At 35.6% G+C, this 72,089-nt stretch overlaps 3 protein-coding genes across 3 annotated transcripts; 1 reads left to right on the forward strand and 2 right to left on the reverse strand.

Annotated features, from left to right (window-relative positions):
- The first annotated feature begins 7,393 nt into the window (after positions 1–7,393).
- SPL2 (E3 Ubiquitin ligase family protein) lies at positions 7,394–14,182 on the forward strand. Its single transcript, XM_028230948.2, has 6 exons — positions 7,394–8,038; positions 10,024–10,125; positions 11,660–11,830; positions 11,974–12,095; positions 12,926–13,045; positions 13,592–14,182. Exons 1-6 carry the CDS (start codon positions 7,667–7,669, stop codon positions 13,878–13,880), a joined length of 1,176 nt encoding a protein of 391 aa, XP_028086749.2. The 5' UTR covers positions 7,394–7,666; the 3' UTR covers positions 13,881–14,182.
- A 645-nt stretch (positions 14,183–14,827) lies between these two features.
- LOC114287563 (GRAS family transcription factor) lies at positions 14,828–16,970 on the reverse strand. Its single transcript, XM_028230946.2, has one exon. It carries the CDS (start codon positions 16,603–16,605, stop codon positions 14,956–14,958), a length of 1,650 nt encoding a protein of 549 aa, XP_028086747.2. The 5' UTR covers positions 16,606–16,970; the 3' UTR covers positions 14,828–14,955.
- Positions 16,971–34,277: 17,307 nt separating this feature from the next.
- Positions 34,278–35,173, reverse strand: LOC114287562 (auxin-binding protein ABP19a). The gene has a single exon (XM_028230945.2). The coding sequence runs from the start codon at positions 35,106–35,108 to the stop codon at positions 34,464–34,466; it is 645 nt and encodes a 214-aa protein (XP_028086746.1). The 5' UTR covers positions 35,109–35,173; the 3' UTR covers positions 34,278–34,463.
- Between the last annotated feature and the right edge of the window lie 36,916 nt (positions 35,174–72,089).

The raw sequence follows: 72,089 nt of genomic DNA on the forward strand, positions 1-72,089 counted from the left end.
ATAGAAACCTCAGGTTCTGTTGGGAAAAATTGAGCATGAAAAACCTCCTCCATTTGCTGCAAAGTTTGGATAGAGCCAGGTGTAAGGTTTATATACCATACAAAGGCTGCTCCAGTTAAAAAATTTGGAAAAAGTCTCAATTTCATGTAATCATTATTGGCGAACTCACTACACTGGCCTGTAAACCTAGCAATGTGTTCCACCGTTGACTAATTCTCATTCCCATAAAAGAGGGCAAAGTCTAGCATTCTAAACCCCCTAGGATACTCATGTACCCTATCCACCCACTCTGGGTAAGGTTTTCTGTACACTAGTGTCTGGAACCCTCGAGCCATAGGTCCACATATTTCTCTAACTATGTCAGCAATTTGGTCCCTTGGAACCATATTTTGTGCTGGTTGAATCACAACTGGAGGAACAAACATAGGGTTTGAAGGAACTCCATGTGCTTAAGAGCCTCTTGGTCCATATATGGGTACATTCAAGGTTGGTTGTCCTTGTTGTACTGGTTACTGTTGGAGGTATAGCTGACCTCTTGGAATCTGTCCTGGGAAAGGCCCTATGAAAGGTGCTACAATAGGAAGAATAGGCGTTGTTTCTCTTCTAACCGCAAGAAATCCCTCCAACCCCCCGGGTGTAAACTCAAACACAGGATTAGTGAAGCCCAGTGTGTCAGGTATGGCCTCGAACATAGGATTTGGAAACATCCTCATACCATTCCCTTGTACTGGCCCAGATCCACCAATTTGTATGGTTTCGCTGGTGGGCAATGGTACATTTTAGTTTGCTAATGGTCTCAAAGGAGCTTCATACCATGATTGAGGCACATGTGACATTCTCTCATGATTTTGATTACCGGATTGACCATTAGTTTGCCTATTATTTTGCATAGACTGTTTGTCTCGAGTTAATCTATGCGGAAAGGAATTCTTGTTCGCTTCAGCCTGTCTTGCAATAGTTGGTTGATGAGAGTTCATTCGATCCAAAAAGAATGTTGCCCATCTTTCCATTGTATACATTAGTTGTTGTTCCATAGCATCTATTGAACCTCCCCATGGATTTATTGGTTGGGTAGAAGGGACATTTGAAGGTCTAGTTTCATGGCCCTGTCTAGTATGTTGGACATGTGTTGTATATTCCTAAGTGCTGGTCTGTTCGACCATTTGAGGAGGATCTGATGGGATAGGTACGTCCATTGCATTATCCTATGGGTTGGGTATTTCTACCTCTCCTTCCACACCCTCTTCCAGGCGTTTATTTTCTCTTCTTGCTCTACGTCTAACCATTTTTAATGGTCCTACCAGGCGTGCCAAAAATGTATGTTGACTTTTTTGGCTTTCGAAGGTTAATAGGGTAAATTTAAGCGTGCTAGCAAAGGTCAATCAATCCTTACAGAATTTTAATTGCCAACCAATTATCAGACAATTGTGTTGAAATTCTTTCAGCCTCAATGAAGAGGACTTTTACTGGTGGCTTATTTTAGGAGAAATTTATAAGAAATAACAAGTACAGAACAATTCAGAAACAGAATTTCATTAAGTAAATAGGAACTTACAATAAAATGACTCAGTCTTGAAAAAGGTTTACAACAATGACTACTTGAGAACTACTCTTAGGAAATAAAGTGCAGTACATGAATTGAAGTGCTGAAAATTAAAGAACTAGAAATATAAAACTAGAAAGAAAATATGAAGTAAATGACTGGTTTCTGGATCTCAGTATGGGTCCTCGATTCTGGGGTCTTCTTCTCTATTTATACTTCCCAAAGGTAACCGTCGAAATGGGCTTCCAACCGTTGAAATGCACTTCCACGATCTCTGGTCATGGCTTCGCACAATCAGTTTCCATTACGTCTGACTCCTTCAGTTAGGCTTCCCTCTTGTATTTGAATTCGAACTTTTGAGTAACCATTGGGCCATATTACCCTACGCCTTCTCACTGTTTCCATGTAACAAAGACCCACGATTACCAATATGAACAGCCACGTGTCCGTTGCTGATTGGAGACTTGCATTAATTCCCCAAAACATCCTTTACGAGCCACATGTTAAGTTGCGACTAGCCTGTACAAAATATATAGCCAACAACTGTATTCCAAATATTCCAAATGTCCATAAATCAAGTATTCCAAATAAAACTAACCAAAAACAGAGCCATCAACAAAAACAAAGAGAAAGGAGGAGAGACAAAAGCAAAAACAAAAAAATTACAGTAATGAATAGCTGAGCAGTCGAAGTGATGTCGCAGCTAGAGTGAACAATGGTGAGAGAGGTCAAAGTGGTGGACAGTTGAATTGAGCTCTGATGAAGGCAAAAGCTAAGAGAGGAAAAAATATGTTTAAAATTCAAGAAGAAGAACAGAGAGGAAGAGAGAGATAGAGAAGGTAGACAAAGAAATGAGAGGCAAAAGCTGAGATAGGGAGAGAGAGATAGAGAGGGAAGGTGGGGAGACAAAGGGTAGATGAGAAGGCAAATCATTTGTGATAAGGAGACAGAGGGTAGATACTGAGGCAAATCATTTGTATCTTAGGAAAATGAGTGTTAGGCGGGAACTTCCATTAACCTCAACCATTAATATACATTTCAACCATTGAAAGAAAATGTGTCTCTGATATATTTTTATACATTTTCAAAAACCCTTCTTCCTTATTATATAGATTACTAAATTTGTTTATTAAATGAGGTGATATCCATGTATTTCATTACGAAATTAGATAAAAAAAAAGTTTTGAATAATGAATTGATTTAATTTTTTTTATGAATAATGTATACGGAGAATTTTACAAAATAAACAGTTCAAATTATTAATTTATCTCAAGTTCTCTTAAAAAATTTGACTCAATGAACTTCTATTAATTGCATTATAAACAATCAAATTTCTAAAGTTCAACTTATTATCATCATGATTAAAATTCGTTTAAGATTAACTCATTAACAATTATACTTGTGAAATTCATTAAGTATACTAACCAAACTTAAATAATTTATTACCTAACTCAACTCTTTTACAAACTTACACGTGGTGTCACATGCACACAAGCGAAGTTCATTCGTTGACAATTCATGTAAGATTTGGCAAATAAATAAATTAAAAATTAAATTGTATGTAGAGCATTAAAATTTAAAGAAAAAGTTTAAAAAATAATCCCGAATTGTAAAATAAAAATATATAAATTAAATATAAATCTAATCCACCACACAATATTTTCTAACCATCCCTTTGTTTTAATACGAAAATATTTTTTAAGAAAATATTTTTTATGTTTAGCTGTGTTTTTTGAAATTAATATACTAATGAATTATATTATTGGTGGCGGCAAATGGCACTGGGATGGTGGCAGCGATAGAGTGGTGGGGGAGGTGATGGTAGCGGTGCTCAGTGGTGGAGTCAAAATTTCGGCTCAGAAGGGGTACCATTGAGTTGAAATTGTAATAAAAATCACAATCAAGCTTAATTTAATTTTTATTTGATAGTAAGATTAAAAAGCACTATAATACAAATGTTATATTTAAATATAAACTCGAGTTAACCGATCTTAATCATTTTTTATTTTTATTTGATTTTATGTATGATGATCACATAATTTGAAAAATAATCACATGCCTTATAAAATGAAAACGAAATTATATTAAGTTGTACACACAAAAGAGATACATATAGGAATTAAAATTAAAAAAGAAAAAAAAGAAATGAGAGAGAATGTGAATAAATAATACAATGACACTGCTATATATCACTTTTTAAAAAAAAATTTATACAATTTTGAATCATTGAATTACATAATAATATATTATTAGTTGTGTAATAAGTATATATTTATAAAAAATTGGTGACACATAATAATATATTAATAAAGTTTTTTTTTTAAGAGAAAATGTAAAGAAAATAGTAATTTAAAAATTAATTATCATATTTAAATGGACTAAATTGAAACTTTTTTTAAAAAAAAAACTAAAAGCAAAAGTGTAATTTTTTAAAATTTAAGGGGACATGTGCACTGATGATCCTTACTTGCCTCCGTCACTGGCGGTGCTAGTATACCAGCATTAGCAAAATTTTAGTTTAAAAAATAATTTTTAATTTTTTAAAGTGAACTCTACATTCAAATTGACTTATTTTCCAAGGAAATTAAAAAAAAAAGAACTTTGATTTTACTTCAACTCTTATAAATCTTGAGCATTTAATTTTATTAATTTAAATCATAACATTTTAATTTATTTTCGTTAAGTAAAATCAGTGGAGAAAATAGTTTTTAGTTATTAAACTCAATACAAAAAAATATTTTAGAAATTATATATATATATATATATAGTTATATGGCTAAAATATTATTTTTCGTCAATTTTACTTAACTGAAAAGAGCGATAGTTTAGATAAAAAATAAATAAAAAAATATTAGAATTTAAATTAATAAAATTAAAAATTAATTTTCTTGCAAGGGTAAAATTATAAAAATTTCCCCTAATTTTTTTGAATTAATTTTGGTAAATAATTTTGTTGGAAATTAAAAGATATGCATGTCAAGTTGGACTTTACTAACCTTTGATAGAAGAGATAAGCTAAGGCTGCCTCGTTTGGGAACATGTTAGTAATTTTTTGATTTTTTTATAAAAAAAATAGAGAGTAATAGGATAATTTATAATAATTTTTAATTTTTTGATTAAAACTAAAAATCGCCAAATGAGGCCTAAGGGAATTGTTTAGAAAGTGTTAGATTAATTAATTTTTCAATTTTACATAAAAAAAATTAAAATATGATTTAAGTTTGAAATAATATAATAAAAAAGTAATATGACATAAACAAGACATAATATGATTTAAACTAGATGATTTTTAAAAAAAAAAATTAAAACTCAAATAAAATGATCATGCTAATAAAACCTCATTCTTCTGGCTATTCTATTTCCGCACATTAATTTTTCTCAGTTCACACACTTAATGAAAAATTTTATTAATACGATTTTGTCCTAGAATAAAATACCATAATACTCTTATCTTCTTCTACTCAAACCCTATTTCTAAAGCGCCATAACCATCCTCTATCGTCAGCGTCACCTCTCTTATCTGTCATCTCCTTGCATTGCCTCTTTTCTTATCCGCCTGTGATCGCTTTCCGCCATGAATCATACACTCTTACAAGTCTTTCATTACAAATCATTCAATGTTGAATATGGAGGTTTAGGGCAGAGTAGGATGAACTAAAAGTGGTGATGGTGGTGGTGGTGAGAGTTGAAAGTAGCGGTAACGACAATAAAAGATGAGTGGATGAATGAAAAAAAAAAAAAAAAGATTCTGTTTAGTATAGTGTTAGAATATGTTTTCAAAAATAAATAAAAAATGTTTTCTTATTTCAATATGGTTTCATTTTTTTAGGGACAAAAAAATTTAAGATATTTATTTTTGTCAAATTAATTTATATTTTTCTCATAAAAATTTTAAAAATTAATTCAAAAATTAAAACCAAACATAATCTTAGTGTTTTAAAATTAAAAATGAAGGCAATATTAAAATATAAAAATGTGTACTGAAAATTTATATTTTTATAAGGTGTATTTTAAAAAATTATTCATTAAATGTGTGTATTGAAAGAAATTAATGCGTGGTAATAGAATGAGTGCTGCTATTAGCACCTACTAAAATTCTTTGGACCCCCCATGTCTTTGGACCCCAACTCTAAATCCTAAATTTTAATAATATTTTTTTGGATACCCCACTTATTACCAAATCTACTCATATTCATAATATTTTTCACAATGAAATGCACACTCACCTAATTTTTCATCCCTCTCCTTCGTTTCGGCCGTCAATGGAGCATTCCGATGACTCTCATCTTCTCTGAACGCTCTTCGTATCGCCAAATCAGTAACCTCAAACATCCTCTCATCATCATCTTCTTCGTTGCTTTTTGTATCTTCGTCATCGCTGAGATCAATCGAAGATACTCCAATTTCTACGGGATTTGCATAACCGTTTGCAATATGAGGAATAACAGAATCATCGTCTGAATCGCTATTAGAATCATTGTCTGAATTGCCATCATAATTATAAATGTAGCCCCAAAACAATTTGTTCACCACTGTGTAGCCGAAAAAATATATTTTGTTCAGAACTGTTTTGTCGAACAATAATGATCTTGTCAGTATTGTATGTCCAAACAAAATTTGTTCATCACTATGTAACTTGAATCCATTCCAACTCACAACTTAAAATAACATGAATTAAATCCATTCAAAATACATAACTTAAATCCATTCCAATTCACTCTTTTCCATTCTAAGTTAGTTTAACAAAGAAAATTACATAACTGACTATCTGCATTAATGTTCGGAACCTATGTATTGAACGAAAGGATTATGTTCAGTACTATATTACCGAACATAATTCAAACAGTCAACAAACTAGTACCGAACAGCTCGAATGAAACAAGAACGACCGAAAACGACCGAAAATGTTAATACAAGACAGATAAACTTACCAATGGAACGCCGGTCTCACTAAAATTGTTGTCCTCGTCCTCCATTGCTCTACATAATGAAATAAGTGATGGAGTATACGTTATACTTGAAGCAAAACTTTCAAGTTCAATAGCGTTGATGATGGTGATGAAGATGACACATTTAGGATTTAAGATGATTATGAAAAATAATTACTGTGTTTGGTTTGAGTTTTTTAGATTAAGTTTTTTGAAAATTGATTTTTTTGGTTTTTGTGTTTTTTTGTTTTTAGTGAATATTTTTTAAATTTTAAACATTTTTTTTACTTTTTTAGATGCACCTTATTTAGATGTATCTAAAAAGTAAAAAATTTGTGAAAAAATATTTTAAAAAACTAATAAATTCATAAAAATACAAAAAAATGTACTGAATTCTTGTATTTTTTTTTATATTTTTTATATTTAGTGAATTTTTAAAAGATTTTTTTTACAATTTTTTTTACTTTTTAGGTGTATTTATGTTAGGTGTGTCTAAAAAATAAAAAAATTTGCTTAAAATATTAAAAAAATTCAGTAAAAACAAAAAAACACGAAAAATAAGAAAGTAGAATTTTCTGAAAAGTGTTTTGAAAAACTGAAAACCAAGCAAGGTGAATAGATTTAGAGTTTATGTTAGTTAGTTATGAAAAGTAATAGGTTTAGGGTTTACAAACATGAAATACGTATAGTTGGAGTTGGAGGTGGGAGTGGGGGTGAGTGTCCAATATTATAGAGTATTAGTTCTTATTGATGTATTCTCTTTTGTCTCTACTTTTTACATATCTTTTCGTAAAAAATTATCCCAAACATACTAATTTTTTTAACTCATATTTTAACTAAATAGTCAAAAAATTACTAAATTAGCATATTCCCAAACGAGGCTTCAATGGAATTACCTCCTCTTCTATCGCCCCCATAAGTCATTATAAGTTTACGAAAATACCCTCACGAGCTACACAAATTACTCAATCAGTCATCAGCGTAGCCACTCAGCCTTCTCTCTCCCCGCCTCTCTCTCTCTCTCTCTCTGCGATCCCCTCCGTCGTTCGCCGCCAATCGCCTCCGCCCACCGCCGCGTCAACCACCATCTCCCTTCTCTCTCCACTTTCTCTATCTAGAATCCCCACCACTCCCTCGATTAAATGTAAAGAAGAAGAAGCAGAAGAAGAGAGATTACAGTACAAACCCTAGTCCGATGTCGGTCCACGAACAAGCCGCGGCCGCGATTCTCTCTCAAATAGCCCTAGCCGCCGACGGAGCAGTGCTCGGGATAACCCTAGCTTACATCGCTGTTCGGAGTATTCTCAAATTCACCGCCGCCTCCTCCGCCCTCCGCAAAATTCGTGACGCCCCTTCGCTTTGCGTCCCCGATCTCCGTTCTGTTCTGTCTCAATCGGAAGGTTCAGATTCTTCTTCGAATGATTCGGAGGGAGGGAAGCTTGTGATCGTTCGTGGCGTTGTTGAAGCGAAATCGGTTGTTGATGGGAATTGGAAGAGTTTGAGGTCCAATGTACTCGTTTCTCATGAGTCCGGCGAGAAAGGTGTTATTTTGCATAGAATTCAAACGGTATAGTTGCTAAAATGCCCTTAATTCATTGTTGTTATAATTGTTTGCATCATTTCTCTATGATATGTTTCTTGTTTCTTGTTTCCAGTTCTTGTTCGTCAATCTCAACTATTAGGAAAAATTTTCTTTGTGACTGAATATATTCTTGTCTTTCTTTAAAAAAAAATGGAAAAAAGAAAAAGAGAGAAGATAATTGAGAAGTTAGTTTTTCCTCTGCTTTTGAAGTAAAATACCAAATTTGTGTATGGAAATTTGTGCCTGCTCAATTGCTTATAGATTTTTCTGAACCCTAGTTGATACCAAACTGAATTTGATGAAGGGAAGGGGAAAAAAAAAGTAGTGGAAAAATAGGGCCTCATTTGAATTTCAGAAAGAATGGGGAAATGACTGAAAAATGCTTGAAGTTTGTGTGACTGAATATAATCTTGTTTTTATTGGGGGGAAAAAAAAAGTTAATTCAGAAATTACCTTTTCCTCTGTTTTTGAAGTAAAATACCAAAAATGTGTCTGAAAATTGAGTGCACGCTCAATTGCTTATAGATTTTTCTGAACCCTAGTTGATACCAAGCTGAATTTGATGAAGGGAAGGGGGAAAAAATAGTGGAAAAATAGGGTGTCATTTGAACATCAGAAAGAATGGGGGTAAGGAATGAAAAATGCTTGAAGTTTGTCTTCATTGTTTCCAGATTCTCTAAACCTCGTTGATGGTGTAAGAGTGTAAGAAGTCTTATGCTTCATATTTCATGGATGGCAATCTGAATTTGATGAAGGGAAGGGGGGAAAAAAGAAGAGGAGGAAAGATAAGGCGTCATTTGAACCCCCCCCAAAATGGGGAAGGACTTAAAGAAGTTTGAAGTATGTCTTCATTATTGGATAATATAGATTTATTCTTGAAGTGAAGCATTTTTAGTTTCTTTTCATTATCCATTTTGAAGAACAATGATGCATTGTTAAATTTGGAAAATGGATGGGATACAATACAAATATGACGATACAACAAAAATCCAAAATATTAGAACACGGATACAACCAAGATACGTTTGTAAAAATATTATTTTTATAAATTTTAGTGTTACGTCCAGTAATGGTGAGAACACACTATATTTTTTTTAATGAAAAATACTATTGTTAGGAATTAAATATTAGTTTAAGAATCAATAGTTAGTTAGTTAACTTTTAAATTTGTGTTTAGAGGATTCAAGAAGTGTTTCTAAAGTGTCAGTCCGATATTAGGATTTTGATTTTTTAATTAAGCAGTGTCAGATATGGTTTTAGGAGTGTCAAACATGCTTTTAAGAGTGTTTGAAGAATGCTAGACATGACATGCTTCCTCCGCTGAAGTGTCCATGTTGCTTAGATAGCACATTAAGGATACATCAATACAACAAATTTTGGAAAAGCAGGTCACAAATTTTTTCATCTTAAGGTAAGCAAAGGAATTAAAAAATTATTCTTGTATTTGTCCTAACCTAACAATTGTTATTCTCTAACGTAGCAATTTTAAAATAGTTTAGATACATTACATAGAGTATTTAAAGAAATTAATTTCAAATTTTGAATACGTTTAGGAAGTATTAAATTTGTATTTGTGAGTATATGACGAATATTGATAACCAATCAGATATAGATACAACTACTTTTTAGAATTATTTGTGCTTCATTTGAAGAACCAAGAGGATAGTAATTGGATTAAGATCACTTGATTGTGTGCTCTAAATTGCTTTGGTGGTAGATCCATGATGACTCCATACTTAAAATCTTGAGAGGAAGAAAAAGGATAATTATATGGGTAACTTGTTCACATGGCAATCAAATTGATCACGAAATGATTCGATGAAATGCCAAACCAAGATTTTGTTTGCTTACAACATTAGCATTCAAAAGTTTCCAACCTATTTTTGTCTAATTCTGTGTAAATGTTATGTAGTTGTTTTTATATTCTTAAATAACCTTGGTTTTGATTTTATGTCTTATATGCTTTGAAGTGTATATACAATGAATGGAGGGGTTTTTTTGGATGGACTTCTGATCTACGTTCTTTATTTTCAAGATCCTGGAAAGAGCAAGAATCTGTCTCCTTAAGAATGGTATGTTCTAACATTGTAACAATTCTCTTCATATTTATGGATTGATTAACTTTTTAAATTATTTACAGTCAATAATTTATTTGCGCTTGCCTCCGGGTGTTTCGAAAAGTGAGCAAGGGGCGCCGCATCGACGCCTGGGTGTGGTGAAAAATGGACAAAGGTTTTCGCGTTTTTCTAGACGAGCGCGGGTAAAGAAACTAGTCCAAGACTACATGTTTAGGGTAGCCATTTGGAATATAGGAACCGTAACTGGTAAGACGATGGAATTGGTAGATGTTATGATTAGGAGGAGAGTTAGTATAACTTGCGTACAAGAAACTAAGTGGATGGGTGAGAAAGTTAGGGAAATTGAGGATACCGATTTTAAACTGTATTATAGTGGTAAGGACAAACTCAAGAATGGGGTAGGAATCATAATTGTCAAGGATCTGGTGGAAAATGTAGTGGCGGTCATTAGGAAAAGGGATAGGATTATATTAGTGAAACTAGTTATTGGAGGGAATATAGTGGTGCATACGTTCCTCAAGTAGGATTAGATGATCAGACTAAGAGGGATTTTTGGGAGCAAATGGATGAGATCTTACAGGAGATGCCCGTAGGAGAGAACCTGGTTATAGGTAGAGATTTTAATGGCCATGTAAGCATAGATAAACGAGGCTATGAAAGGGTGCATGGTGGACACGGTTTTGGTGACAAAAATGAGGCTGGAGAGAGTATCTTAGATTTTGCGTTGGCTTCTGACCTGGTGGTGGCCAATACTATGTATAAGAAGAGGGAGAAGCATTTGATAACTTTTAAGAGTGGGTCAGTTAAGAGCCACGACCTCATTTGATGGGACTTAAGGCTTTGTTTGGTTTGATTTGGTAATAAAATACTGCAGAATCCGATATCATTTATTCTCTGAGTTGAGATGCACAAAGTGAGGCTTCTTATAATTTTTGATGGTTTTGAAATTTTCTTTTATGTGAGGATATCAATGGTGGTTGTTTGAGTGATCATGCAATTATGCAATTATTACATAAAATAAGCTTGATTTTCATCATGATATGTCTGTTTGAACTACTGATTTTGTAAGTCTGCGCAGTGAACTGAATGCTGAACACCTTTAACTCTACCCTCACCCATTAAAATGCAGCATTTATTATATTATTTGTGTTGGCATCCACATTTCTGTAGATTTAACTGCATTATGATCTTATTGTGGTGGGGATTAAGTTTATGGCATGGCTTCTTTGAGAATGTGTCAACCATGTGTTTGATCAATGTCAACTGTCAGACAAGTGACTGAATTAAAAAGAAAAAAACTAGTTTAAATTATGGACATATCTAGTGCTTGTTTGACTCAAGTCCAGGTCTGTTATACCTGTGTTGATGTTGGTCGCATGTTGGTCTAGGAAATGGCTTTGTTGTGGAAGCACCCATGACCATGATACTTATTTGTGGATAGATAGTTCATTTGTTGGTATATTGTTGAATAGAGTCAATCACATGGTCTTTTAGAGGTTGTGACTATGGTGACAAATTTTATCTTCAGGTTCCTTTCATTCTTGTTGAAGGTGGTAGGCGACCACAATCTGATTATTTGATCGTCAACATGGATGGATCAAAACATCCGCTTCCTCTTGTGACAGTTTATCATCAGTTGCAGCCTATTAGTGCTTCACCATACACATTCCTTCAGGCACTCTTTGGCCATGAATACCCTGTGAGTAAATATAAATTAGAGTGGATTCTGATGTCCCAAAAATTTGATTCTATCTTGAAGCTGCACAATTTTCTTGGCTTTGGCTTTTGATTTGTTGATTCTCATAGAGATGATTGGTGTAGTAATGTGTGCTGCTTTTGAAGGTTGGACTGCTTGATGAAGAGAAAATTCTTCCACTGGGAAAGGATATCACAGCAGTTGGCATTTGTAGTTTGAAAGATGGAATTCCTGAGATCAAATCATGCAAGGATCTTCCATATTTCCTGTAAGCAAGCTTGTTTAAAAATTAAAAATCATTCCATTGGATTGCGTAATTCCATGCAGACCCTATTCCAGAAGACTCTTCTGGAAACAGCATTGCAACACTTTATTGCAGATATAGCCCGGCGTGGGACTAATAAAAAATATCATCATTTTTTTCCCAATATTGTAGTTTTTTTTTACCCTTCAATATGGTCAACTTAGTTGGGTGGCTGTAATTGCCCAACATGAAAATATTGTAAATATGATGATTGGTTGAACCAAGGTCAGGTAGCCTTGTAATGCGATGGTTCCATACAGACTAATCAATAGTCTTGTAGACGTATTCCTCATGGGCAAAGTTACACTCACAAGTAAACTTTTCTCCTCTTGTCATGTCTCAGCTGTTTGCGTCATTTGTCCAAAATTTGAACTTGAGTATAAATTTTTCTTATGACCAACCATCCCACTTTTGTTAAATGGGTTGGAAAGTAATCATGTAGTTGTACATCGTTGCATATTTCTTTGTGAGCATATTTAACATCGACTAAATTACTAGTATTTGTTTTACCTCATGTTTTAGATGTGGTTTCATTTACTGTTTGCATTACTCTCAAGTAGTATTTTATTTCTGTTTGTAAACGGTGGTACCATCTGTCAGTAGTGAAACATGGCTGGCTCTCTATGCTTAACTTATATGTAGCTGTGTAATTAATTTCTTACTGTTAAACCTATTTTGCTACCCTATATTGAAAAATTGATGTGTCATGAGACAAAATCTGGCATGTATGGTATTTCATTTTGCGAATTTCTCTTTCTGCTTCCAGAGTGAAGTCAGTGTTGCTGGTTTTGCAGGTCCGATTTGACTAAGGATCACATGGTGGTAGCACTTGCATTCAGGACTAAAGTGTTATTGTGGAGTGGCGTTGTGATTGGTGCATTCTCAATTGGTATCCTTGGCTATGCTGCCGTAAGGTACCAAAATTGTCATACAGCCCTATTAATGAGATATGTATTTATTCACTTCAATAAATTTGAATTTCTAATCCTTAGCCTCATGTAGTTCAGTAGTTTTCTGTTGACATTCAGTAGTTTTCTGCAGAATAAACCTGATGACCCATGGTTCTTGGAAAAGTTGAGGGTTAGGTTAATAAAGGAAAATGCCATTCTCATCTGGCCAAGTGCATGCTCTTTGTAACATGTGGCATGAACATATGAAATTTACTGCCCGAAGTGTGCTTTAAGCTTTAAAGGGTCCGCTTGATATCACTCATAAGTTAGCTTTTATGATTATTGTTTTTTAGATTATTAGATTAAAAGAATTAAAATAAATTGTAAATCTGTTTGGTGCAGCTTTTGATAATTTGTGAAAAAAGTCTTTAACTTGTTTGGTTAAATAAGTGATTTTGTACATATGTAAGCTACAAATTGTAGTTCGAGAAAATCTCACTTTTTTTTTGGTCAAATAAGCTGAAAAGATCGAATTTTAAATACTAATTTGACTTAGATTATGTGATACAGGAACTGGAGTAGATGGAAAGAGTGGCGACAACAGAGGCGGGATCAACAGCAAACCCCTCCTGATACCGACGATGCTGATCCTCAGATTGCAGCAGAGGAGACCGGAGATATTCCAGATGGAGCGTTGTGTGTTATTTGCTTGATGAGGCGAAGGCGGTCTGCATTTGTTCCGTGTGGGCATCTGGTTTGTTGCCAACGTTGTGCCCTTTCAGTTGAACGCGACGTGGCTCCTAAGTGTCCTGTGTGTAGGCAAACAATCCGGAGTTCTGTGAGGATATATGATTCTTGAGAAATGGAAAATTAACATTTTGTTTAATAGATACGTTTTCCTAGAGCAGGGGTAACGGATTTTCTTCGGAAGTTATGCTGACTCGGTAGCAATAGAATTACCGTGTACACATTGGGTTAAAGGAGCTGGGGAGTGAAGAGATACAATGAATATGCAGAGTTTTGATGAATTTTGTCATTGTGATGTGAACCGGTCACTCAAGTGTATATTGAACATTAAAATATGTGTAGTTCTGTTGAACTCTGATAATACATGAGGAAGAGATGTGAAAACATGGAGTTATATAGTAATTTGGACTGAAACACATGTTGCAAGTCATCTTCTTCTCTCTCTCTCTCTCTCCCTCCTATGTAACTCGATGATCACAGAACAGACCTGCTTAGTTACTTGCTTGTAGGGTTGAGCGCTGCAGCCTTGATCTCTGCTCGAAACTTGATAATGGAGAAATAGTTTGGCTCGATTATCAAACTCGGTTAGCTCGGTAGATATTATTTCATACTTCATCTGTCTTATTTTGTTGGGTTATTATTTTATTTTTCGTTGTTTCAAAATACATGTCCACTTTGAAAAGTCAAAATTTTAAATTTATAAGTTTCCAAATTACCCTTTGTAAAGCAGTGATAAATATATTTTAAAAATAATAATAGAAGGGTATTTTTAAAAATAATTCTCGAAAATTTGAATTCAAAGTGTAAAGATTAGGTATAAAATTTTGAGAAGAGACTATCAATATGGAAGGAAAGAGTATTAAATATGCATATAATAGATTTTACTATATTAATGTATAAAAAGCCGAACTTATTATAATACCAAGTTCGACTGTTTTATTAAATGAATTTACATAGTATATGATTTATATATATATATATATATATAAATGGAGCCGGGTTTAGCTTTACCAAATCCAGCCGAATCAAATATCAGGTATAAATGACAAAAACTGTAACTAGCCTTGAAATTTGTCTTCATAGTTGACAAAAAGTGTAACTAGCCTTGAAATTTATGTCTTCATAGTTGACACTCTAGAGGTAATATACATAGAAGAGGAAAGATGAAAAAACATACAATAACTCTGTTACATGTTACTTTGTTTCAGATCCAACTTCCATAACGAACTAAATGAAACAGGTTGTCCTTTCCACCACAAACCCACACACCCATCTTCCTCTTCCACTCTCATCTCCCAATTACTATCATACTTCCTCAGCAAAGCTCTTGCTTCATCAATGGTGTCCTCTCCAAACACTTTCCCAACAAAACCAACCCTTCTCATCCTCTCACACCACCTCTCTTTCCCTTCATTCATCTCCTCCGAGTTCGTCAACGCCTTTGCAGCCTCTCCTTCCATCATCCTCCTTTCGTCGCTCTCTCTGCCTTTAAAAGCCGCGCTTGTCGAGTCCAAGAACTTCCACAAGTACTCAACGCGTCGCGAAAACCCTGTTGCAAAGTCCCCACAAGTATTGCAGCTACAATCCATGTTGTTTTCGCTTAAAATCACGCCTTTGGGTTCCAAACTCCTTAATGCTCGCAAGAACTCGGTTCTGTTATCGGGGCAGTTGTGATTCAGATGGTGGAGTCTGAATTGAGAGCAAACGATTAACGTTTCATCGGGTGAGGAATTGATGATTTGGGTATTTAGATTCTGTAATGGGTGGTTATCGAGGCGATTGATTTGTAGATTGATGTTCATTGACTTGGCAAAACAGAGGAGTTGGGTGGAGGAGCTATGGCCCGGTGGACCGTTTGCGAATGGAATGTCTGGATTTCGATCATCGTCAGTGGTGGCTCCGATGACTGTGAGGCGGACAAGTGGAGGAGGACCACCGGGGCGGCGAGTCAAGGCTTCGAGTAGGGTTGGCCATTGAAATCCATGAGAAACTCCAATGTCAAGGATGTGAAGATTCCGAGACCTGTCCTCCTCTCCAAGGATTTGGAGGATCGAAGTGTTGGCAATTTTGTTAGGAAACATGAACCAGGGACTAACCTCGTCGAATCTCATCAGTGATTTTTGGAAAAATTGGGGTTTCGTGCAAGCAAAATTGATAGTCCCAACTGAAACAGAGGAGCCAGGGGAGGAGAGGTGATGGGTCAGGGCTCGGAGTCCGTGATCAGCGAGGCGGTGGTTGGCATCACCGCTAGCAGAAGCGAGCTCGTGGAGGACGTACAACAGGTGTTGAACACGTGTCATATTTGAGGTGGTGATCGCAGCGGCGCAAGGGTTGAGCAACTGCTCTGCCCACCTCCCTTCTCTGTTATTACCGTTATTACAGTTATTTCCAACTGACTTGGCTGATGCCTTTTTGGTCCCAACTGATTTCTTAACCGTCACCCCTTGTTCCACCACTGCATCCCCATCGTCAGTGGCCTTGTTGACCCGACGGTTCTGACTCTTCCGCTGATTTTGAGGTGCTTTGGGAACCGGGTCATCGGATACCTTCCGTTTCTTGCATGAATCAGATGGTGGTACATCGTTCGTGACGACGGGACCTGTTAGCGTGGTGCTGGTAGCGGTGGTGATGGTAGAAGCGCTATTAAAAGAAGTAGAACTAGTATTCAAAAACTCTTGTCCTAGATCTTGACACCCTTGAACCCACCATTGATCACCGTTTAAATCGCCAGAGTTATATGGATCCTCTAAAAACGATGGAAGGAACGATATTGAGCCTTCCAACCAATCTAATATGTGATCAGAGCTAGATATTGGATCAGATTCATCAAGCACCATCGTGTTGGAAATCGAGTGTGTTTGAGAGATGAAGAGGAGGAGGAGGAGGAGGAGGAGGAGGAGGGGGAGGTATGGTTGTTATGGGATGGTGTTTAAATTGGTCATTGACCAAAGAGGAAAGACAGAGAGAGAGGTGAGAGGAGTTGGTGTTTGGGTGTGAGTTAAAATAATGAAATGGAAGGGACGGTGAAGAGCATATTCATGATGTTTTGTGTGCGCTGTATTTTGGAGGATGTGATGTTGTATTAATGGTTTTTTTAAAGGTTACAAGAGTCTTGCTTCAGGGTCTCTTATTTGTTCTTGTTATTAACTTATTTGCTTGTGAACATATCATGGTTGTTGAGTTTCATGGGTGTAAAAGCAAGCAATGTTGGTTAAAAACTTGTTTTAGAAAATAAGTTAAATTTGAACAATTTATTACTCGTCCTGACTCGATAATATTAGCTATAAAAAAAATTAATATATTTGAAACTCATTTGAGATTAGCTCAAAAGAAGTAAAAAATAAAATACTCAATTATATTTGCTATAATAATAATAATAATAATAATAATAATAATAATAATTTATTCAAGCAGCTTGTGATTAATTAATTAAAACTCATTTAAGATTGGCTCAGAAGAAGCAAAAAACAAAATGCAACCAAATAGAACGATTAAGTTTTCAAGTCAAGTTTGAACAATTTATTACTACATTTTCTACAAACCAACAATTCTATTTACTAAGAAAATTTACTTAGAAAACTAAGTAGAAATTGAAATCTATGAACAAGATTCGTTCTAGTAGTTTCCCCATTATAAGAATTTTAAATCTGCACTGTTAATTTAGATTTGGGATAATTTTCGAAATAAATTTTGAGGTAACATAGCATTTTTGTTCTACAAACAATGCTCGGAGACAAGGCAAGGACATGAGATTTTCTATATTCAAAATTCTCTATTTTTTTATTATCTAATACATTTTTAACATCATGATTGTGTCACAAAATTTTTTCCACATCGTACGGCTAGAAATGCATGGATATGAGAAAACAAAAACTTTTGAGAACAAAGAATCTCCGCCAAGGACAAGTAATTTTGAAAGTTTAAGGGGATGGGGATGGTGATGGATTGAGTTTTGAATTGTCAAGAGACGGCAAACTCTCAATCAATTGATTAAAAAAAATAGAATAAATTATAAGTTTTTTTGGTTTGAAACAGCCTTTGAATGTGTATTGGTTAATAGGGTTTTTGTCTTTGTCGCTCCAACAAATTGACCTTCAAACAACCCAGTTGTCATATATATCTAAACTTGCATAGGTTTGATAAAAAATAAACAATACTAATATTATAATAAAGTTGTTGTTTTCTTGATTTAATTGAAAATTATATGCTTTTAGAGCATTATTTTAAATTGATCTGAGCTTGAACTTTGTTTGATTCATTGTTGATTTAATCATGTAACATTGTGTGGTGAGCACAGGTTTCACACATGAACACTGATTTAAAATTTTCCTTAGGAGTAGGAGCAAGAATGACAATAATCTCATGAAAATAAATACATAATTACAGTCATACTATCAATTCAGAAAATTATCTAGAAAAAAAAAAATTAATGATGTACAATCATTTCAAATATGAGCCATATCTCACTAATTTTAAATTTACACCCTCACTCACTATCATGGTAAGATTTAAAATACATTTTCATAATTTATGATATTTTTTAAATAATTATTACATTCATGGTCAATATGCCCAGCCCAACCCACCAAATTTCAAGCTTTCCTAGTTTGAGCTATAAAACGAATCAAATTAGACATATTTTGCGATTTTTTAAAGGAGAGATTTGGTGATAGGCCTCTTAGTATTTAACTTGTCATTCAAAAGGATAAGAATTATATAGATCTTTTCAAAATCTCCTACTATTTTAAAACTTATTTCTTTTATTATAATACCCTCATATATATATATATATATATGTGTGTGTGTGTGTATTAACTTGTAATCACTCTCTCTTATCTCACTATATGTTCTCTCTGTCTCACACTTATCACTATTCTCTTCATCGGTGCCATTACTGCTCTCTATCGGCACCACCGCCGCTCACCACAGAACTCTTTCTCTACCGTCTTCATTACCACCATCATTTGTTGCATCCACAACTTCATATCTGAGATCATTCACAATTGTTGTCAACAGAAAATGACGATTTGCGACGGTTCACAAACCTCAAATCTAAGATCCTTAACTCTCTCTCTCTCTCTTTCTCTTTGGTTTTGATAGTTCGTGCTCTCTCTCTCCCTCTGTGTCTCTCTTCTTCTTCTACTTCTTTTCTTGACCTTCTGTTTTCGAACTCTGTCTCTCTTTCTTCTTCTCATGATGCTCTACTATTTCAACAGTAAAATTTTACTTTGGTTCATGACACAAAACTCTTTTGTAAAGCCATCATTGCAGCTTGTTTCAAAATAAAATTTTACTTTGAATTATAATAAACTTTACTCTGATTTAGAGTAAAATTTTACTCTGTAATTAAAATAAAAAAAAAAAGAGAGTAAAATTTTACTCTAGATCAAAGTAAAATTTATTATGATTCAAAGTAAAATTTTACTGTCATTAAGCAAATCAGTATATTTTTTACTGTTACGAAAATAAAGTACATATTAAATGTGATAATGTAGTTTTGTCGGATGAGGAATGGGTCGGACAGGGTCCGGATGCTCCACAGGATGATTGAACCTCGTCTTTCTAGTTGTACCTACACTAAGTCCGTCGAGAAGGACCCCGGAGGTGGGGTTCCTTCTTGAGGACCCTCCGATGTTTAAGTTAGAGCAGTCTCTAGTAGAAAAATGGAAGCTTTTTGCTTAGAGAGAAAGTAGAAGGTCGTTAGAGAGAGAGTGATTACTTGTATATATTGATTTTTTTCATACCTTTCTGGCCTCTTCGCTTACCATGCCCTGTCAGTCAACCTGTCCTATCAGCCATAAGTCTGTGGTAGTGTTGTCATGCCGTGGACTTCACAGAAGGAGGTTGCTTGTCTCTTCTTCTTGTCTGGCCCTTGGGCCTAAGTTGGGTTAGGAATTGTTTGGACAGCCCATTGGGCCACTTATTTGGGCTATGCCAATCAGTAGTCTCTTATTCCCGAGTGCAGCTTTAGTCCAACGAAGGGAATAAGAAAGAGTAAAGTAGTCCCCCAAGTCACGGAAGGAGGCAGGGCGACGGTGGCCAAATTTATTGAGCAAATGAGTGGGTGATGCGATAGAGGTAGGACCGCTCAAAAACCAACTGGGCAAGGCGCAGTGAGAGTTAAAGGGAGTAAAGTTGGAGATTTTGGGCCGGCGCAAAACGGCGCATACTGCATGCGCCGAGAGGAGTTGGCATGTGCGAAATTGCGAGGAATGTAAAGTTCTAGCCCTTGTGTAGAGCAATGCAACCGAGGCTGAGGCCTTTGGAAGGTCGGCTAAGGACCTGGGCAGTCGGGTGATGGATTAGCTCGTACTGTAAGTTTGTACTCAGTTTGACTGAGGCTTTTTGGTGCTCGGTTTGGCCAAGATCTTAATGTGCTCAGGCTGGCTGAGGCTCTGTGGGTGCTCGGTCTGGGAGTCTTTTGTACACTCAGTCTAGCTAAGGTCTTTGGGCTCAGTTTAATTGAGGCTTCGGACGGTTAGCCGATGTAGAAGAAGTTGAACACCTTACTTGTAGAATTAGACCCAGTCTTGTTGAGTTTGTTTAGCCCGCAGGGTCTCACTCGGTTTGCAGAGTGTGTTGGACGGTCAGCTAATGATTTTGGAGGTCGACTGATGACCGGGGGGTCGGACTACGACTGTTGGAAGTCTTGGAGGTTGGCTAATTTTTGGAGGTCGGCCGATGACTATTAGAAGCCTTGGAGGTCGGTCGAGCAGTTTTGGAGGTTGGCGGAGTACTTTGGTGGTCGGCCAGTGCTTTTTGGCAGTAGGCCGATGGATTTTAGATGGTTGGCTATTGCTCGCAGAGCGAGTGGTGGAAGAAGGGGTCCCTATTGTTGCTGAGGACGGCTGTTTTGGACTTGATCCTAATTTTGACGGACGATTTGTAGAGGCGGAGGGGTAGAAACTGGTAGTTCTCGTTGGAACATGGCTTGGTTTTGCTCAATCAAGTGGTTAACGCTGTCGGCGTTTCTTCGTGAAGTATGGAGATGGATTGTTTGGGTTAGGAGGCTCGGCTGGGGCCCTTCTTGTAGTGCCTTGGAGGGCTTGGTTGTTGTGTGAGTGTGCTTGGACACACTGTCGAACCATTACTTGATCTAATGTGATGGTGCTCGGTGAGTCCGTGTGAACGGTGAGCTGGCTTTTTGTAGGCCATGTCGGTGGACCTTATTCAGAGTTCAATATCATACTTTATCAGTCAAATATGATAATAACATGAGCAATGATGGGTCTTAGTATGCTGACAATGACGATGAGAAGCTCCAGAACAGAGTGGTGATGGAGGCTTTTGCCAATATTTCAGCCATGAAAGCAATATATGCCCACTTATAGTGTGCTTAGTCTCCATTTGATGTTGATGGCATTCAAGCTGTGGAGCAGCTGGTGGCCTCCCAAATGTTTGTCTTCCGCATAGTGGTTTTCCATATGGAGGCCTTTCGCATGGAGGTCTCCCATATGGTTGTCTTTCGCATGATGGCTGTCCTCTCATATAGTGGATTTCCTCATGGAGGTCTTCTATACGGTTGTCGGTCGCCCATTGGGATCGGTCAATTGGTCTCCCAAGTGGGGGTCTTAGAAATGATCTAGGGCAGACAGCAAACTGACGTATATTTAGAGCTTGGTCCCAAGTCATGATGTTGAACTCCTTCATTGTTGTTTGTGCTCATGTTAGAGGAGTGGTTATCTGTGTGGTTTGGAGTCTTCTCCATGCTCAGTCTGGCTGAGACTTTGTAAACTCGATTTGGCCAAGGTCTTCATGCTCAGTCTGGCTGAGGCTTTTGTAAACTTTTTCTGGCCGAGGTCTTCGTGCTCAGTATGGTTGAGGCTTTAAGTAATTTGGTCAGGACTCCCCATTGGTGCTCAGTCTGGCTGAGGCTTTAAGTGGTGCTCAGTCTGGCTGAGGCTTGATGTAACTCAGTCTGGCCGAGGTCTTCATGCTCAGTCTGGCTAAGGCTTTCGCTAGTGCTTAGTATGGCTGAGGCTTGATGTATCTTGGTCTGGCTGAGGTCTTCATGCTTAGTCTGGCTGAGGCTTTCGCTAGTGCTCAGTATGGCTGAGGCTTTAAGTAATTTGGTCAGGACTCCACCTTGGTGCTCAGTCTGGCTGAGGCTTTAAGTAGTGCTCAGTCTGACTAAGGCTTGATGTAACTCGGTCTGGCCGAGGTCTTTATGCTCAGTCTGGCTGAGGCTTTCGGTAGTGCTCAGTATGGTTGAGGCTTGATGTAACTCGGTCTGGCCGAGGTATTTATGCTCAGTATGGCTGAGGCTTTTGGTAGTGCTCAGTATGGCTGAGGCTTTAAGTAATTTGGTCAGGACTCCCCCTTGGTGCTCAGTCTGGCTGAGGCTTTATGTAACTCGGTCTAGCCGAGGTCTTCATGCTCAGTCTGGCTGAGGCTTTCGGTAGTGCTCAGTATGGTTGAGGTTTTAAGTAATTTGGTCAGGACTCTCCCTTGGTGCTCAGTCTGGCTGAGGCCTTAAGTAGTGCTCAGTCTGGCTGAGACTTTATGTAACTCGGTCTGGCCGAGGTCTTCGTTGGTAGGATCTGATACCATGCCCCTCACGGCTTTAAATTACTCGGTCTGGCCGAGGTCTTCATGCTCAGTCTAGCTGAGGCTTTAAGTAATACTCAGTCTGGCTGAGACTTTATGTAACTCGGTCTGGCCGAGGTCTTTGTGCTCAGTCTGGCTGAGACTTTAAGTAATGCTGAGTCTGGCTGAGGCTTTATGTAACTCGGTCTGGCCGAGGTCTTCGTGGGTAGGATCTGATACCATGCCCCTCACGGCTTTAAATTATTTGGTTTGGCCGAGGTCTTCGTGCTCAGTCTGGCTGAGGCTTTATGTAACTCGGTCTGGCCGAGGTCTTCATGCTCAGTCTGGCTGAGGCTTTTTGTTCTGAAATGTTATGAAATGTGCAACATAGATAAAAGAAGTTTGAATATCTTACTCATAATGTCCTTGAGGAGGGAGAAGTAGACCATTCGGATATGGCGGAGGCGCTGGGGCTCCGTCTGATTGTTGCTGAAGTTGCCGACCGAACTAGTTTGCTGACCGAGCTATGTTGCTGACCGAGTTGTCGACCGACCAATGATGCCAACCGATCTAGTTTGCCGACCGAGCTATGTTGCCGACCGAGTTGTCGATCGACCAATGATGCCAACCGAGTGATCTGAAATGTTATGAAATGTGCAACATAGATAAAAGAAGTTTGAATATCTTACTCATGATGTCCTTGACAAGGGAGAAGTAGACCATTCGGATATGGCGGAGACGCTAGGGCTCTATCTGATTGTTGCTGAAGTTGCCGACCGAGCTATGTTGCCGACCGAACTAGTTTGCTGACCGACCTATGTTGCCGACCGAGTTGTCGACCGACCAATGATGCCAACCGATCTATGTTGCCGACCGAGCTATGTTGCCGACCGACCTATGTTGCTGAGCTGGGTTGGTTGGCGGTGCACGGGGCTCAAGGTGCAGGGATACACGTGATGATGTGACATGACACAGACGTAAGGAAAAGAGAGAGAGTTAGTGGCTTGGGGAGTGAAGCCCATGTCTTCACGTGGGGCAATCTGGGCCTTTGATATGGATCAAATGGGAAATACTTGTCCAGAGCTTTGTTTTTGAACTTTTTGCTTGTTTGTTTGTTGTTTTTTTTTTTTTGAAGTCTTGACGACTTTGAATTTCTTGGTGCGGGGGTTGATTTTGGTGCGTAGGTAGACCTCCGCAGTGCTCACCAATGACAATGGTGAGGTGAGCCGAGAGCGGCATGAAGAGGCATCAGAAAGCCAAGTTGAGGTACGATTGGACCGGGCTAGGAATGAGATCGTCGGCCATGGATTGGTCTAGAATCATGGTGCCGGCGAGAGAGGTGTAGGCGGGGAAAACGTCGCCGCTGCCACTGGGAAGCCATGAATCATGTGGTAACCATTCATTCCGACACTGAAGGTGGGTGAAAAAGAAACTATTTCCGGTGACAATGAGCACAACTGCCAATCGAAAGAGTTTCTTACAGACGGCGCCAACTGATAATGTAGTTTTGTCGGATGAGGAATGGGTCGGATAGGGTCCGGATGCTCCACAGGATGATTGAACCTCGTCTTCCCAGTTGTACTTGCACCAAGTCCGTCGAGAAGGACCCCGGAGGTGGGGTTCCTTCTTGAGGACCCTCCGATGTTTAAGTTAGAGCAGTCTCTAGTAGAAAAATTGAAGCTTTTTGCTTAGAGAGGAAGTAGAAGGTCGTTAGAGAGAGAGTGATTACTTGTATATATTGATTTCTTCCATACCTTTCTGGCCTCTTCGCTTACCGTGCCCTGTCAGTCGACCTGTCCTATCAGCCGTAAGTCTATGGTAGTGTTGTCATGCCGTGGACTTCACAGAAGGAGGTTGCTTGTCTCTTCTTCTTGTCTGGCCCCTGGGCCTAAGTTGGGTTAGGAATTGTTTGGACAGCCCATTGGGCCACTTATTTGGGCTATGCCCATCAAAATGAATGAACCAGAGTCAAATTTTACTTTTAAATCTATGAACAAACAAACAAAAAACTCTTAATTTTTTATTGCAATATCTTGATTTCTCATTTTTCTGTCAAATCTAAGTTTTTTTTATCTCTGATCTGAAGTTATTGATCTTAAATATGAGTTCGTAGGTATCAAATTTGAGATGGTGGTGGTTTAATGGTAAAAATGGTGGTTGCAGGCCGACAATGAGGATGAACAATACTAATAGACGATGAAGATGGTGGAGACAATGAATAACCATCGCATTAGTGAAAGAGAGAGAGCGAGAGAGAGAGAACTGTAAAAGAAATTGAAGAAAGAAAGGGTATAATAGTCAAATAAAATATTCAAATAACAAATTTTAGGGAAATTTTATTTTCACATGCGTAATTATCTCAGTACATATCTTTTCTCAGTACACACACCTATTAATTTGATTGTTAATTAATATTCTCAATCCACACATTGAAAGTTACAATTACACCCTTAACTCATAACCATTATACACAAACCAAACACTCCTGTGCACACACCGAATGCTCTTTTCCATACACTTGTTCATTGACCCTACGTCCACAAGTGTAGACCCACCCACATGAACACCTGTTGAAGACTTTGGTATGCAGTGAGACACTTTTCCTCCATTGAAAACCTCCATTTCAAAATATTGTTGAAGGTAAGGCATTCTTTCCATTTTTATTATTTCATTTACCATTTTGACTACCCCATTTTAAATTAATATTTAAAAAATATATTATTTTGTTGAGAGATTTTTGGATTAGTCCTTTTTTCATTTAAGAATCACAATGGTCATTTTAGCAACTCTACTTCTATTTTTAAAATGGTAATTTTAAATGTTCTTGTTGCATGAAGATTGGGTAAGAGATCTGTGAAGATGGGTATGAAGAGAAAAATGAGTGTATGGATTGCGAGAAAAGGCATGTAAAATACGAAAAGAGTCGGTGGATAAGTTGTTGCTGTGATGAAAAAATGAGAGGTGGATAGAGGGAATATATAGAGGAGAGAAAGAAGGTGCAAAACAGGAGGCATAGATGGAAGGATTGTTTTAGAGAGAGAAAGAGAGGTTGTTGAATGGGCAATTTACTTCTCTTCCCGTCCCCAAGATTGAATTATAAACTACCCTTATTCCAACAGTCCCCTGTTTTGATGTTCTCTTAGAGTATAAACAAACAGCCTCTGAAGACCTCTCTTCCCAGACATATTTTTGCTTGAGTTTGAATTTTGATTATTTTGCAACTCTTTCATAACAAAATTAAGTAAAAATTATGGAATTAATAAGAAACAATATAAATAATAGAGTATAAATGTACAGATTAAAACAACATAAGAGTTGTTATGAGAGTATTGATTTGTAAGCAATAAAGGAGTATAAAGTATGTAGCAAGTAATGTGACAACAGTGGGGGGGGGGAACTAGGGTTTAGTTTTTTTTAGTCAAAAGGTCTACACTGAGATTTTTTTATTTTTAAAAGATGTGTACATAAAATATTTTCATATAATATTGTAAGTGTTGATAGATGTCCATTATGGTCATTTTAATTTATGATATAATTGTCATTAAAATAATATTTCATTAAGTGTGTGCACTGAGATAATTAAGTGTGTGGAAATAGAATTTCTCCAAATTTTGTCCTTTATACAAAATTTTATAATTGTAAATTTTTTTTTCTCTTCTTTTAACAAGAAAATGAAATTAAAAGGGATTTATGACTAAATTTTCCTTTTTTAAAAACGTTTAAGAAAGAAGGGCAATCTCATAAAAAAAGTAGATTATTATGGGGTTGTTTGGTCAACATGTTGGGCTAAAAAATCACAAAAGGACAAAAAAAAGTCAAAAAAATCACAAAAATCAAAAATCAAAAATCACAAAAAGACAACAAAAAAAAAATTCACTATTCCAAAGCAAAAAAGCCAAAAAAACTAATCAAGAATACTAAACGAACAAAAAAAATTCAAACTAAAAAAGTCAAAAAAATCAAAAAATTAACTAAAGAAGTCATTGTCAAACCAAGGCATGTTATATATTTTTGGTGTAGGATTTTGGGTGGTCAGAAAAATGGAAATCATATTATAAATAGCTGGTCAGTGTGCCCAGCCAACCCAATTTAGGGGTGTGATTTTCATCTTTCATCATACCAGTTGAAGATTTCCAGAGTGAAGAAGGATTGAAATAAATGTTTACAAATTTGGGTGGTCTTTGGATTATGAATAATTAGGGATTTTTTTTTTTTGGGGGGGGAGGAAGAAAATATATGAGAAATGTAAATAAAAAATATTTTTTTCCTCTTTTCCCTTATATATTTTTTTTCTTTTAAATTTTTACATAAATTTATAATTCAAAAACAAATCTTAAAATCTTGACGAATGAGGAAATTGACCCTGGACAATAAAGATTTACCTTGAAACCAAAGAAGAAGTCTCATTAAATAAATTATTTAAGCAAGGTCCAATCCAGTAGAGATGGCAGCGGGACTTATCCTGTCTTGTATCATATCTGGGGTGGTGCAAATTGGGAGGGACAGGAATGGTGACAGTGACGGCGTGGGAGCAAGGTAAGGGACAGATAAATTTTGTAACTTTTGGAAATATAAATAATAATAAAAATGATAAATAATATGGTATATTATAGATAATTATTAATAATTAATGTGAATTAAAAAAATATAAGATGAAAAATAAATTTTAAATATAATATTTTTGTATTTTAATTTTATTATAATAAAAAAATAAATTATATATCTACATAATAAGGCATGGAGATTTTTGAAAATATATCAGAATGTCTAAGAGATATATTTTGTATCAATGGTTAAAATGAATCCTGAGTATATATCAATGGTTCACATCCATAGATGATTTCCCGCCCAAACATTCTCTCTCTAAGCATCACAACTATTTGCCTTCCCACCTACCCACGACTGCCTCCCTACCTTCCCTCTCTATCTCTCTCTCCCTCACTGTTCTTCTTCTTGAATACTTCTTTTCATCTCTCTTTCACAGATACATCTATCTCTCTCTCCTCAAAACTTTTCTCTCTTCCTTCTATCTCTTTCATACGCTACCCTTTCTTCTCTTGCGATGACCACCGTTATCGCAACGCCGACGACCATCAACCACCTCTCCTCTTCCTCACCGAAGACCCAAACCCGAACCCTCTATTCTTGTCCTCCTCTCTCTCTCCCAACCACAACCTCAATCTCTTCATCTCCTGCTCCCTCATCCCCCTTCATCACTTGAGGGCTTTGTTTTGCAATAGACCCATACAATTTTAGGGCTTTGTTTTGCAATAGACCCACACCTTTTTTTGTTTTACATTTCGTTCAGGCTCATTCTCTGGCTCCGGCTCTTGCGCCTACCAGCGATGGTGAGTTCTGTTTCTTTGCTTTGTTCTCTCTTTCCATGCTGAGAAAATGTTGGAAAAGAAAAGAAAAGAAAAGAAAGTTTTGTGCATTTCGTTTCCTTTATGAACAAAAATCAAACATTCGTGTTTGTTTATTTTCCCAGATCTCCTCCTATATATTACATTTTATGTGATTAGCATACTTACAATATGATTAACACTCAAATCTACTTCAATGTTGTAGGTGTTTATGTCAAATTTGTGGAGAAAAAAAAGTAATAGAAGAAGGCACATTGTGTAATTTTATTTTTTTCTCTAATTGGTAGTTCTCTCTCTCTCTCTCTCTCTCTCTCTCTCTCTCTCTCTCTCTCTCTCTCTCTCTTCATTTGTTGTGGAGTTTGATAGGCCGAATCACCGAGGAAAGTTCGTTCTTTACTTGACGCTCCATAAGACGATGAAATTGATCATAGATCATCTTTGAAAAAACCTCAACTAATTGAAATCTCTAACTACATTCTTCGCTGTTGTTTTCATAAAATCGAAAGAGACAAGACAATTGGGAATTTTTTCCAAGCTTGATCTGTTTGTCTGTTTGTTTGTTTGTTTGTAAGGATTCTGAGATGAACAATGTCTCCTACATTTCATTTTTCAAAAGAAAATTAATGTCGTTCAAAAAGTAGGGCTATATGTTCTTCTTTGCATTGGGCCTTATGTTTGTGCAAAGTGGAAATTTGGGTAGTCATATTTCTGGTTATGTATTTTAAAGTTTTAATCTATATATATTTGATGAGTTTTTGAGATTCAAGTTTTTTTTTTTTAAATGTTTGATTTTGTTTTGCTTTTGTGTTTTTAGGGGTTTTCCTATTTGATTAAAGTATGTTCCAAGCATCAGCTTCAGAATAGATAATGAACCTTTCAAGCCATTACCATTATAGATAATTATTGGTGTTGCAGACAGAGATGCAAAGGTTCACCCAAAAAATTGTCCAAATGATGAAGGATGAAAAGTTGTTTGAGTCTCAAGGTGGTCCTATCATTATCTCCCAAGTATGGCTTCTTGTGTTTCTTTGCCTCTTTATATTTGCTGTGTTACAGTGATTTTTCCATAATAAAGTTTATGTTTTTGTCTGAATTTGTATATGATGCAATATTGTTCTAGAATGGGTGTTTTCATAATAAAGTTTCCTAATAATGGTATCATCTCTCTCTTATTTTGGTTTGCATGAATGGGTGTTTTCTATAGGTTTATTTTCTCTGGTTTATTTTTATTTGGGTTTATATAAATGGGTTTTCTATAGGTTTACTTTCGGTGCATTGTTTGGTTGCTAAGAATTTAAAGAAAAAAAGGGAAAAACAAATAGGGAAAGTAAACAAAGTTATTGTCACCAATTTGGGTTTTGGGTAACAGTGGGAAGAAATTTAATCACGAAGTTCATATTTTTATTTTTTTTATTTTTTTGTGTTTTCAACATTTTGTTAGCAGCTAAATGGATTTTAACTCAATACTCCTATTTATACTACATATGTTAAAATTATTTATACTACATACTTAACATTTTGTTAAAATTCAGGATCAGAGTTACATAAAACATGAGATTCAATGTTAAACTAGAGGAAATTAAACTCGATTGCTAACTATGTAGGACATGAGATTTCCTTTTGGAGAATATGAGATTAAGAATTTGAAATTACAGTTTTAACTCAGTACTCTTGTTTATACTATGTATGTATGAAATTGCAGTTTGAAATTAAACTTGTTTCTAAGAGTTTGAAATTACATGGAACATGAGATTTTCTTTTGGACAATAGTGATAAAGGAATTAAAAGTTTGTATTTGTTCCTTAACCTTTTGGTACGATGATGTTGTGGAATGAACAATAGCCTAATTATAAAGTTATTCATTTTTATTTTGGTTGTTTTAGGATCAGTTAGAGAGGATAAGCTTTCTTGTGTTTTGTATCACAATGAAATTGTTGTCATTGTCCTGTGAAATAATATTTTCCTATGTGGAGTTTTGATCAACATTAAATAATTTTTGAATGTTGCAAAGACATTAATATGTTAGTATTAATGCTGTCATGATAATGCTAGCTGTTTGGTAGACCCGACTTAATGATTGCCGCGCATGAGATCGCACGAGATCGCACAAGACCACTTCGATTATGAGTCGGGGGATGCGAACATAGTAGCTTTCTTTGTACCACCTTGATTCAAATATCCCAACAACAAATTAGTTGTGGAGAAATTGTGTCGCTAGTTTGTTGACAATGATTGAGATAAGTTTCATTAAAAAGCTGCAATCAGTGATGGTTGTTGTGAATTTACAGTAGATTACTGCCTTTGACAAAGTTCAAACTTTTTATTGTTATTTTTTAATAATTTTTGGTGGTATTAATATATTGAGAGCCATGAATTAGTAACCCAATTGTTAATGCAACCTGTTCTATTATTCCTAAACCATGGGTCTCCAATTAATGCATATGTTTGGTTATATTTGGGTGGTAGTGGGCTGCCAAAGAAAAAGTTCTTGCAACTTTTTATTTCTCCCTCTCTCTCTGCTCAAATAAATTGTGCACAATTTTAGTTTGGGTATCATTTTAGTTTTCCCTTATTTTGAAGTTGTCCCTTAAACTTAACGTGATCAAGAAAGAAATCCCAAGTTATAGCTTATTTATTTATATGAAATTGAGTCCAATATGTTGGGGTGTTTTTTTTTTTGTTTTTTTTTTTAATTGATTATGGCATGTTTAGAAAAAAATAACTAGATTTTGCATAACTTGGACTTTTTTCCCAAGTCCTAGATTTGAAATAGTTGTCAACTAACATAAAAAATCTTAGTATCTTTACAGAATATCCACCGAGGTTGCACACGAAAATTGTAGGGTTAGCCATTTTTTATATGTTTTTTATTATATAGATTATCTTATTTGTATTCTGAATAGATTTGAAATAGTTGTCAACTAATATAAAAAATCTTAGTATCTTTGCAGAATTTCCACCAAGGCTGCTCACGAAAATTGCAGGGTAAGCTATTTTTTTTTATATGTTTTTATTATATAGATTATCTTAGATGTTTAGATTTTTATTTCTTCGCATCTTGATTGTAACGCATTAAGTATTTTCTATCCGTGACATTTAATTATTAAAATTAATTTTGGAAAAATTGCAAATCAGTGGTAAACTTGATCATTTAAAATATTAAAGTTGATAAGCTTTACCATTGATTTGCAATTTTTTTTGAAAACTTACAATGAATTGCAATTTTCCCATTAATTTTTAGATTTTATTATCGATTTTGCTATCAATGATTTTACTTCGAAAAGTGGAGTGATGAGTTAACTTTTTGCTATTCCTTTTAAATTTTCAGAGATGTGTAAGTGATTTGGAAAAAAACATTTGACTGCTATGTATGATTGCTACTTTTTGTACAAGTGATTTAGTATTTGATCAAAAATATTGTTGATTGCTCAATGACCCAACGTCTAGCTTTATATTGAACTGCCTAGGTATATTAATTGTTTCTTAACTTAATTAGTTATGTCTGAAAGTTTGCATAACACTTGTAGGTTTCTGATTGATGTTAGATTGTGTTGGGATACATTTTCTAAAACCTCATGTCACATTGTAGGCAAGTTAAATTCTTTTTTTCCCTATATTTTTTCTCACGTAATTTCAGGTTTATAATTGGCAAAGAACTATTACAATGTGATTTGCAGCAATAATACTAGCAAGTGTGCATTGCTTAGTGTTTAAAATTAATTTTTTAAAATTGCATAGCACTGGTTAGTGTACATTTCAATTTTAATTTTTTGTAGATTATAGAGCACTGGCTGGTGTGCATTATTTGGTATTTAATTTTAATTTGATTTTTTTTTTTTGGTAATTGTAAAACACTGGCTATTGTGCATTGTCTGGTGTAATTTTTTTTTTGGATTATAGAGTGTTAATAAATGTACAATATCTTTGGTTTGTGTGTTTTATTTTGTGTTTGTAATTTTTTTCTCTTAACTTGCTTAGCAAGAATGCTTTTATTTTTAATTTTTGTGTTGATATGAAGTTTATACTTTAGAGTCATAAAGTTTGTTAATAAAACTAAAATATTTATGATTGAATTACTTGTCGTACTTTAAATTGTTGATTAGGAGATGTTTATTTTCAAAATATACAACTAAAAATATTTTTAAGTTTTTTTTAAAAAAAATCTTTTCAAAATTAACCAAACCTTGATTCATATTTTGACTTTAAATTTATAGCAACAAATGAGATAAATTATATTTTAACCCAACAATTGTGTATTCAATTATATTTTAATTTCATCATTATTTACATTGTACCTTTAGATATGAACATACACTAATATATATATATATATATATATATATATATATATATTATACATATATAAATATATAGGGCGGGACTTAAAAAAAATTCTCTATCCCTACACTCTAGTAGTAGAACTAATAAGTAAGGTTCACTCACTCACTATAATGTGAACAAGTTGACACATCCCTACTCATAAGTGGCTGAACAAAATTCTCAATTCTCAACAGTGGTGTTATATATATCAATTAATATATTAATTAGTGTTATGGTATTATTATTAATCCTATCCATTATACAAATTATAAATATCCAAAACCTCTAAAGTTATGACGCATTATCTCTTAATACACCAATTGATATATATAGCATTATTCTTAAAACAAAGATTAATTACACCAATTTTTTTTAAAATTATCAGTGTCTATCAACTTATCCTTCTTATAATTGGTACATTTTAATCTTCTCAACTATCAAAACTCTACAAATGTCTTTCTTCTAAAAGAGGAAAAAATATCACCTTATTTGGTTCTAATTTTTTAGATTCAATTTTTTAAAAATTGAATTTTTTGTTTTTCGTATTTTTTTTTAATTTTTATTGATTTTTTTAATATTTTATGATTTTTTTTTTTACTTTGTACATATACTTAATATAAATATAATTAAAATATATAATATTTTTGAATTTTTTAAAAAAAATTTACTAAATACAAAAATTAAAAAAATTCAGTATATTTTTATATTATTGTATATTATTGATTTTTTTTAAAAAAAATTAATTTTTAGGTATATCTAAGTTAAGTGTATCTAAAAAGTAAAAAATGTACTTAAAATAAAAAATTACTAAAAAAAATATGAAAAACAAAAAATTCAATTTTAAAAAAATTGAAACCAAACAATATATTTTTATAGTTGAAAAATTCAAAATATACGAATTCAAAAATATAAAAAATACATTAATATTTATTAATAATTAACAGAGTGTTAAAGTAATTAACACCTTAGTGAGATGGGCATGGCTTCAACTGGAGGCATTGCTGTCTTTAGCCGAAAGTGATAGGTCATCATGAGAATGTGTGGTTCAATATATCTAAAATAAAATTTTCAATTTCAACGAAAGGATTTGCATTGCGCAATATATTTTGGATAAATCTTAAATGTGCAAGTATATATTATATCTATTCACGTAAAGTTTTATAAATATATTTATTTATATTATATATGTAAAGTGAATATTATCTGATGGTGTCCGAAAGCATTAATTGAGTCTCCAATTTAGCACTTTAAAGTTGAGATAGAACACTTTTATTACCACTAAAGTAACACACAAGAGGCAATAATTTTTTTTTTTATTTTGTTTTTATTTATTTAAATTGTACATGCTTGTAGTAACTAGTATATATAAAGAAAAGATAAATTACAAAAAGCCAACTGGCTATGCTTGACATACAAACAGCCACACAAATTTATGAGAGAGGTTTTTTGCTATGAATTTTTGTTATTTTTGTCACCTCCTCTGTGCATCACATACAAACTGTGTGCTCATAGCTTTTGTCTAATAGGCAAAAAAAAAAAAAAAAAAAAAAAAAAAAAAAAGAGGAGAAAAGAAAAAAAGTATTCAGTAATAATCTATGCTTAGGTTACACTTATATGCTTATTCCATGGTTTTCCTTTGTATTAATGAGTCTCTAAATTATTTATTTTTAAACCATTAATTACATCCATTTCAACTTAATATAATTCAATTTTTCATTGGTAATTTTTCAAATCATCAAATTGTCAAAAAAAATTAAGATGTAAAATTGTGAATGCCTTATAAGTTGAAGTACGGGTACGGGTATGAGTATTAGTACTGATATGATACGAGTACGTCGATACGCTAAAATCTCAAAAAAGTAGAGTACGGATACAACTTGATACGTTTGTAAAAAAATATTTATTTTTAATTTGGAATTATTCAAAAATTGATTAAATGGTTTAACTTGTTAAGATCTAACCTACAATTATCATTTAATGCAAAAAATAAATATATAAATTAAAATTTAATGTCATTATATTAAATAACTTACAATCCATAGCTTAATTTTAAAATCATACTAAGTACAAAAACTAAAAATAAAAAAAGAAGTCTAGTAAAAAGAATTTTATCTCTATAGTAGAAGAAAATATTATTTTAACTGAAATACGATACAAAGTATGATACACTGATAAATACCCAATACGAATATGCCATATTTTTCAAAATATCCTAATTCATAGCTTATAAGCATGTATACATGCACCTCTTAGACAACATTGTAAAGCAAAGAAAACAGTTCTATTGCAATTTTTAAAGATTGAAAAACCAAACACACGTACAAAATTCCCATTGGTCACAAGAATTATGATACATGAGGCAAAGTCAAAGTCACACGTAAAAGAATGGGGTTCAAGAAGAAACAGTTCCAAAAAACACAGCAATAAAAATAAAAATAAAAAAAAATGGAAAACAAGAATGACAAACAGATGTTTGATTGCATTAATTAGCCAGTACCACCAAGAACAGCCTTGAGCTTCTTCACCTCAGCATCATCAAGAAATGTTGTCTTCTCCACCAATGGCGATGGCAAGTTGTTTGCAAACAACGCGAAATCGAGGATTTGGAGGCCGGGATTGGGGCTACCGAAGGTAGGAAAAGCAATGGCTGGTATGCCACCACCATTCACTTGAAAATGCAACAACCCTTGAGGGAACACCATAACATCACCCTTTTTAAGCTTCTTAACATAAACCGCATTACTTGAATCCACGAACCCCGCAACGATGAACCCTTGCACGACAAGCAAGAGTTCAGATGCTCCGGGGTGAGTGTGCATCGGTATCACACCGCCCGGTGCTAGGTCTAGTCGGGCAATGGACAGACCGAGGCCATTCACCCCAGGAAACTGGGCATCGAATGCTGGAGTCACAGCGGCTTTGATGATGTTTGAAGTGTTCGCGGCCATGCCTAGGCCGGTGAACACGAAATCATCGACGGTGACTTTGGCAGGCTTTTTGCAGGAGTAGCCTGCAGGGCCTTGGGGAAGCTTTGGGTCCGCAACGCAGAAGTCGAGGACAGAAGCATGACAGGAGGAGAGGAGGAGAGAAAAGAGGAAGAAGAAGAGAGTGTGGAGCATTTTTGCTAGCATGAATTGGTTTGGTGTGTGAGGCTCATTTTTGGCTAAAGGGTTTGGATAGGGTTTATATGGAATGTTGAGAGGTGAGGTGGTACCTAAATGGTTATGGTGCCCACTTGAAGGTAAGGTCCTTGCATAGTGAATTGAATGAATGAGAACCACAAGCTTTGTGTTGGAATTGACGAAAACGGAAATGGAATATAAAATGTGACTAGAGATAAAATGTATATATCAATTGATAAACTTTAAAAAATGGACCTTAATAATTTTTGTAAAATTTTATATATTCAAGTGTATTTTTATATTTGATTCGGTAATCGATTTTTGTATTTAAAACAAAATTATTATTGTTAGAAAAATGATATATAAATATACTTTTTATATTTATTTTCTAAGTCTAATGATGTGTAAGTGATATGATTAGTTGATAATTATGAAAAATATAAAAAATAATTTTATTTTAAATATTCTAATTGATTGTTATATTATTAAATTTAAAAATTAAATCTAATTTTTAAACATAAATAGCAATGATGTTAGAATTATTAGCCATTCTTCTTGAATGGGACGAAAAAACGAAGAAGCCACTTTTTGTTGGGAATATTTCATAAAGTGGAGGAGCCACTAGCTCTTGACAATCTTTTTGTTTTTATTTTTATTTTTTATGTGGTAAGTATTTCTTTCGCAATCTTGACATCTAGACTAACAATGACAAGAACGAGCGCAAGTTGATTAGTATATGGCGAGGAATGAATTTGGATTGCACATATAGTTTTAGGTATATGTTTTTTCGGTACAAACCTCAAAATCCCAATCCTCATGATTAAAATCCAAACCATTGACCGTAACAAGTTCATGACTGAAGGAAAAATACGGGTAATCATATTATTTGATACGGAAATACTTTGGATCACATGTTTTAATTATGAGCTCTTCAGGAAAATTTCCGTCAATTGAAAAGTTATTAAAGTTTCTTAATATTTATCCACACTCAAATTTCTAGGTTTTTAAATGGTAACCTCAAGATAAATGAATAGAAAGAGAAGATCTTAGCTTATGTTTTTGTGTCTTCATAATGTTGAGCATGAGCCCTTATATAGGCATATATGGCAAGATTATGTGTACCTCATGGTTAGGCCACACTACATGTACTACATGTCTAAAACTATGTGTCCCTCATAATTTCCAAGACCATGTGTCCCTTTTGATTAGGCCATGTGTGAATGAACCATGTGTACCATGTAGCCTTCAAAATTAGGTCACACCATGTATACTATGAGGGCACACCATGTATATTTACCACATGATTTCAAACAATGACAAAATCAAGAAAGTAAACAAAAAAAAAAAAAAAAAACTATCCTAATAATAACTAAATTAGATTCTAGAATTGCCAAAAGATAGAGAGCATATACATGAGATCAAACTTAAACATCAACACAAACATTTGTGCTATTGGGAGCATTTAATTCATCCATATTCCTTTAGAGAGGTGACATACCATGATATTCCTAATGTAACACAGTTCACAAGTTAAGTCGAGACGAGTAGTATCATCAAAAATTTAACAAGTTTTAAAATTTATCTAAACTTAATTATAATTTATTCCTCAAAATTGATTTCAAACGAGTTTTATAATCATGAGCTGAGCTGGAGTAGAGTCAAGTAATAAATTATTCTAAACTTAATTTAAAATTTTAACGAGTTTTAAAATATATTCTAACTTTACATGTTTACATAATAAATCAATTTTATATGACCTATTAATAAAGTGAACACAAGTAAAACTTGAGCAACTTGATTTAGCTCTATTTGTTTTACTAAACTCAAATTTTGGTGCTTGACAACTATTGTCATTGACTTGATGAACTTGTTGCTGGTGAATGCTAAGAGCTAAGAAACTGCCAGGGGGTAAAGCACAGTATGAAGATTAGGGTTGCAAATGAATCGAACTGTTCATGAACAAGCTCGACTCGGCTCGGTTCGTTTAGTAAACGAGACGAGCTCGAACTCGCATAAGTTCGACTCGTCAAGTTCGCCTCATTTATCTTTATTTAAATTATATTATAAATATATTAATTATATATTAAATAATAGTATAAATATATTATTTATATATTAAATAATATAAATAATACTTTTTATTTAAATAATATAAATAATATTAAAAAAATTATCGTTCTGAACTCGAGTTTTATTAATATTAACGAGTCGAGCCGAGCCGAGTTCAAACCTAGTTTCTTATCAAGCCGAACTCGAGCTCAATAAACAAGCTCGATAAGTAAACGAGCCGAGTTTCAACTTAACAAAACTTGACTTGACTCGGTTCATTTGCAGCCATAACGAAGATTCTGGTCCAGAGCACATGGGAAGTGAGAAAAGGAAGAGCATAAGAAGACAGTTTTTGACAGCTAGAAGAAGCCCCAAAAGGTTATCTATGCAAGTCTTGCTGTCCAGTAAGAAAATGAGTGGCCTTCATGAATTCCCTTCTTGCCAAGGTGATTCAGTTGATTGCTGGCTAAATCCATCCATCTGTTTGATTTATGAATTTAGATAAAAATTTATAAATTAATACAATATAAAAAATTTAAGTATGAAATTGATACAATTAAAATTATAAGGTTCAAATTTACATAATAGACAAATTAGAGGGATTACTACTGCGATTTATCCTTCTAAATAGGATGCAGTGTCACTGTTGTGCGGCTCGTGAGATTTATTTTGAGTCTTATTTTGATGATTTAAACCATTTAAATTTTAGGAAATATTGAGAACAATGTATCTTTAAAAATCAAGTTAATTGGATATCAATAATTTGTTTATCAAATTACATCTTTATATAAAATAAAATAAAAAATGTATATATCAAACTAAATATAATGCGATTTGATAAAAAGGTTATTGATATCCGATCAACTTAATTTTTTACAGGTATATTGTTCTCAATATTTTCAAAAATTTGAACGATTCAAATCTTCAAAATAGGACTAAAATGAGTCGTACAGTAGTCACCGTTGTGCTTTATATACAACAGTGACACTGGATCCTTTTTAGAATGATGGACTCCCCATATACCTATAACATTTATTTCATAAATACACATAGGAAGTAAAGTAAATGTGTGAAGTAAATGTGGTGATAAATAACAATTCTCATTAAATTTTTAAGCCTAATTTGAATAACTTAGGCTTGTTAAAAACTTGTTTGAGATTAGTTTATTAGGAAAATAAGTCAAGTTTGAGCCAACAAAGGCTTTGGCCCAGAGCCAGCACTTTGAGTCCCAAAAAATTGAATAAAAAAAAGGCCACAATTTTTTTAGCTATCATACTAGTCCCAAAAAAAAAAAAAAAAAAAAAATCCACCTGAATTTCAAAAGCTCCAATCAATTTTGGTGAAAATTTAAAACTAATAATTAGTTGATGTGGTGAATTATTTAAAACAAATAGATTACTATTTTTATTGGCAAAAACTAAAAAGGCAATTGATATGGGGAATTATTTTAAATTAATGGATGGTTGTTTATCAAATACATGAATTTCTTATAGAACACGATTGATTATACTAGTTATATATATTTGTTTCTGGAAAAAAAGAAACTTTTTAAATTTAAAATTGATTGAATTTTACCTCGGTTAACTATGTCACAAGAAAGATTGAGTGTATTAATAATTTAATCAATTAAAAATGATTAGTTAATAAGTTGAATCATGTAGGTTTGATTAGCAATTTTGTAGTTAAAAATATGACAATGGTGATGTTTAAGTATACAATTTGTTCACTTTCTATTTAGTACTTCAGTTTGAATTATTTTAGTTTTTTTTTTAAATATTTATGATAAACTTTTTTTTATATACTTAAATAAATTTTAATAATCATATGTATGATCAAATTTAAATACATAATTTTTTTATCACAATTTTTTTTTTTTTTTTTTTTTCACACACTATTGTAGGTTGTAATAATTTAGTAGTGTTAGATTAATACTTTAGGTTGATAATGCTATATTGACTTAAACCTAAGAACTTAACTCTCTAACACCAAAATACATGTCGTGATCACTTGAGCTACAGCCCAAATCCCTATCCTCAAAACCTAAATCAATTCAAACTTTGTGTCCTAATAATGAACTTGAGTCAATTATATGAATCAATTTTTTGTCATTTCGATCAAAATTTTCACCAAAAAAAAAAAAATGCAAAATTCTGTTTAGTTTAAAAATGTCCAATTTATTAAATATTTAGTAATATTATATATAAATGGATTTCTTATTATATTTTTTTTACTAGGCAAAAAAAGCAGATAAAAAAATTATATATGTATGATATTAAACATACAAATGAAGAGAAATTTGAGTTAAGCTCTAATTTGAATATTAAAAACATGTCAAAACAAACAAAGCACTAGGTTTTGATTTTTGGGCCATTTTCAATAAATGTGGGTTTGAGCCTTCCTTGGGCTGTTTATAATTGAACATGGGTTTTTTCAAATTAAATTCAACAATGTTGATTTCAACAAACTCATTTTACTGTTTTGCTCTCCTATGATTAAAAAAATTCCAATTACTTTGAAGCCAATTGAGTCGCATCAATGATAGGGTAACACTTGAATCCAAGAAATATATACATACATTTTTTTTTTTTTTTAAACTAGTGTTCCAGCTCTTAAATCAGAATCAAGATCACATGCTCTTTTCTATTTTTTTTTTTTTTCCCCTTTCTTTGTTGTCATTGTACATTTTATGAGATTGCCTATATTAGTAAAATTGATATTATAAACTAATCAGAATTTAAGGAAAGAGAGAAAGGTGCATGCAATCTATATTCATAGGGGAAAAAACTCAAGAATAATGTCATAGATTTTAAAAATTTTACTAAAATTTTTACAAAATGTTTCATATGGATGTAGAACTCACACTATGTAGGTCTCATGTAGGCAGGGGCGGAGGCAGCATGTGACCAGGGGGTCACGTGCCCCCCTGGATTTTGGATTTTTTTTTTTTTTTTTTTTGCAAACATAAAAAAAATTTAAATAAAAAATTACAAAAATATTATTAGAGTGAAATGTCAATGACATTTTAAAAATTATGAAAACAATAATGGTTGTTTTGATTGAAAATGAAGAGACTATTATAAATAAACTATATTAGCTATGAAATTTTTTGAATGTAACGATGATATCATTATTAGTGATATGCAAGTATAAGTAATCTCAGTATAAAGATATGAAATTTATTAGATTGTTAGTTACATTTGACATGTGAGGTTCACTTTTTATGCATTTATTTATCATTAGTGGGTGATATTACATACCAATGATGACATGGTATTACCATTATATTGAATTTTTAATCAAATTTTGTATCAAAAAATAATTTATCATTATATAATTTATTTTAAGGCTTACATCCATTTTTTTTTGGTATTGTCCATGATACACTAGTTATAGATAATATTTTTTTTTTGATGCTTCCTGAAATCAATCGTAAAAAATTTACGTGAAATATTTTTTGTAAAAATTATTATAATTAGTAAGTGCCCCCTCTAAATTAAATTTCTAACTCCGCTACTGCATGTAGGTCCCACATCCATATAAAATATTTAATAAAAATTTAAATAAAATTTTTGAGATTTGTAACATTTTTAAAAACTTTTATCAATTTCTTGGTGATAAATTTTGAAATGTGCATACAAAAAACTATCCATTGAATGAAACATCATGTACAAGCATGATGACCAACTAACTTAGTTTATTAATGTCCATTTTGAGAATAGAATTAAAAGTCACTTCCTATTTTTACCCATTTTCTCTCTCATAAAGAAAAGCTAAAAAGTCAAGAAAAGTTTAATAAATCAACTTTTCACTATCTTTTCAAAATATCCCTGGTGGTCTTGGTGGATTTCTGGGCAATAGGATTGATTTTTGTCACCATTAATTTCTATAATATATATAAAATTAGGATTTTGACTTTTCTTAAATTATTATATTAAGAGGGTTTTTAAATTTAGTAGGCCTATTTTGGAAATGATTTTGGTCATTCAAACTATTCACTTTTTAAGATTTGTTAAGTAGAATATTCATGAAAAAAATTATGATAATTGAATATCGGTAATTATATGTTTGAATTATATTAGTTTTAAAAAAAAGACGACAAATATAATTTTAAGAATAATTATTCATTTTTTATAATACAAATTTGATTCAAATATATAGTTGCTGATGTCTAATTATCTTTATTTTTTTACATAAATATTCTGCACAACAAGTTACAAAGCGAACTATTCTAATTATCAAAATTAGTACTAAAATGGGCATACCGAATCCAAACATGTTCAACTTGAGAGAAGTTAAATCCATTTAAAATTGTGTTTCAATGAATTTATGAAGGAAACAGAAAAAAGAATAGGAAAGTAAAAGAAATAGAAGTTATTTTTTTACAAATCTTTTTGTTTTGTTTTTTTCTCCAGCACATCGATGCAGTGACATTTGTTTGGTTTAGTTTTTAGAATCTGTTTTTTAAATTTTTTTTTTAAATTAAATGTTAATTTACCCACAATATATATATATTTTTAGGAATAAGAATCCACATAGATATAGATTCACAAAACTAAAACAACTCCAATGGTAAAACATTTTTTTATTTTAATTTTTGATTATTGAATTTATTTCTAAAAAAATATATAGTGATCATAATTTTCTTTACTGATATAGAAAATATAGCAATGTCAAAGTATATGTCAAATTTAACACAACCAAAGAAAAAAGCCACCAAACTGCCAGCTAAAAATGTTAAATACCATATTAACATTTTTACTTTTTTTAAAAAATTAACTTTTTTAAATAGAAAAGTTACTAAAAATTCTAAAAACTCACCCAAATTTTTTTAAAAAAAAATCAAACCCAAAACACCACACATAAGTGTATAACTAAAGGCCCGTTTGTTTAGGGAGTTAGAGTTGAGATTGGGATTGAGATGTAAATGGGATCCATTATGGTCCTGTTTGGCAAGTGAATTTTTGGATTTTTTTGACTAAAATTCACAAAAAGATAAAATAGGTTAAAATAGTCAATAAGATAAAATGTCACATCAAATTCATAATCATCACTTTTTTCTCACAAACATCACATCTAATTATAAAAAAATTCAACCATTTTTCTAAATACAAAAATTTTAATCTACTAAAATAGTTAAAAACTAAAATAGCCAACTTTTCAAACGAGGCCTATGTGTTATGCTTATTTTGGAAGATGGCGAGAGAATTCCTCATCAAGGGATTAAGATAGGCCTTGGAGAGAATATTACGATGGAGGCTTGTGACTTTAGTATTAGAAAAATAGTTTGTCGGACTATTTTATTTTATTTTATTTATTATTTTTTACATGTTGGGTATTTTTTTTTTAACATTAATTTTTTATTTATTTTATTTTTTGTTAAGTAAAAATCATAATTTTAATTGTTTTATTTTTTTATTATTTTTATTTTTTACATGTTAGACATTTTTTAACCTTAATGTTTAATGTTTTTATATTTTTTTTTATTTTATTATTTTATATAAAAATAATTTAATAATTCTTACACTAACAACTACTATCAAAATAAATACAATTTTAGTTAATTCTTCTAACAATTCCCTTATTATAAATTCTCTTCATTCTCAGTCTAAAAATAAATTGGGCCAAAGAAAAATAGGTTTGATAGAGGCTAGTGTAGATGCTCTGATTCCAGTCAAAATAAGCCAGGTGAACTTTAGACCTGGACAGTAAAACTGTTACGGACACTGCCAGGAAAATGCTTTGCTCAGGAAAGAGGACTTTTGCCAAGATGGAAAAGGGTTGTGCCCCCATAAAAGGAATGTCATTGGAAATTAAGTGGTTGTTTGGGATGATTTAAATAAGTATATTTTTTATTTTTTTATGAAAAAATGTGTAAAAAAATAGAGAAATGATGTGATAAAAAAAAATAAAAAGATAAATAGTGTGTACTTATTTAGAATAGCTAAGCTTGACCTAACTATAAATACTATAAATACAGAGAGAGAGAGGGAGAGAGAGAGAGAGAGAGAGAGAAAAATGGTTGGTTGATGGTACAATAAGTAGGAAAAATAGTTTTAAAATAATGATTTTTGGTAAACTTTGAGTCTAATTTGAGATGGGATTTGGATACTGATTGAGATGTGTTCAAGTGGAAACGTGATTTATGTCGGGTGGTGATTCATATCGTATATTTAGTTGATCAAAACTATTTTTCGAGTGAATGTGAAATTAAATTTGAATGAAACTTCCGCAAAATGGTATCTGAACGAATTCAAAATCGAATTTGTTTATGATTTCTTTGAGAAACTCCGAAATCTTCAATGGAAATTCAATTTAATTGTGATTTGATTTTGCTCTTCTTCTTGAGAATTCCAGTTAGAGGTGGGGTTTGGCGTAAGCTAAATTCATCGCCGAATTTGGTGAGGACACTATATTTCTCAGGATGTTGCTTGCCACATTGCCAATGAGACAATAGAAATTTGAACAACTTTTGAGGTTGTTAACACGTTCCTCACGCTACCATCTCAAGTCTATATATATCTCCTCATTCTTAGTCGTTGGTGTAAGAAATTCGAATCGAATTACAATCAAAATTAGAGTTAGAGTTAGATTTGCATCAATTTTTTTTTTTGAATTTCATTGCTCTGTTTTTTTTTTTTTTTTTGTCATCTTTATTCAATTCTGTGTCTGAGTCAGAGAGAGTGCAACACAAGTTTACAACACAAGTTTAGTTTGTTATATCTGGGATGGTTGTGTTGCGATCTTAGATTCTAGTCATTGTATACTGAAAGGTTGACGCCGATAACTTGAGCACCTCGGTAGGGGTGAATTAAACCTTAAAAAAATTATGTCCAATACAAATCTCGACCAATTTTAATATTACATTTTGGTATTATATTATTTTGTGATTACAATTTCCAGTTTAATTTCCCAGCACAATAAAGGAGAAGGGAGGGCCTGTGCTTTGGGGTTGAGAAAAAATCCACGCCGAATGAATGGTCCACAAAAGAGTGCACTTCCCACCTGCCAACTTTATTAACTGCTAGACGAAAAATATAAGAAGAAATTAAAGGGTTTCAATTGCATTCTTTTTTGTTTTTGTTTTTATTTTTTGATTTTAGAAATAAAATAATGAAATATTTGAAAAAACACATATAGTTTTGTTGGCACCATAAAATATTATTATTATTATTATTATTATTATTTTCAAGACACGTGACATCCTCTTATTCATTTGGAAGTTAAAAGAAATTATAGAAATGATGGAGAATATGAAGGACAAAGTGGATGAGTGGAAGGAGATATGGCAAGACAAGAATGAAGATGGAAGAAATGGGTAGTTACTGAGTAGTTATTACTGTATTTTTTCCTGTATAAATAGTCATTCATGGCTACATTGTAAAAATCCAGAATTCAAATAAAAAATAATTGATTTCAATATCTCTTGTCATTTTCCTTATCTTAGGAGTAGTTTAACATAGATTTATATTTCGAAGCATTTATTTTCAGCATTTTCTTTTCGAAGCATTTTATGCACTTCATTTTCGAAGTATAGGAGTAGAGGTAAGTAATTATTACTTTGATTGTTCACTCAATCGTTTTTCTCCGTCTCCCTCATTCTTCTTTTAATTTTTCTTTTTTTTACACTTGGCAATTTTGAAGTCCTCTTTGTTGAGGCAAAAGAACCGTCAACGCAATCGCTTGATAATTGGCTTGAATTTAATCTGTAAGGATTTTTCAATCCTTGCTGGCACGCTCGCATTTATGATATTTTCCTTCGTAGGAAAAATAAGCCAACAATTTTTTGCACGCCCAGTGGGACGTCAAGTGTAAAAAATAAAAAATGAATTGGATTTATCCATTTCAAATAACCTAGATGAAATTTATTGGCGTAAATAAGAAATTTTGAATCTTCAAGAAGAGATCCATTTTCTTGATGAAATAAATTTTCATCCCTTACAATATTATTTGATGGAAGAAAAAAGACACCATTTAATTGGAGAAATTCATCAACTTGATATGGAAATTCGCCAATGGAATGATGAGTTATCAACTCTCACTACCAAGTCTTTAACTGAGGCCTTAATGGCCGGAATTGGTGAATTTTTTTCAGAATTTTTCCATGGTTAAAAATAGCAAAAGCAAATAGTCGATTCATCAATGGCTTGGGGGATTCAAGAGCCCGTTTTTAAAGAGCCAAATTATGAAATTAACATAACGAAAGAGCATGTTTTTTAGCCAAATTTGGCTAAAAATGATGTTTCATACATGGCTCGGGGGGTCCAAAAACTAATTTTTAGAGAGTCAAGTCATGAAAATAACATATCTATGGGTGATTTTCATAAGCCATTAATGGCTAACATGGAAAAACAACCCACTTTGCCAAATAATTATGAAAATCTATTCGGCAAAAGTCATGTTTTTAAAACAAACATGGTCAAAAATAATGAACAAGCCACTGTTCATGAATTCAAACTTTTTGACATTTTTCAAAATATCAAAAGTATGAATTTTCATAGTCACACTATACCATGACTTTTATTGTTCGAAATCCATTTTGGATTTGTAGATCACACCAAAATATAATTCTAATGATATGGCTAACAAAATTAACAAATTGTTCTTATGAGTTCGAAGCACTAAGAATAAGGGATGACCATTTAAAATGTATGAACTTGGCTAGGAAAAGCCTATGCATTTAAATAAGTGGTTGAGAATGGCTTATCTTTTCAAATTGATGGCCAGTTATTTGTATGTAAACAATCAAAGCATCGAAGATACATTCGAAACATCAAGAGTTGTTTCGAAGGTTGATTACTTCACCTTCGAAGCTGTATAAAGCTTCGAAGATACATTCGAAGCATCAAGAGTTGTTTCGAAGGTTGACTACTTCACCTTCGAAACTGTATAAAGTTTCGAAGATACATTTGAAGCGTCAAGTCTAACCTTGAAACTTCATTGTAAGTATCATCATCCTATATCAATACTTCCAACCTTCGAGGGATGATGTTGTTCCTTCAAAACCGTGCCGCAAGACCTTCGAACGATGAATTTGGTCTTTTATACCACCTTCAAAGCTTGTTATTGATAATCTTCGAAACACTTTATTTGTGCTATTACATCATTCGAAGCACTTTATTGGTTCTATTATATCATTCGAAGCACTTTGTTCGAAGCATTTTATTGCTTAGATTAGTCATGTGCTTAGTTCGGCCCTTCAAAAATTCAAGTAAATAACATTTTTAAGGGCCGCGGGGGGTAATGTTAGCATCATAAAATGTTATTATTATTATTTTCAAGACACGTGACATCCTCTTATTCATTTGGAAGTTAAAAGAAGTTATAGAGATGATGGAGAATATGAAGGACAAAATGGATGAGTGGAAGGACACATGGCAAGACAAGAATGAAGATGGAAGAAATGGGTAGTTACTAAGTAGTTATTACTATATTTTTTCCTCTATAAATAGCCATTCATGGCTACATTGTAAAGATCCAGAATTCAAATCAAAGATAATTGATTTCAATATCTCTTGTCATTTTCCTTATCTTAGGAGTAGTTTAACATAGATTTATATTTCGAAGCATTTATTTTTAGCATTTTCTTTTCGAAGCATTTTATGCACTTCATTTTTGAAGCATAGGAGTAGAGGTAAGTAATTATTACTTTGATTGTTCACTCAATCGTCTTTCTCCTTCTTCCTCATTCTTCTTTTAATTTTTCTTTTTTCTACACTTGGCAATTTTGAAGTCCTCTTTGTTGAGGCAAAAGAACCGTCAACGCAATCGCTTGATAATTGGCTTGAATTTAATCTGTAAGGATTTTTCAATCCTTGCTGGCACGCTCGCATTTATGATATTTTCCTTCGTAGGAAAAATAAGCCAACAATTTTTGGCACGCCCAGTGGGACGTCAAGTGTAAAAAATGAAAAATGAATTGGATTTGTCTATTTCAAATAGCCTAGATGAAATTTATTGGCGTAAACAAGAAATTTTGAATCTTCAAGAAGAGATCCATTTTCTTGATGAAATAAATTTTCATCCCTTACAATATTATTTGGTGGAAGAAAAAAGACACCATTTAATTGGAGAAATTCATCAACTTGATATGGAAATTCGTCAATGGAATAATGAGTTATCAACTCTCACTACCAAGTCTTTAACTGAGGCCTTAATGGCCGGAATTGGTGAATTTTTTTCAGAATTTTTCCATGGTTAAAAATAGCAAAAGCAAAGAGTTGATTTCATCAATGGCTTGGGGGATTCAAGAACCCGTTTTTAAAGAGCCAAATTATGAAATTAACATAACGAAAGAGTATGTTTTTTAGCCAAATTTGGCTAAGAATGATGTTTCATACATGGCTCGGGGGGTCCAAAAACTAATTTTTAGAGAGTCAAGTCATGAAAATAACATATCTATGGGTGATTTTCATAAGCCATTAATGGCTAACATTGAAAAACAACCCACTTTGCAAAATAATTATGAAAATCTATTCGGCAAAAGTCATGTTTTTAAAACAAACATGGTCAAAAATAATGAACAAACCACTGTTCATGAATTCAAATTTTTTGTCATTTTTCAAAATATCAAAAAGTATGAATTTTCATTGTCACACTATACTATGACTTTTGTTGTTCGAAATCCATTTTAGATTTGTGGATCACACCAAAATATAATTCTGATGATGTGGCTAATAAAATTAACAAATTATTTTTATGAGTTCGAAGCACTAAGAACAAGGGATGACCATTTAAAATGTATGAACTTGGCTAGGAAAAACCTATGCATTTAAATAAATGGTTGAGAATGGCTTATCTTTTCAAATTGGTGGCCAGTTATTTGTATGTACACAATCAAAGCATTGAAGATACATTCGAAGCATCAAGAGTTGTTTCGAAGGTTGTTTACTTCACCTTCGAAGCTGTATAAAGCTTCAAAGATACATTCGAAGCATCAAGAGTTGTTTCGAAGGTTGATTACTTCACCTTCGAAGCTGTATAAAACTTTGAAGATACATTCGAAGTATCAAGAGTTGTTTCGAAGGTTGATTACTTCACCTTCGAAACTGTATAAAGCTTCGAAGATACATTTGAAGTGTCAAGCCTAACCTTGAAAGTTCATTGTAAGATCATCATCCTATATCAATGCTTCCAACCTTCGAGGGATGATGTTGCTCCTTCAAAACTATGCCGCAAGACCTTCGAACGATGAATTTGGTCTTTTATATCACCTTTGAAGCTTGTTATTGATAATCTTCGAAACACTTTATTAGTGCTATTACATCATTCGAAGCACTTTATTGGTGCTATTATATCATTTGAAGCACTTTGTTCAAAGCATTTTATTGCTTAGATTAGTCATGTTCTTGGTTCGGCCCTTCAAAAATTCAAGTAAATATCATTTTTAAGGGCCGCGGGGGGTAATGTTGGCATCATAAAATATTATTATTATTATTTTCAAGACACGTGGCATCCTCTTATTCATTTGGAAGTTAAAAGAAGTTATAGAGATGATGGAGAATATGAAGGACAAAGTGGATGAGTGGAAGGACCCATAACCAGACAAGAATGAAAATGGAAGAAATGGGTAGTTACTAAGTAGTTATTACTGTATTTTTTCCTTTATAAATAGCCATTCATGGCTACATTGTAAAGATCCAGAATTCAAATAAAAAATAATTGATTTCAATATCTCTTGTCATTTTCCTTATCTTAGAAGTAGTTTAACATAGATTTATATTTCGAAACATTTATTTTCAGCATTTTCTTTTCGAAGCATTTTATGCACTTCATTTTCGAAGTATAGGAGTAGAGGTAAGTAATTATTACTTTAATTGTTCATTCAATCGTCTTTCTCCGTCTCTCTCATTCTTCTTTTAATTTTTTTTTTCTACACTTGGCAATTTTGAAGTTCTCTTTGTTGAGACAAAAGAACCGTCAACGCAATCGCTTGATAATTGGCTTGAATTTAATCTGTAAGGATTTTTTAATCCTTACTGACACGTTCGCATTTATGATATTTTCCTTCGTAGGAAAAATAAGCCAACAAATTTGTATGTTGCTACCCTAAACATACGCTTCGCAAATGAGAACAACACTAATTCAATGACCAATGAATATGCATCTTATATTAATTGTGGACAATATTTAGAATGACTTTATAAGACAATATATAATATTTTTAACTTGAAAAGGGTCTTTTGAACTAGGGTCCAAATGAACAAATTTGCGAGAGTATTAAGCTACTCCATAAGCAACATTACTTATGACACTGAGTACACATCCCTAACATCATCTAACCAATTTTAACATTATTACCTATATTTATTTTTTTTCATAATTTACATTTTAGATTCCAACTGATTAGAGAAGTCTATTCCAAACATGGTAGATCCCAATCAAATTCAGAGTGAATCAACTGATCTTGAAATATGTATTGTTATCATGACATTCAGTGCATATTCAAAGCCAAAGCTCAGAGGAATTTCAGAAACTACAAAAGCATCATCACTAACTGTAATAAATTTGCAAACCATTAAGAGAATTGCTAGTACATGAACTCAAGCAAGAGATGTAAAGATCCATTGATCTGTGTATTTTATACTTCTAGCTAGTGCTTGGTTCATTAAACATGAGTCAAGTCAAATAGTATTGTTCCACTTTAATTTGAAAACTTAACGAGTTTTAAAATGTATTTAGGCCTTGTTTGCCAAGTTAATATTTTAGTCAAAAAGTCAAAAAGTTACTAAAAAAGTCAAAAAATCTATAACCTATACCAAAAAGTTAAAGATTCTATTTTCTCTCTACTTTTTGCATATCTTTTCGTAAAAAGTCAAAAAGTCATTCCAAACATACTAGTTTTTTTTATCTCATATTTTAGCCAAAAAGTCAAAAAGTTACTAAAATAACTTATTCCCAAACGAGGCCTTAACATTGACTTGTTTATATAACAAGTCGATATCAAACAAACTTTTAACGAGCAGAATACGAGTCGAACTTGAATAGTTTGATTCGGTTAACAAGTGCCCTAGAGAGTGAGGGTGAGTCATATTAATGGATGAGAAATATTATGGCTATGTTTGGGATACTACTTTGGATTAAAATAGTTATATAGGACAAAATTGGTTATTTTAGCTAAATATGATAAAATATTACATCCAACACATAATCATTTTATTTTTTCTCTTACAAAAGTCAAAAAAATCAAAAAATTTATCTCAAACGAGACTTTTTAGCCTAAGGTTAAAATAATCAAAAAGCCATAAAATCAAAAAGTCAACCCACATTTTAAACGAAGGCTATGTACTATGAAAATATATACTTAGAAATGTTTATAATTTAAAATGTATGAATTCTTAAATGTACTTTTTAATGTTTTACTTTTATTTTTATTTTTCTCCGAATAATAAATTTCACTACTAAGGACAAATTATAAACACACCTCATGAAATTTAATTAAAATATGAATTACCTTTAGTAGTTTTAAAATTTTCAAATATCCCCATTGTGAGCATTTTTTATTTAACATAATTGATAGAAAAAATAAAATTCCTAAGTACTCTCTTACACAACAATAAACTTAACAAAATTGTTAATTAAAATATATTTCTGACATCATTAAAAATTATTAATTGACTTAAAGATTTATTAATAAAAGGAATAATTTGTTATTCCATTAGAAATCTAAAAAGGGAGATGTAATTTTTAGAATCACAAAAAATAATTTATATTTTAAACAAATATCAAAAAGTGCACTTATAATCTATCCTATTAAAATAATCCTACTATTTTAATACCAATGTAAGTCTAATGTGATGGAATCTAATATGAATCTATTAGATTAAACAATGACTATGGCTTGGTTTGGAAAATAAGTTGGCTTTTTGACTTTTTGATTTTTTTTATTATTTTAGTCTGGGATTAAAAAACTTGATTTGAGAAGGACTTTTGGCATTTTTGATTTTTTGTAGAGAAAAAATGTAATAATTATGGATTAAATGTGATGTTTTGTATTATTAAAGCTAAAAAACTTATTTTATTTTTTATGATTATTTTAGCCCCAAACTCACTTCCCAAACGACGCCTATCATTTAAAAAGAGAGAGTGATATAACATGAAAGTAGTGAAATGTCATCATTGTTAACTCTAAATTGACACTTTGCTTGGTTACACTTTTTCAAAAATACTTTTTAGAAAATTTTACTTTCTTATTTTTCGTGTTTTTTTTTACTGAAATTTTTAAATATTTTAAACATTTTTTTTTTTACTTTTAAGACATTCCTAACATAAATATAGCTAAAAAATAAAAAAATTGTAAAAAAAACCTTTTAAAAATTCACTAAATACCAAAAATATATATAAAAAAAATACGAGAATTCAAGACATTTTTTGTATTTTTATGTATTTATTAATTTTTTTAAAAAAAAATTCACAATTTTTTTACTTTTTAGATACATCTAAGTAAGGTATATCTAAATTTTTTTTTAAAATGTTTAAAATTTTAAAAATATTCACTAAAAATAAAAATAAAAAACACGAAAATCAAAAAACTCAATTTTCAAAAAACTTAATCCAAAAAACTCAAACCAAACACATAATACTTTCTCCGTTCTAAAATAATGTGTCTTTTGAAGAATTCAATTTTTTTTTATAGTACAATTATTACACTTAAAAAATATTGATTTTTCAAAATTATCCTTTGATATTTTTTGGAGAATATCAATTATCATTGTGGGGACATATTTTCTGAGTGTCAACACGTGGCCAAGGTGATACCGAAGTGTCAGTCGAGGTGCCACGTGTCCTTGTCATGACGCCGAAGTGATCTCGGATAGGCCGAAGTTATCTCCGAAGATATCGGAGTCCGGGATAAGCGGATAAGGGACAAGAGTCCTAAAATGAGAGAAGATTTCAGTTTGAGTAAAGATAAGACTCTTAGAGAATTTATCCCAATCCTACTGGGAGTCCAAGATTAACAGTAATCCTAAGTCCACTAAAGGCAGGCTTCTATTGGGACTAGGATTGTATTAGCTATAAATAGGAGGCGCCCCCATGGGTCTAAGGTATGTCTTTTATGCTCTGTCTTGTGAGTTAAGCACTATTGGTTATCTCTGAAAGATATTTTACTGACTTGATCGTCGGAGTGCCCCCGGGTGGATGAGCCAACGCCGGAATCTTTTCTTTCTGTTGCAGGTTGTTCGGGCTTAACCTATTCTGTCAGTGTTCTCCAGTTGAGTACCAAGTTGGCAGTGTGGTCGAAAATTGACACACACAATTTGGTGCCGTCTGTGGAAAAAAAAAAGAGAATAGATGGCCAACAACGGACAGAAAGAGAAGATTGGCGATGACACTCCTATTGGGAGTGGGAAACATGTTGACTTTGACGTCGAAGAAGACAACTGCAACGAAGAGACTTGTGATCAGAATCACGGAGGAAAGGACGTCGGCCAGGAAGGCGATATACGAAAAAAAACAGACCAAAGCGGGTATTACAACGAGGACGACCTTCAGGTATGTAAGGATAGATGCTTGCGGAGGGACGATTAGGTAAAGAGAATGGCGAACAAATTGGCGGACCTACAAACGGTTGTCAATTTCATGATGCAGAATAACATCATGCAGCCATCATTCCCGTTACAAGATACACCGATTCTAGCGGCCAAGAAAGATGTCCGACAAGATGGGCAGAAAACAATCCCTACAGTCGCCCAGCACACTAGGAGCGAAAAACACTCTCACCGGCCTTCAAGGGAGGTCGGGCGAGGAGAGTCGAGAAGGGAAGAATCTCAAAGGACACATCGCACTAAGGAAGCAGACCCCAAAGAACATCGGCATGTTCAAAGGCAGAAGTCGTGCTTCAACGCAACTAATGGAGAAAGGTCGAAGAGGGCTCACAACGAAACTGAGAGTAGTGCGCCTAAAAGGCTGAAATCAGGAGATAGCCGAGCTCCTGGTCAGACCAAGGAGAACCTAAGGGATTATCTACAGAGAAGGCAACAAGATGCCGAGATAACCTCCCCGGTCAAGCCGAGAATGCCATTCTCGGTAGAATTGGACAAATTCAAAGCCCCGAAGAGGTTTAGCATGCCGAGATTCCAAATCTACGACGAGAAGTCGGACCCCAACTTTTACGTCGGATTATACCTAAACTCGATGGCGTTATATACTGGGAACGAGTCGTTGCTTTGCAAGGTGTTCCCCTCATCCTTCGGAGAAATTGCATCAGACTGGTTTCACAAGTTGCCGAAAGGAACTGTGAAAACCTGAGAAGACCTGGCCGAGATGTTTGTGGCCAGGTTCGTGACGAATAAACTACAGCAATTAAGGGTGGATGCCCTGATGGCTCTGAAAATTGGCGAGGACGAAAGCCTGAGGGCCTATGCCAAAAGGTACTATGAGGTATTCAACCGGATACCAGAATGCAACCAAGAGGTGGCGGTCGTATCATTTAAGAACGGCCTAAAAGATAATTGTCTGCTCCGAAAATCATTGGCAAAAACACTGCCAAAAAGTATGGAGGAATTAATGGCCAGAATAGAGAAGTACGCCAGGGCCGATGAGGATACGCCGGGAAAAAGGCGCCGAAACCAGAGAAGAAAAACGGCTCGCCGAAGCGAGGTCGAGGTGATAGTGGCTACAACAAACCAAAAATCGGATTAAGGGCTGCTCAGGCAGTCACAACCGTATTTTGAATTCTGGTTTACAAAGTCTTAGAGAAAATATGAACCCAGCTCTATTTCAGAGCACCAGCAAGGGTACCAGGAGAGTTTATGGGAAGAAGCCTTGGTAAGCATTGTGCTTACCAATATTGTCACGACCCAAACCCGCCCCTATGGGTTTAGCACCGTAACTGGCCAGTAATTCGAGATTACTGAAGGCTTGCTTAACAGTAAAACAGTAATACAAAGTACAGGGGCTGGCGGAAGCCAAAACAGTAATTAAAAGATGTCCAATGAGCTGTGACAGTCTGTATGCAAAAAGACTTTTCATAACATATTCACATTCAGAACAAAAACAGTATATACATACGTCATTTACAGGCATTCAGGTTAGGGACCAAATCCCCGCCATAACAGTACCGTACAAATTTCATTCAGTCTATACATAATAGAGACAGATAGGGTGAATCTGAGACACCCCAAAAGCAGCCTTAGCTTGAACAGATCTGGAACCTCGAAGTGAGGCACAAAGGTTGGCTTGACAAAACAAGGGCTTAGCCTGACGCTTCTAGCAACGGTCCGGTGCCTGAACACCTACATATATATATATGAGCAGTGAGCTAAAGCCCAGTGAATAACATATGCGTAAAGAGGTTAAGAATGAATGTCCTTTCAGTATTGAAAACAGTAATTTATCAGTATATCAGTCATTCAGTTTGTGGCTCATATTTCATGCCATAACAATCATGCAGAAACTATAATAGTCATATGTGGTATATCCAATAGCAAAACAGTACAGTAGGTCTTAACAGACCGAACAGTCAGTTGATGGCCATCATATCAGTAAACAGTAGTGGTTCCAAACATGAGAACCGACAGAGATCTCTGTGACAGTAGCAGTACAATACAGTAACAGTAAATTGCTATGGATGCCACGAATACAGTTCACAAATAGGACAAACATTCATTCAGTAAGAAATATCATTTCAGAAAGCAGTACAATTGTTCATTCAGAAAATATTCATGATTGAACATATCTTTACAACATTGTTACTCACAGAGCACTGGACTATAAACAGCTAGAGCGCCCTCGGATGCCAACCCTACACAGTTACAGAACGAACACACACTAAGCTACACAGTTGGGAAATAATAACTTAATCCCTAATTTGCCTAGGTGTGGTTCTATATCAATATCCTCATTAAGATGCCTTAAACTAGGCCTAAGAATACCTAAGAGGGAATGAGGATGCAAAAATGCATGTAAAAACACTTTTCAAAATTTTGCTGCAACAGAGTCTCGCTCGAGCGTGGGTTTCCCTGCTTGAGCGGACATGCAGACAAAAGAGCCCCGCTCGAGCGTGACTTACTCCGCTTGAGTGGACTGCAAAAGTACTGGATGGGTGAAATTCACGCTCGATGGGCGCTCGACCTCCGCTCGAGCGTGAGACACAAGTCCTCGCTCGAGCGTGCATTCCCCCGCTGGAGCGGACTGTAAACACATGCAAAGTACTGGATATACGCATTTCCCACTTGAGCGTCACTTTCCCCGCTCGAGCGGACTGCATGAACTCAGTGTGTACGCTCGAGCGTGGAGTTCTCCGCTCGAGCGTGAGTCCAAAATCTGGAATTTCCAGATTTGAACCTCAAGCTCAAAACTCAACTTTAAAGCATCAAATTCGATCATTTTGGCTAATTTTCTGGAAAACACTTGTAAACTCATAATATGACATGTTTCAAAGATCAATTTGAGAAATCAAAACCCAAAGGTAGTTCAATTAAACACAATTTCAAAGAAGTTTTCATGAACATGAAGAACATATGACATGCATGAATTCTAGTGAATTCTAATGCCTCAAAACATGATCCAAAGTAAGATTAAACTCAAAACCATGATGAACTCATGGACTAGAACAAGAATGTAAACTTGCATGCAAGATTTCATGAAAATCAACTTCAAAATGCAAGAATATGCACATGCATAAATGATTCAAGCTTCAATTCAACAATTTAAGCCATAACTTGGCTCTAAACTCCAACAATCCTCTAAACCATGCAAGAACCAACCCAAAATATGAACAAGAAGGTAAATTCTCTACCTTAAGTCTCCAATTTCAAATATAGAAACTCAATATGCAGGGAATCCTTCAATCTCCTAAGCCTCCAAGCCAATTTGGTTGAAATCAATCTATCTCCTATCTCTGTCTCTCTAGTCGGTTTGATATAAGGAAAGGGGCTGAGAATAAAGTGTCAAAAGCTCTTAATCAAGTCCCAAATATTGATGTAGAGAAAGGCCACTCAATGGCAACTAGGTAAATAAAGTCAACTTATGTAATTTAACATTATTAAATCTAATTTAATCATACCAAATCACATTTCAATTAAATATACCATAAAATCACATAAATTCTAACTAGCATAAAACATTACTCGATTTCAGATTCGACCGCCGATAAGGCCTTCAATTTACAGTTTAAAGCGCAAAACATGAACAGATCATTCAACAGTCAACAGATAGAAATGCACTTAAGCTATACACTCAATCAATCAGTTCAGCATTTCAGTCAATCAGTCATTTAACATGCTTAATCATAGATTAGCACTCATTAGTGGTGAGGGTTGTCACAACAATGAAGATGGGTATCTGACTCAGGGTTGTAGAGCCCTGAAGCCGACCTTGAGATGGTGCAGCATCCACATAACGATGCATTGGTAGTATCCCTCCAAGTTGGGGAGTGCCAAGTGAAGCGCATCCTAATTGACCAAAGCTGCTCCTACGACATCATGTATGTCAGGTGTTACAAGGAGCTTGGTGTAGACGTCCCCAAACGTCCCGAGAGGGAAATCCTGTTTTGTTCGTTGGGCTCACTACAGTTCGGACTCAAAAGTCACAGTCCTGTATCTAATCTCGCAGAGTGCAATGCAAGACCGATGAATCATCAAAGAGTCCAAATCTGGCAAATCGTTTTGGAAAACAGATTTTAGAAAGAAGTGCCAAACATGGACTGCTTTGCCAGATACAGAGTCGCCACCTAAATATTTTATTTTGGGGGAATTTAGAAAACCCTGACTCGTGCCGAAGGCCACGTGTCCGTCATCACCAAAGTTGCCTCGGCTCAGGAACTTGGGTACGATTGGTGAAGGTCACTTCGTGAGCACCCCCGCTCACCCGATCAAAGATCGGCCTTTACTAACCATGATATCGAGTTTTGAAAACATTATGCATTCTTATTCCGGTTATTAGCCTAGATTTACTACGTGATGTGCACAGCAGACAAGTATAGACTGGATCGCCTGAATTGGAACAACACATCTCATGTTTGTTTATTTTGAAAATGGTTTGATGGTGCTACCTGCAAGTAGGCTAAGACGTGGATTTGTCACCCTCAGGTGGGCTTAGAAAACATGATGGTTTGCCACTCTCAAGTGGGCTTAACACTCACAGTCAATGCATTATTCCAATTTAGATAATCCAACCTTCACCCACAGGCATTCAGGCAGGTATATCAAATAAACACATAGCCTCATGGTAAACATGCTATCATGGCAGTCACTCACACACATGCAAGGATGCTAAAGCATAAACACTTACCGAGTACTTCGAGCCAGAGAAATGAGTTAATTAGAAATCATGCATGAATCCTAACTACGCTAAGAATGCCTAATGCAATACATGCAAAAATACAACTACAATAGGCTCGGCTATTCTAAGATGGCATATGAGATGCAACAATCGATACATGTATTCAACTTGGAATTAAAATACAATGCAGTTAGCATGATGCGCCGAGCCCGGTGTATGCAATACAGATAAATGATGCAAACATGCAAGCATAAGTACGCTAATTGAAACATGCCCTAATCTAACCATCATAAGCTGGTAAATAAAAGGGAGAAAGACGTGGGGTTGGAAGACATACATCACACACATGCATACTTATTACAATTATGCCCTCGCTTGGAGGGTCCGAATAAATAATACAGTCCGAATAAATGATTAACTACTCTAACTAATTAAATATTACAAAACCCTAATTAATCAGCAAATTAGCTAGAAAAGCAAATAAATTAGCATGCAAACTAAATGGACCGCCTCAACTCTGTTCCGAATGATGAAAGGTGTATGCATGCTCGAGTCGCCTCGTCAGTAAATTCCATTGCGATGTCTCGCCTTACCCTTGTTTGCAATTGATCTCAGAAACTTGCACAAAGCTCCAGAAGGCTAAAACTCCACCTCGGGAAGGCCACCGACCAGTTATTAGCATGGGAGACCACCTGCCGACCACCCTTTGTGGTGGAGACCAAAGAGGGTGGTCGGCCTGCCAGAAAATCTGGTCGGCCGACCAGTTTCCACCTCTGGTTTCTGGTTTTTCTGCAACAAAGGCAAGAGAGAGAAAATGCAATGTATTTTCAACAAATGTGTGCATGACCACTCTCCCCGTCATTGCACAAGCTCTAGGGAGTGTAGTCCTCGATCCTCGTGCCATCAATCACGCATCTTGATGTATAATGGCCGAGGAGTCGAATTGCACGACTCAATGGGACATGAATGCACATATAAGCAACTAAAGCCAACGACTCTATCATTGATAATCAAGAGTGTCGGCGACCGAGAATCAAGGCACGATCCGTCACTTGGAGTACGAAACGTCCCTCGTTTCCCATGTTTAGACTAAACCCTACTCCAAACACAATGCAATATGCATGACACGTATGAATGCAACTCTAATATGCAACCTAGATGCAAATGCCACTAAATGACGCAAACATGCAAGGGATGATATGCAAACATGCTACTAGCATACACAATGCTATGAAATAATCAATAGCATACTCAATGCAAGATGATTCTATATGGCATACGCAATGCATATGAAGACTAACAAACACAATGAAACGAACAAGGCATACACAATGCAATGATCAAATCATGTAACAACATGAACTAAATGGCATACACAATGCAAGATGGACTTAAACCAACATGAGTGGACCTCGGCCACACCCAAATCAGTGGCCATATGATGAAAATAAGACAACCGAAATACATGTAAACATGCACGAATGCAAAGAACCGATCTTAAGGCACAACATGCAACTCTAACAAAGCATGGCAAATGATGAAATATGGCATAGAATGGCACATGATCCAGCTCTGAAATATGATACACAATGGTCTCGAATCATGCAAACACTTCACACGATGCATGCTAAATGGCCCGAATACCGAAACTAGTGAAGTGCGTTACACTAGAGGTACACAAAGCAATGCACAAATGGCAAAACTACCTCCAAACAAACCCTTGGCAGGTCCAAGACAGTGGGAAAATGGCCTAAAATGATGGCTCAAAGTGCATGGAAATGAAGCTCATTCAATGGTCCGAAATCGAGGCATTTATGCACAACTCTCAAACGCATTTAAAGAGTGAAAAACATGACAATATGGCATGCATGTAAGCTCTAAAATATGATGTGCAATGGCCTCAAAACATGAAAACACCTCAGCATATGCATGTAATAGATCTCGAAACTCAAAGCTAAGCATGGATATTGAACTACAAGCGTGCAAAATAAGCATCATTCGACCATGAGACCCAAAAACAGAGCTAAGGCAGTCCAAAATATGCACAAAATCAGTTTAAGGCATGGCCAAAAAGTGCTAACATGAAGGGCCAAAACAACATGCAACATAGGCTAGTAAGCATGGTTTGCACTACATGTATATGACGCACATGAGGGGCCACCAAACCAACCAAAAATAGAAATATGGCATGCCAAAATATGACAAAAAACCCACTGAAACTCAGTCAATGCATGCAAGAATGATGTGTCCCTTTGAAAGGCCAATAAAGGGGTTATTCTACACATGCATAATAGACATTCAACATGGAAAAACCACCTCTGGACAGAGGTTATGATGGCCCTAAAACTCACTGAAAAATGGCCTGGAGCATGGCTTTGAAACATGCAAATAAGGGCTCCTTTGTAAGGCCAACAAAGCTAGTAAACAAAACAAGGGGTGAGAAGGTCACCCCTCTCTGATTTTGAGGCTCAAAATAGCATGTTAGCCACTAAAAATCCACTAGATTTCAGTGGCTAAAAGGTCAAACAAAGCACAATACAAAGGTGTAGATGCATGGCTCAAAACAAGATGAAAACAAGCATGCAAGGGGGTAGATGACCCCCAACAGAAAAAAGACCTAAACCAACATGTTTAGAAGCTCAAAAAAAATACTTTTTTCAGTTTATGACAAAGCCTAAATATGCTTGCAAACTAGGCTAAAAGATAAAGCAAAATAGTGCTACAAAGAGGGAAATAGAGAGTTACCCTTGTAGAGCAGACCTCCAGCAACTTCTGGACCAATGTAGCAACCCTTCAACCTCTGAGAAACAGCTCCAAGGTGCTTGGATGGATGGTGGAAAGGTTAAGCTAAGGGTTGGTGTGTGATAGGCCAAGAACTATGGAGTTTTGGAGGCAATATAGAGATACAAGAGGGAGATATATGCATGTATGCTCCAGCACTTTTCTGAACCAAGGCCAAGGAGGGGAGGCCCAGGAGGGGAGGCCCTTCCTTTATAGAGGAGAAGGTCTAAAGCTTCTCAAAGAAGCTTAAAAGCTAGGCTAAACATCCTCCATGTATGGAGGATGCACCAAATGCCTCCCAGCTGGCACACCTAGAACACACTCAGAGAAAGGAAAAAGCAGATGGCTGGCCGACCAGTTTAGGTGGTTGGCCGACCATGCCCCCTGGTCAGCCGACCAAGTTTAAAAGGGTCAAGCTCAAAAGGTGGTCGGCCAGCCCATATTGGTGGTCTCCCAGATGAATGCAACTCAGTGGTGGTATGGGAAACTAGAAAATGTGGCTCAAAAGTGAGGGAGACCACCTTCTTGTCAAGAAAACCGGCCGACCGGGGAAAGGTGGTCTCCAAGAAGAAAAGGTGGTCTCCCACCCTACTACCACCTTCCTAACAATGAAACTAGGGTCCATGCCAAAAATGAACCCATACTAATGCGAAACGAAGGTTCGAGGGCCAAAACGCGCAGCCGGGGGCCCCGAAAACTGACTATTAAGCATCGAAAGTGGCGTGCGACCATGAAGGTGATCTCCCGGGCCACAGTGTCCCTCTAAGAAGAGGAAACAAGGTGTGTCCCAAAAATTGGAGCAAACGGAGGTAGTTAAGCGGTCCTGAACCAAGGCACACAGCCGACAGCTCCGAAAACCGGAAACTGGTCTCCTAACGGGAAAAATGGCCTACGACCACGAAACGTAGCCTACGGCCACTGAGAGATGGTCTACGAGACCTCTCCCTCCCTTCAGGAAGAGAAAACAGGACTTGGTTCACAAACCGAGGCAAGGCACGAAAAGGTTTCGAAGCTTAGAGGCAAGGCTCTCAGCCGAGACTTTGCAACCTCAGAACGAGCACAATATGCAACATCACTGAGCGCTCAGTTGGTGACGTCTGAGTCTTAAGGTCAGTCAAAAATGGGGTGTTTACATTTGGCCTTCACCCAGACGATATGGAGCAGTCCAACAGCCCAATGGTCAGGTTCAGTGGAATGCCAACGTGGCCACTGGGAGCAATAAGCTTGGAGGTGTAGGCTGGCACCAAAAAGATAAAAACAGAATTCACCATAATCGACACACCCTCCCTCTACAATGCTATCTTGGAAAGGCCATGGCTACATGCAATGGGGGCTGTTCCCTCAACGTTGCATCAGCTACTGCGGTTCCCAACAGAGCATGGGATAGAGAAGGTCAGATGGGATCAGCTGCAGGCAAAGAACTGCTCCATGGCAGCAATAAAATCCACATGCAACATACGAGAACCAGAGACAGTAGAGATCGAAGACGAGGACGTAGAGGTCCTGGAGGACGTCGACAAAGAGCCAAATGAAAAAAGTGAAGAAGCCCTAAAGAAAATCTTTGTCCAACAAGGGGATGAGGAACGTTTCTTCCTTCTCGGCTCGGGCTTAGTCGAAGAAAAGGAAAAAGAACTGGAGGCTTTCTTGAGAGCAAACATTGAGGTATTTGAATGGACACCTTACGAGATGTCTGGAATTGACCCTGAGGACACTTGCCATAAACTGAATGTAGACAGGTCGGCCAAACCTGTAATCCAACGAACAAGAAAACCGACGTTGATGCATGTTGAGGTAGTGAAAGAGGAAATAGACAAACTTCTGGAGGCCAAAACCATTCGAGAGGTAAATTACCCGACATGGCTATCAAATACCGTGGTGGTGAAGAAAAAGAATGGTAAATGGAGCGTCTGCGTAGACTTTACCAGCCTGAACAAGACCTGTCCCAAAGATAGTTTCCCATTACCCAAGATTGACCAATTGATGGATGTCACTTCAGGGCATGGAAGGATGAGCTTCCTAGATGCCTACAGGGGGTACCATCAGATAGCCATGTACCCCCAAATGAGGAGAAGACTGCATTTATCACCCCAAAAAGGCTGTATTGCTACAGAATGATACTTTTTGGGTTCAAAAATACAGAAGCAACTTACCAAAGATTGGTAACCAAGATGTTCAGACACCTAATTGGCCGAACAGTGGAGGTATACATCGATGACATGGTCGTGAAGACCAGGGAACCTAAGGACCATCTAGAAGACTTAAAGGCAGTCTTTAACATCCTAAAAACATATCAGCTCCGACTCAATGCATCGAAGTATGCATTTAGAGTTGGATCTGATAAGTTCTTGGGATACTTGGTGACCAAAAGGGGCATTGAGGCCAACCCAGATCAGATCAAGGCCATCCTAGAACTGAAAAGTCCAACATCGGCGAAGCAAGTACAAATGTTGATTGGAAGGGCTGTAGCCCTGAATAGGTTCATAAGCAGGAGTTCTGACAAATGCAAACCCTTCTTCAGCTTAGTGAAGAAGGCCATAGACTTTTTATGGATAGAAGAGTGCGAAGTCACCTTGGTCGACTTAAAGAAGTATTTGACTACGGCTCTAGTTCTCTCAAATCCAGAACCTAGAGAGGAGCTATTCCTGTACTTAGCAGTTTCAGAACATGCGGTAAGTGTAGTGGTAATTCGAGAAGAAAAGGGGAACAAAGGGCTGTTTACTACATAAGCAAAACCCTGGCTGATGCAAAAACCAGGTATTTACCCTTGGAGAAGTTAACACTGGCTTTAGTAATGGCTTCAAAGAAGCTGAACCATTACTTTTAAGCTCACAAAATTGTGGTGCTAACTGAACATCCTTTGAGTCCCTGTTGCAGCAGGGAGATCTAACATGCAGAATAGCTAGATGGGCAATGGCCTTGGGCCAGTATGACCTGGAATACAGACCCAGAATAGCAATCAAAGGCCAAGTTTTGGCCAACTTCGTGGCCGAGGTCACACCAGGAGCCATCGTACATCGGGCTTTGTTGAGCCGAGGTGAGTGATGTCTAAACGAACAAAGAGAAGCCCAGCCGAGGGCAACAGAACAAAGGAAGGAAGAAAAACTCAAGCCCTGCAGCATTTACATCGATGACTCCTTTCGACTGTTTGTAGATGGGAGTTCAATCTGACAAGGAGCGGGGGCAGTAGTACTAGTATCTCCAGATGGACAAATACTAGAACAATCCATTCATTTGGGGTTCAAGGCCTCAAACAATGAAGCAGAGTATGAAGCGCTGATTGCAGGACTGAAACTGGCAATGCAATAGAAGCAGATGAGGTGATAGTCTTCTGTGACTCTCAGCTTATAGGCAACCAGACAACAGGCGAGCTCACAACCCGAGACGAAAGAATGTCGACCTATGTAAAGGAGGTCGGCAGATTGGTGGCCTTGTTTTAGAATTACCAACTACAGCAGGTTAGCCGAGATGATAACAGTCACGCTGATGCCCTGGCCAACCTGGCTAGTGCAATATAACCTGGAAAGGCAAGGACGTTAATAGTTGACTACTTGCCCGGTCCAAGCATAGAACCACTGAACACAGAACGCGAAGCAATATGTGTGGAGATGGAACCAAGTTGGATAGATGCAATAATAGCATTCCTTAAAGATGGGAAGCTAACCGATGACCGAAAAGAAGCGCACAAGATCAGACTGAAGTCGGCAAGATTTAGTTTGACCCCAGAAGGACACCTCTACAGAAGATCATTTACTGTGTGTACATCCTGCACAGGTTGAAGATTTTCTATATGAGATACATGAAGGAATATGTGAAAGCCACATTGGGGGCAGGTCACTTGCCCATAGGGCCATTACTCAGGGGTACTGGTGGCCCTATATGCAGAAAGATGCCAAAGCTTATGTGAAGAAGTGTGAGAAGTGCCAAAGGTTTACACCTTTGATACATCAACCAGCAGCTGACTTGAACCCAGTATCCAGTCCTTGGCCCAATAGGGCATGGATCTTGTCGGAAAACTACCTCAAGCAACTGGACAAAGGAGGTACTTACTAGTGGCAACAGATTATTTCACCAAGTGGGTAGAAGCTGAACCCCTTGCCAAGATTCGAGACATTGATGTGAAGAACTTCATCTGGAAGAACATCATTATCAGGTTTGGGATTCCAAGAGCAATAGTTGCAGACAATGGAACACAATTTGATAGCAAGCTAATCAAAAGCTTCTGTGCAAAGTTCAAAATCAAGAATTACTTTTCGACTCCAAGTTTTCCTCAAAGCAATGGACAAGCAGAAGCGTCTAACAAAGTTATCTTGGATGGGATAAAAAACAAGCTGCAAGCAGCAAAGGGAAAGTGGGTAGATGAATTGCCCAGTGTACTCTGGGCATATCGGACTACGCTGAGAAGATCAACGGGAGAATCCCCGTTTGCCATGGTTTATGGCACAGAAGCAGTCATTCCGTTGGAGGTCGGCATCCTAGGGATCAGAACCCAGGCAGTGGAGAATGAACTAATGATGTATTTTTAGCCCGAGATCTGGATCTTCTAGAAGAGGGAAGGGAGAAAGCATAAATTCAGCTGAGGGCATACCAGTAGCAGCTTGCCAGGGCTTAAAATAAGAAGGTGAACCCGCGAGAGTTCCAAGTTGGGGACCTCGTCCTGAGAAAGGTCGTCGGCAACAAGAAGGATCCCAGAGAAGGCAAACTTGGCCCAAATTGGGAAGGACCCTATAGAATCATCTCGGTCTTGGGCAACGGGGCATATCGGCTTGAGGATTGCGAAGGCAAAGAGCTACCAAGACCCTGGAATACTTGCAATCTGAAATTTTTTTATCATTAGGCTTTCTTGTTCTTTGTTATTAGCCGAAGTAATAATAAAATTTTAGCTTGATTTTTTACACTTGTGACTGATAAGATACTTGACGATGTCTCTGGAATACATGCATAATGGAAACCCAAGTGGAACTTAAGTTCACATTAGGGGACAGAGAGTTGGGAAATGGTTCCTGGAAAGGTAGAATTTACAAACTAAAATTAGTTTAACGCTTGTTGAAATTTAAGTTTACAAGTTGAAGTTAAACCGAGGTCATGTTTAACGTTTGTTAAAACTTAAGTTTACAAGTTGAAGTTAAACCGAGGTCATGTTTAACACTTGTTGAAACTTAAGTTTACAAGTTGAAGTTAAATCGAGGTCATGTTTAATGCTTGTTGAAATTTTAAGTTTACAAGTTGAAGTTAAACTGAGGTCATGTTTAACACTTGTTGAAATTTAAGTTTACAAGTTGAAGTTAAACTGAGGTTATGTTTAACGGTTGTTGAAATTTTAAGTTTACAAGTTGAAATTAAACTGAGGTCATGTTTAACGCTTGTTGAAACTTAAGTTTACAAGTTGAAGTTAAACCGAGGTTATGTTTAACGCTTGTTGAAATTTTAAGTTTACAAGTTGAAGTTAAAATCGAGGTCATGTTTCACACTTGTTGAAACTTGAGTTTACAAGTTGAAGTTAAACTAAGGTTGAAGTTACAAGTTGAAGTTAAACCGAGGTTGTGACTAAAAGAAAATTGGTCTAAACACTTGTGGAAATTTTTTAGAAAAATTTACAAGTTAAGACCAAGGTTGTATTAAAAGAAGTACTTATGTACTGCCGAAGCAAACCATTGGTTTGTATAACCGAGGTATATCACTCCGGGGAAATTACACAGATAAGGTGTATGCTTAAAAGCATGCAAAATTATTCTAAGTACAGAATCATACAAGAGTCATACAAAGGAAATTGTATTTGCATGCAGAAGAATCAGTCCAAAAAGAAGAGGGCACTTCAGCCTACCAAAAGAGTAGTTGTTTAGAAATTACAAAAGTGGCACTTTGGCCAAATTCAAGCTTACATTGATTCAAAAAGTAAGACAAAGTACTAAGTACAAAGAAAAAAACCAAGACTATTGGGCATCAGCAGTAGGATGGGACTCCGAAGACATTTGAGAATTATTCTCGGCGTCCTTCTCAGCAGCGAGCTCGGCATCGATCTCTTTGAGAGTCTGGTCGATGCTCTTGTCGGCAATGGGCACGTCCGATGTTGTCTTCTCAGGAGTAGCATCTTTGGAGACCTCCTCACCCTCCTCATCCTGAGTCAAGTCCAAGACTTGCTCATTCAGAGTAGGATACTTGGCCCCAGCAGTCTCAGCATCCTTCTTCTTCCTCACCAAAGCTTCATCCTCAGACTCAGAATCGTCTTCAGATTGGCTTGGAGTAGAGAGGAATTGACGTGGGAGGACGTCGGCGTTCTTGAGAGGGGAGTCCTTGGGGACGTCAAGCTTTTTAAAGCAGCCATCCAACCAAGGGTGAAACCCTTGTTGCATGCCTGCTTCACTTGCTTTTTGTAGTCCGCCGTGACATCGGCCACCCCCTCATTGTATGCCTTTTCATCTGCGGCCTTGATCTCGGCAGATTTTGTGGCCAAGGCATCTTGTAGTTCTTTTTGGGCCTCGGCCATCTCTGTCTCGGCCTCTTTCTTTTCAGCCGTGAGGACCTTGGCAATGGAATCGGCAGCATCAACTTTCTCTTTGGCCTCATTTTTAGCCTTGATGGCTGCCTCGGCCTGATCTGACAAGGTTTTCATCTTTCCCTTGGTCTTTTTGAGGGTCTTCTGTAAACCAGAGACCTCTCTGATCTTGTCAGCCAACTCCTTCCTCATCTCAAAAGATTGCATTGAGAAGGAGTGGGTGTGCTGGATCGCCTGAAAGAAAATGGACAGAGCAGAAGTTATTAGAAAATTCTCTAAGTATGAAAGAATAAAGAAATACCAAGTGTAAGAGACTTACTTGAACAGAATGCTGGAGCATTAGAGCGGAGTTTTCATACTCGCTCATCTCGGCGTTTCGGTTAAGATCGTTTGGAATGAGCAAAGCCGTAAAAAGGGCAACGTCGACTTCAAGATTAGTTGCACTGTCGCCCGCTCTGACCGGCTTGTCATCAATGGTGATCGGAGGGGCCCAGGGGGCATCTGGTTTCATTGGCCTCGAGGTTGTGGCCAACTCGGAACTTGGCCTCTTCGACTGAGTAGATTGGGATGGTTCGGCCTCGGCGGGCCTTTTCTCGACGGCAGAAGGTGTCTTTTCACTCTCAGCCAATTTTGAAATTGGCAAGGTGTCCTCAGTATCAATCTGAGTCACCGTTGCCTTTGGCTGAGCCTTCTTCAATCTTTTTGGCTTTGACTTTGGTAGAGGCTGGGACTGCGCTGGTTAGGCGTTGACGGTGGATGGGATGTTGGCCAAGAGATCTTCAGCGACTGCTTTCTTGCGGCCCATCTCAACAGCGAAAACAGTTCGGCGTCGTCAACAGCGTTGAGATGGTGGGATCAGTTATAGAGCCGAGGTAGATGGCTGCTCTGCTAGATCAGAGGTTGACCCCTGATTTGGCCGAGATGATGAAGTTGTGGGAGGAGTAGTAGTGGACGGAGGAGACTGACTCTTCTTCTTCTTTGGAATGTCGGGAAGAACCCACTTATAAGTCAGGATGAAGTTGAGCAAGAGGGAGACTCTCCACTTGTGAACTGGCAGGTCTAACAACTTTTTTAAGCCTTTGCTCGGGAAAAAAGACTTGCGAAAATCCTTTGCCGGCTGAGGAAGAGCTGGAAGGAAAACCAACGTTAGAACGTATAAAGAACAAAGTATTGAAGACTTTGAAGACAAGTATTAACACTGGGCTCTTACCATTACCCTCTACGAAAACTGTTCGGCTAAGAGGGTAGAGGCGGAGGTCCTCGTCTGGAGCGAACTCCTAGTTCCTCGAGACAATGAAGTAATCGTCCTCAGCTCCCTTGTTGAAGTCTGGGAGGTCGGCAACAATTTTGTACTCTGTGGACCTTGGTTTAAGGTAGTAAATGTAACCTTTCTCTAACTTGAGGCCACACATGGTGTAGTAGTATTGGATATCGGCTAAAGTTACCCTAGCACTCTCTTGTTTGGCTAAGGCTATTATACTATTGATAACTCGGTAAGAGTTGATGGCGAGCTGCATTGGGTTCAACTTATAGTAATGAAGGATTTCTTGGAAGAGGATGTCGAGTAGGAGCCTAAGTCCGCACTCTATGAAAGCTACAACAGGGAAGGGCATGGAGTGATCCGTGGACATAATAGAGTCATCCTCTTCTGCCAACCTGAGATGAACGTTGGCAGGAATGGAAAACTTCTGCTTGAAATATTCTAAGTTGGTCGGGGTGTCTACCCTATGCTTCCACATCCCCATGACATCGGCTTAATTGGAGGAGTTGGATATCAGAAGAAAGTGTTTTGGAAGGGTTTGAGGGACCTTGGCTAAAACCTAAAAATGTACTATGGTAAGAGTTTGTATTGATCTAAAGGGAATTCGTGTCAGTTTTTCCTAAGGTTCGTAAGTTCTATAGACAAATCCCAATCCTAAGACTAGGCAAGTGAAGATTGAAGGCAAGGATCTAGAAAAAAACACAGCAAACAGAAACAGGAACGTGATTCAGAATCAAGAACAGTGATGAAGTCGTCAAAGAACACTGACAAAGTTTGTGCAGGTGTGTGAGGCCAAGAACAATGGCAAAGATCAACAGATATGTAAGCAGTATGTGAGTAATCAATAGTGGATTGGGCCAAAAATAAAATCATGATGTAAATATTCCCAAATGCATGATTGAGTTCATATACACAAACTTGTAAAAAATATATACGAAGCCACAGTAACAGAGCACGAATGTAACAGAATTCAAAGAGAACCAAGAACTGGGAACCAGGATGAAAACAATAACTTACCAGAGGAGTGAAGCCGGTGTTGAAGACGCCGGAGTCAGGAGGCGGCTACAATCGGAAGAGGACAGCGAAAACTTCACTGGAGGAGAGGAATAAAAGTGATTACAAAGCTTGAAGATCTGGAACAATGGCGGATTTGGAGAGAAAAGTTAGAGAGAGAAAGAGTTTGGAGCTTGAGAACGAGGATGCAAAAGTGAAGAGACGGAGAGAGAAAATTGATTTTAATCAAACATGGAGAATGGCGGCAAAATACCATTAATGCGTCTAGGGTGACGTGTTTGTCAGACGACGCACCCAGACTGTAACGACCCCAAAATCCGTATATGAAATTACCCTTATGCCCTTGTGGGTTAATGCCTTTTTAATTTAATGATATCTGTTTGAATGGAAGAATTATCTGTTGGGTCACGGCTTTAAAATTGAAATTACCGACCCTTATAGGTTCAAAAATCACAATTGAGTACTTGGGTATGTTAATGGGAATTTTTAGACCTATTTGGGAAAATTAATTGGAAATCCAACTTGTCTGATTCGTTAGTGTACGTTTGGGTGGTTAACTTAATACTGTCAATTGAAGGCCTTAGAGGCTTCAGAAACCAGAACAGAGGACATAATTATGATCAGCTCAATTTTTAGAGTCACCTGGGAAGTTTAATTGAAATTTCATTTTGTGCGATTTGTAAGGGCGTGTTTGGCCTCCTTATTGTGAAAAGCTTAAGTGTGTGTATATTTATATATATGGAGGCATGCTATGTGTGTTGGGAACTCAAGATATTTGAGCCAAAAATATCTAAGGTAGAAGAGAAGAGAAACGTGAGAGAGAAAGAGGGAAAGAGACTAAGATTCTTGAAGAAAAAAACAACTCAACAATCATGGGGGTTTGAAGATGATTAAAGGGAATTGAAGAAAGAGAAGTGGAATCAACCATGGAGGCTTGAGGAAATGGAGGAGAATTGAGAGGAAGACCAAGATTGAACTAAGGTATGATAATTTATCTTGAATCCTTGTGTTTAAGACATTAATTTCATGAAATCATAATGATATGGAAAGATTTGAGACCATTTAAGTTAAGGTTCTAAGCATGTATTTAATTGAATTCAATTTAAGGAATGAGACATTGGGTTCTATGGTTTGTTTATGATCGGGGCTCAATCTTATGAATACCATATGAAATGCACTTTAGAATTGTCCAAAGAATAAAATCAAGCAAGAATTAAGTGAATTTGTGGGTTGTGGGTTGTGTTCTAAGACCCTTGAAGATTATGAAAGATTAAGCATGAATCTCGAACCTTGAAGCAAAGATTGATTTGTTTGAAATGAAAATATATTTGGTTAATGTTAAATTATCATGTTATGGGGCAATTTTACATGTTTTTAAGTGATTTATATTAGAAACTAAGCTTAAGAATGGAAGAACCAAGTGTTGGAGCAAAAAGAGCCATTTTCGGACTCCAAACTGGCCAGAGCCGCAGGTGCGGCGGGTCTTCCCACACGTGCGGCGCTACAGTACCAAAACCAAAATTGAATCTGCTAAAAAAGCACGTTCTCCCGCACGTGAGGCCCTGTTTCCCGCACGTGCGGGGAGACAGCTCTGTTCAGCCAACTTTGAACATGAATATCTTTTGCATCCGGAAACCGTTTTGAGTGATTCTTGAGCCTAAAATGAATCCCCGGAAGTCTAGTTTCCAATGGTGGTGGTCTCACTCCCAAATTCTAAATACATAAATAGTTATGCCCAAATTAGTGAGAGGTGCTCACTTTCTGTCTACTGGTTTTGTACCGTTTCTTCGTCTGAACCTTTCTCCTATCGCTTCCTCTTATCTTGAGGCATGGATTATAACCTATGGAGGACTAATGAGTCTAGAACCACCATGGCTATTGATTAAAGAATAAGAAAGAGATTGGTTTTATTCTCATATTCTGTTATGTGCATTATGTTTGTAGGTCAAGACGAGGACATCGTTCCACCGCTTCAAAGACCTACCACTGTAAGTAATAGTACAAAAATGTATATTTTATTTACCATTGATAATTATTGTTACTAACGCTCTGTTCCTTGTAAGTGTTACACGAACATTTATGATGATTGGAAATCAATGTGAACGCTGAAAGATTTGCGTACATTGGTATGACTTGGGAATCATTCTGTTCTGTCAATAATGAATATTAACCCTCTATGATTTATCAGCATACTACGTTACTTCTTAAAGAATAGATAGAACTTATGTTCATCCTTGAGCAATGGTATCTGTGTGAATCTAAAATTATTCTGTTGTGTTACGTATGGATCTAAGGTCGTTCAGAACCTATGACATGAATACAAAGGTTTAACGTCATTATGCGACCCACGTTAGAATGTGAATTTTTTTGTCTTTGTTAAGTGTACTGTAATGACATGATATGACAAGAAATGCTCTATTTTCTGATATGTTACGTTTTGAATCAATGAGTGATTGTCCACATATATACAAGTATTCATGGCATCCTTAGAACAAGGCCCTTCCCCGGGGGTAAAAATACCGTGGTCTTATGGCTCTTGCTCGGGGGTAATAATACCGTGGTTCATGTATGTTATGCTATACTATGACACCATATGGATGATTCGGTCTTTAAGACCTAAGGATTTCTGGTATGGAACAAAGTGTTGTACGAAACTAAGTGCTGATATACGAGTCACCTCTAGAATCCGTACGAGCCACCTCTTGAGTCCATACATATATGAACTGAGGCCTATGGCCGTTTTGTGAAAGTTAAGAGGCCTACGGCTGATCTGTGACATGTGTGAGGCCTATGGCCAAACTATGACATCTAGGCCTATGGCCATTCTGTATGATCTGTTAGTATGAAACAAAGTGTTGCGCGGAACTAAATGCTGTAATGCGAGTCATCTTTAGAATCCGTGCGAGCCACCTATTGAGTTCATACATGCATGAAAAGGGCTTAATGCCATTCTGTTAAAGGGCTTAATGCCACTTTGTTAAAGGGCTTAATGCCACTCTGTTCAAGGCCTTAAAGCCATTTTGTTTAAAGATTGGGCCTAAGGCCGTTCTGAAATTAGTACAGAATCAGATTAACTATAAGTTCTCTGCATTTATATACCTTGTGATTCAAGTTAGTTATTGGATTATCACGTACTATTATTCATTGAGTTTTGCTCACTCTGTTTTTATGC

Source organism: Camellia sinensis, chromosome 15 (assembly GCF_055761805.1).
Source record: "Camellia sinensis isolate YWXY chromosome 15, ASM5576180v1, whole genome shotgun sequence".
Classification (NCBI taxonomy): domain Eukaryota; kingdom Viridiplantae; phylum Streptophyta; class Magnoliopsida; order Ericales; family Theaceae; genus Camellia; species Camellia sinensis.

Excerpts from the sequence above, each read along its gene's own strand:
- LOC114287562 (XM_028230945.2), bottom strand. The coding sequence starts at position 35,108 with ATGCTAGCAAAAATGCTCCACACTCTCTTCTTCTTCCTCTTTTCTCTC.
- SPL2 (XM_028230948.2), top strand. The coding sequence starts at position 7,667 with ATGTCGGTCCACGAACAAGCCGCGGCCGCGATTCTCTCTCAAATAGCC. Across the intron at positions 10,126-11,659 it reads AATCTGTCTCCTTAAGAATG|GTTCCTTTCATTCTTGTTGA; the intron begins GTATGTTCTAAC and ends TTTTATCTTCAG. Across the intron at positions 11,831-11,973 it reads TCTTTGGCCATGAATACCCT|GTTGGACTGCTTGATGAAGA; the intron begins GTGAGTAAATAT and ends CTGCTTTTGAAG.
- LOC114287563 (XM_028230946.2), bottom strand. The coding sequence starts at position 16,605 with ATGGTGCTTGATGAATCTGATCCAATATCTAGCTCTGATCACATATTA.